Here is a 72,089-nt window from a genome sequence, read left to right as displayed (position 1 = left end):
CAGTCTCGGTCATGTCTGCGTGTCTCCCGAACCCGTAGGGTCTACACACTTAAGGTTCAGTGACGCTAGGGTTGTAGAGATATGAGTATGCAGCAAACCAAAAGTTGTTCGGAGTCCCGGATGAGATCCCGGACGTCACGAGGAGTTCCGGAATGGTCTGGAGGTAAAGAATTATATATGGGAAGTCGAGTTTCGGCCATCGGGAAAGTTTCGGGGTTCACCGATATTGTACAGGGACCACCGGAAGGGTCCCGGGGGTCCACCGGGTGGGGCCACCTATCCTGGAGGGCCCCATGGGCTGAAGTGGGAGGGGAACCAGCCCCTGGTGGGCTTGTGCGCCCCCCCTGGGCACCCCTCTGCGCCTAGGGTTGGGAACCCTAGGGGAGGGGGCGCCTCCACTTGCCTTGGGGGGCAAGTCTCCCCCCTTGGCCGCCGCCCCCCCTAGGAGATCCCATCTCCTAGGGCCGGCGCCCCCCCTGGGGTCCATATATAAAGAAGGGGGTGGGAGGGCAGCCGGACCCAACACCTAGCGCCTCCCTTCCCCCTTTGCTACACCTCCTCCTCCCACAAACGCTTGGCGAAGCCCTGCCGGAACCCTGCTGCATCCACCACCACGCCGTCGTGCTGCTGGATCTTCATCAACCTCTCCTTCCCTCTTGCTGGATCAAGAAGGAGGAGACGTCACGCTGACCGTACGTGTGTTGAACGCGGAGGTGCCGTCCGTTCGGCGCTAGGATCTCCGGTGATTTGGATCACGACGAGTACGACTCCCTCAACCCCGTTCTCTTGAACGCTTCCGCTCGCGATCTACAAGGGTATGTAGATGCACTCCCCTCTCTCGTTGATAGATGAAATCATAGATTGATCTTGGTGAACGTAGGGAAAATTTTATTTTATGCAACATTCCCCAACAGTGGCATCATGAGCTAGGTCTATGCGTAGTTCTCTATTGCACGAGTAGAACACAATTTGTTGTGGGCGTAGATGTTGTCAACTTTCTTGCCGCTACTAGTCTTATTTTGCTTCAGCGGTATTGTGGGATGAAGCGGCCCGGACCGACCTTACACGTACGCTTACGTGAGACAGGTTCCACCGACTGACATGCACTAGTTGCATAAGGTGGCTAGCGGGTGTCTGTCTCTCCCACTTTAGTTGGAGCGGATTCGATGAAAAGGGTCCTTATGAAGGGTAAATAGAAGTTGACAAATCATGTTGTGGTTATTCGTAGGTAAGAAAACGTTCTTGCTAGAACCCTATTGCAGCCACGTAAAAGATGCAACAACAATTAGAGGACGTCTAACTTGTTTTTGCAGCAATTGCTTTATGATGTGATATGGCCAAAAGTTGTGATGGATGATGAATGATATATTGTGATGTATGAGATCATTATCTTATAACAGGAATCACGACTTGCATGTCGATGAGTATGACAACCGGCAGGAGCCATAGGAGTTTTCTTAATTATTGTATGACCTGCGTGTCAATGATTTAACGCCATGTAATTACTTTACTTTATTGCTAAACCGTTAGCCATAGTAGTAGAAGTAATAGTTGGCGAGCAACTTCATGGAGACACGATGATGGATATCATGATGATGGAGATCATGGTGTCATGCCGGTGACGAAGATGATCATGGAGCCCCAAAGATGGAGATCAAAGGAGCTATATGATATTGTTCATATCATGTCACTACTATTTAATTGCATGTGATGTTTATTATGTTTATGCATCTTGTTTACTTAGAACGACGGTAGTAAATAAGATGATCCCTCATAATAATTTCAAGAAAGTGTTCCCCCTAACTGTGCACCGTTGCTAAAGTTCGTCGTTTCGAAGCACCACGTGATAATCGGGTGTGATAGATTCCTACGTTCACCTACAACGGGTGTAAGACAGTTTTACACATGCAAAACACTTAGGTTAACTTGACGAGCCTAGCATGTACAGACATGGCCTCGGAACACAGAGACTGAAAGGTCGAACATGAGTCGTATGGAAGATACAATCAACATGAAGATGTTTACCGATGATGACTAGTCCGTCTCACGTGATGATCGGACACGACCTAGTCGACTCGGATCATGTAACACTTAGATGACTAGAGGGATGTCTAATCTGAGTGGGAGTTCATTAAATAATTTGATTAGATGAACTTAATTATCATGAACTTAGTCTAAAATCTTTGCAAAATATGTCTTATAGATCAAATGGCCAACGCTCATGTCAACATGAACTTCAACGCGTTCCTAGAGAAAACCAAGCTGAAAGATGATGGCAACAACTATACGGACTGGGTCCGGAACCTGAGGATCATCCTCATAGCTGCCAAGAAAGCATATGTCCTAGAAGGACCGCTAGGTGAAGCACCCATCCCAGAGAACCAAGACGTTATGAACGCTTGGCAGTCACGTGCTGATGATTACTCCCTCGTTCAGTGCGGCATGCTTTACAGTTTAGAACCGGGGCTCCAAAAGCGTTTTGAGCAACACGGAGCATATGAGATGTTCGAGGAGCTGGAAATGGTTTTCCAAGCTCACGCCCGGGTCGAGAGATATGAAGTCTCCGACAAGTTCTATAGTTGTAAGATGAAGGAAAATAGTTCTGTCAGTGAGCACATACTCAAAATGTCTGGGTTGCACAACCGCCTGTCCCAGCTGGACATTAACCTCCCGGACGAGGCGGTCATTGACAGAATCCTTCAATCGCTCCCACCAAGCTACAAGAGCTTTGTAATGAACTACAATATGTAGGGGATGGTGAAAACTATTCCTGAATTATTTTCAATGCTGAAGTCAGCAGAGGTAGAAATCAAAAAGGAACATCAAGTGTTGATGGTCAATAAAACCACCAAGTTCAAGAAAGGCAAGGGTAAGAAGAACTTCAAGAAGGACGGCAAGGATGTTGCCGCGCCCGGTATGCCAGTTGCCGGGAAGAAGTCAAAGAATGGACCCAAGCCTGAGACTGAGTGCTTTTATTACAAAGGGAAGGGTCACTGGAAGCGGAACTGCCCCAAATACTTAGCGGACAAGAAGGCCGGCAACACTAAAGGTATATGTGATATACATGTAATTGATGTGTACCTTACCAGTACTCGTAGTAACTCCTGGGTATTTGATACCGGTGTTGTTGCTCATATTCGTAACTCACAGCAGAAGCTGCGGAATAAGCGGAGACTGGCGAAGGACGAGGTGACAATGCGCATCGGGAATGGTTCCAAGGTCGATGTGATCGCCCTCGGCACGCTACCTCTACATTTACCTACGGGATTAGTTTTAAACCTTAATAATTGTTATTTAGTGCCAAGTTTGAGCATGAACATTATATCTGGATCTCGTTTAATACGAGATGGCTACTCATTTAAATCCGAGAATAATGGTTGTTCTATTTATATGAGAGATATGTTTTATGGTCATGCCCCGATGGTCAATGGTTTATTCTTAATGAATCTCGAACGTAATGTTACACATATTCATAGTGTGAATACCAAAAGATGTAAAGTTGATAACGATAGTCCCACATACTTGTGGCACTGCCGCCTTGGTCACATTAGTGTCAAGCGCATGAAGAAGCTCCATGCTGATGGACTTTTAGAGTCTCTCGATTATGAATCATTTGACACATGCGAACCATGCCTCATGGGCAAAATGACCAAGACTACATTCTCCAGAACAATGGAGCGAGCAACCAACTTATTGGAAATCATACATACCGATGTGTGTGGTCCAATAAGCGTTGAGGCTCATGGAGGATATCATTATGTTCTCACTCTCACTGATGACTTGAGTAGATATGGGTATGTCTACTTGATGAAACACAAGTCTGAGACCTTTGAAAAGTTCAAGGAATTTCAAAATGAGGTAGAGAATAAACGTGACCGAAAGATAAAGTTCTTATGATCAGATCATGGAGGAGAATATTTAAGTCACGAATTTGGTACGCACTTAAGGAAATGTGGAATCATTTCACAACTCACGCCGCCTGGAACACCTCAGCGTAACAGTGTGTCCGAACGTCGTAATCGCACTCTATTGGATATGGTGCGATCTATGATGTCTCTTACCGATTTACCGCTATCATTTTGGGGATACGCTCTAGAGACAGCTACATTCACTTTAAATAGGGCTCCGTCTAAATCCGTTGAGACGACACCGTATGAATTATGGTTTGGGAAGAAACCTAAGCTGTCGTTTCTAAAAGTTTGGGGATGCGATGCTTATGTCAAGAAACTTCAACCTGAAAAGCTCGAACCCAAGTCGGAAAAATGCGTCTTCATAGGATACCCTAAGGAAACCATTGGGTATACCTTCTACCTTAGATCTGAAGGCAAGATCTTTGTTGCCAAGAACGGATCCTTTCTGGAAAAAGAGTTTCTCTCGAAAGGAGTAAGTGGGAGGAAAGTAGAACTCGATGAAGTACTACCTCTTGAACCGGAAAGTAGTGCAGCTCAGGAAAATGTTCATGTGGTGCCTACACCATCTGGAGAGGAAATTAATGATGATGATCAAGGTACTTCGGATCAAGTTGCTATTGAACTTCGTAGGTTCACAAGGACACGTTCCACACTAGAGTGGTATGGCAACCCTGTCCTGGAAATCATGTTGTTAGACAACGGTGAACCTTCGAACTATGAAGAAGCGATGGCGGGCCCAGATTCCAACAAATGGCTTGAAGCCATGCAATCCGAGATAGAATCCATGTATGAAAACAAAGTATGGACTTTGACAGACTTGCCCGATGATCGGCGAGCGATAGAAAACAAATGGATCTTTAAGAAGAAGACGGACGCGGATGGTAATGTTACCATCTATAAAGCTCGACTTGTCGCTAAGGGTTATCGGCAAGTTCAAGGGGTTGACTATGATGAGACTTTCTCTCCCGTAGCGAAGCTGAAGTCCGTCTGAATCATGTTAGCAATTGCCGCATACTATGATTATGAGATATGGCAGATGGACGTCAAAACGGCATTCCTTAACGGCTATCTTAAGGAAGAATTGTATATGATGCAGCCGGAGGGTTTTGTCGATCCTAAGAATGCTAACAAGGTATGCAAGCTCCAGCGATCCATTTATGGGCTGGTGCAAGCATCTCGGAGTTGGAACATTCGCTTTGATGAGATGATCAAAGCATTTGGCTTTATAAAGACTTATGGAGAAGCCTGCGTTTACAAAAAAGTGAGTGGGAGCTCTATAGCATTTCTCATATTATCTGTAGATGACATACTTTTGATAGAAAATGATATAGAACTTTTGGACAGCATTAAGGCCTACTTGAATAAGTGTTTTTCAATGAAGGACCTTGGAGAAGATGCTTACATATTAGGCATCAAGATCTATAGGGATAGATCGAGATGCCTCATAGGTCTTTCACAAAGCACATACCTTGATAAGATATTGAAGAAGTTGAAAATGGATCAGTCCAAGAAAGGGTTCTTGCCTGTATTGCAAGGTGTGAGATTGAGCTCGGCTCAATGCCCGACCACGACAGAAGATAAAGAAGAGATGAGTGTCATCCCCTATGCTTCAGCCATAGGATCTATTATGTATGCCATGCTGTGTACCAGACCTGATGTAAACCTTGTCGTAAGTTTGGTAGGAAGGTACCAAAGTAATCCCGGCAAGGAACACTGGACAGCGGTCAAGAATATCCTGAAGTACCTGAAAAGGACAAAGGACGTGTTTCTCGTTTATGGAGGTGACGAAGAGCTCGTCGTAAAGGGTTACGTCGATGCTAGCTTCGACACAGATCTGGATGACTCTAAGTCACAAACCGGATACATGTATATGTTGAATCGTGGAGCAGTAAGCTGGTGCAGTTGCAAGCAGAGCGTCGTGGCGGGATCTACATGTGAAGCGGAGTACATGGCAGCCTCGGAGGCAGCGCATGAAGCAATATGGATGAAGGAGTTCATCACCGACATAGAAGTCATACACAATGCGTCGGGGCCAATCACTCTCTTCTGTGACAACACTGGAGCTATTGCCCTTGCCAAGGAGCTCAGGTTTCACAAGAAGACCAGGCACATCAAGCGTCGTTTTAACTCCATCCGTGAAAATGTTCAATATGGAGACATAGATATTTGCAAAGTACATACGGATCTGAATGTCGCAGATCCGTTAACTAAACCTCTTCCGCGAGCAAAAAATGATCAACAGCAGAACTCTATGGGTGTTCGATTCATCACAATGTAACTAGATAATTGACTCTAGTGCAAGTGGGAGACTGTTGGAAATATGCCCTAGAGGCAATAATAAAAGGATTATTATTATATTTCATTGTTCATGATAATTGTCTTTTATTCATGCTATAATTGTATTATCAGGAAATCATAATACACGTGTGAATACATAGACCACAATATGTCCCTAGTGAGGCTCTAGCTGACTAGCTCGTTGATAAACAGATAGTCATGGTTTCCTGACTATGGACATTAGATGTCATTGATAACGGGATCACATCATTAGGAGAATGATGTGATGGACAAGACCCAATCCTAAGCATAGCACAAGATCGTGTAGTTCGTTTTGCTAGAGCTTTTCCAATGTCAAGTATCTGTTCCTTAGACCATGAGATCGTGTAACTCCTGGACACCGTAGGAGTGCTTTGGGTGTATCAAACGTCACAATGTAACTGGGTGACTATAAAGGTGCACTACAGGTATCTTCGAAAGTGTCTGTTGGGTTGACACGGATCAAGACTGGGATTTGTCACTCCGTATGACGGAGAGGTATCTCTGGGCCCACTCGGTAGTGCATCATCATAATGAGATCAAAGTGACCAGGTGTCTGGTCATGGGATCATGCATTACGGTACGAGTAAAGTGACTTCCCGGTAACGATATTGAACGAGGTATTGGGATACCGACGATCGAATCTCGGGCAAGTAACGTACCGATTGACAAAGGGAATTGTATACGGGGTTGCTTGAATTCTCGACATCGTGGTTCATCCGATGAGATCATCGAGGAGCATGTGGGAGCCAACATGGGTATCCAGATCCCGCTGTTCGTTATTGACCAGAGAGCAGTCTCAGTCATGTCTGTGTGTCTCCCGAACCCGTAGGGTCTAGACATTTAAGGTTCGGTGACGCTAGGGTTGTAGAGATATGAGTATGCAGCAAACCGAAAGTTGTTCGGAGTCCCGGATGAGATCCCGGACGTCACGAGGAGTTCCGGAATGGTTCTGAGGTAAAGAATTATATATGGGAAGTCGAGTTTCAGCCATCGGAAAAGTTTCAGGGTTCACCGGTATTGTACCGGGACCACCGGAAGGGTCCCGGGGGTCCACCGGGTGGGGCCACCTATCCCAGAGGGCCCCATGGGCTGAAATGGGAGGGGAACCAGCCCCTGGTGGGCTGGTGTGCCCCCCCTGGGCCCCCCTCTGCGCCTAGGGTTGGGAACCCTAGGGGAGGGGGCGCCTCCACTTGCCTTGGGGGGCAAGTCTCCCCCCTTGGCTGCCGCCCCCCCTAGGAGATCCCATCTCCTAGGCCCCCTGCCCTGGGGTCCCTATATAAAGAGGAGGGGTGGGAGGGCAGCCGGACCCAACACCTGGCGCCTCCCTTCCCCCTTTGCTACACCTCCTCCTCCCGCAAACGCTTAGCGAAGCCCTGCCGGAACCCTGCTGCATCCACCACCATGCCGTCGTGCTGCTGGATCTTCATCAACCTCTCCTTCCCCCTTGCTGGATCAAGAAGGAGGAGACGTCACGCTGACCGTACGTGTGTTGAACGCGGAGGTGCCGTCCGTTCGGCGCTAAGATCTCCGGTGATTTGGATCACGACGAGTACGACTCCCTCAACCCCGTTCTCTTGAACGCTTCCGCTCGCGATCTACAAGGGTATGTAGATGCACTCCCCTCTCTCGTTGCTAGATGAACTCATAGATTGATCTTGGTGAACATGGGAAAAATTTTATTTTATGCAATGTTCCCCAACATTTTGGTTGTGTAGCTCCGCCACTGTGAGGGAGTACTATATTTTCGGAGATCCAGGCTTGGACGCACGCTTCTTAGCCAGCAATACCCTTCACTGTACAAAATTGTGCATCACACACATGTTGGGTGGGGTGGCACATGTGTTAGCCCATTGGACATCTAACGGCTACACTCATCCTAGCATAGAACAACAACAAAAATTTGAAAACGAAGGAAAAAGATTTTCTTCACCGATTAATTAAGAAGAAAAGAATTGCCCACATAATTAACGGAAAACCAGGTGAAAACTGATACATATAGACCACATGCGGACTACTCTCTAAGAAAGAAACTCCATGACCCCATAGTCAACGAGAAAAACATAGATAACACACAACAACCACGATCCCACACACTTATACGTCATAAAGAAACCCTAATCGAAACAAAGGTTGAAGACAACGGACACCACCAAACAGGGGCGGAGCAAGGATTTTGGTATTTGGGGTGGGGGGGGGGCAAGTCAAGTTCATAAAAAAATCATAGACCGATCACGATCACGTTAATTTTTAGGACAAGTACAAGATAGGAATTATTCATCGAACCATGGCATCACAAATCACACAACCAAAACAATTAAACAACATAAATCTGATGTATAAGTTTAACAATGATACAAGATAAGAAGTGAGACTAGTAGATGGTGTGATGTACCAAAGTGTTAAACCTTGGGTCCTTGGCTAGTTCTTGTTGGTTGGATCCGGAGGATCCACAAAATTTGACAAGTGAAAGAAGCCTGCGTCGCGTCATCGCCGTATGAATAGGATTGGGAGCTGCGAGGCATGGATAGGAGAGGTGGCTGGGCGAACAAGGGCACAGAACTGCGGCGATCACTTCTGGGTTCTAATCCACGTACATGCTATTCACACGGGAAGGCAACGCCCATGCCGAGGGAGCTCCTATTCGCCACATTCTGTGGCAAACAGACCTCCCTTCACATAGTGTGTGCCCGACTGGGCTGGCCCATTTTGAGTTGAACAAACCAAGTTGTCGGGCTAAAAAAGCGCAAAAACATTGCGCCGCGCGAGCTGGGATTCGAACTACAAACTTACTGTTTATTCATGAGTCCGGCTAACCAGTACACCTATTGAATGTTGTTCACATAATGAGCAGAGCGAACTGTGAATTACTACATTTAGCGGCGTAACAGGAACATTACTTCAAAAACATTCAAACAACGTTTCAAATTTTGAACAGTTTAATTAAGTCATGAATATTTTTTTAAAAACACAAATGAATTTTAAATTTCTCATCATCTTATGAAACTAGGAAGAAATTTTCAACTTCCCGAATATTTTTGGTAAATGTGAACATTTTTTGAATTTGTAAACAAAACTCAAAAAATGGAACATCATTTGGAATTATAAACAATTTAATTAAAACTTGAACTTTTTTCAGAACATTTTTCAAAATTCCAGAACATGCTTTGGAAATGTGAAGTTTTTTTTGAATTGGTGAACAAAATTTGAAAACGGGGACAATGTTTTACATTCAGAAAAAAACTGAGAACTATTGGAAAATCCTGATTTTTTTTTAATGCAAACATTTTCTATATGGGCGAACAAAAAAATTAAATGGTATCTTTTTTCTAAACCTTCGAACATTTTTTCAAAAACTCTAACATTTTTTGAATTGATTAACAAAATTTACAAAACGGAAACAACTTTTGAATACGTGAACAAAAATCTGAAAACAAGAACATTTTTTGAAATTTGTGAAAAATTTATGAACACAGGAAAAATATTTAAATCCTGGTCATTATTTGAAAAGTTCTGAAGGTTTTGAACAAAAAAAATCCGTACAATTTTTTAAAAATGAGAACATTTTTTGAAATGCCCGAACAATTTTTTGTAAATGCAAAGATTATTTGAATTTATCAACAATTTTTTATAATATGACCATTTTTTAAGTTTTCGAAAAAAATTCAAAACAGGAAATTTTTTAAAAACAAAAATATACTTGAAAGTAAAAAAGAAACATCAAAGGAAAAGAAAATAGTAGAAAAGAAAAAAGGAAAATCGGTAAAAAAATGGTTCAAGGAACCTTCTAGAAGGTTCCCAAAACCAGAAAACCTGCATGGGAAACTCTAGAAGGTTCCTAAAACCAAAAAAACGCTCAAACACGTTAATGGGCCAGCCTAGGTCGCCGCTCGATCGCCAGCTTTGTGTGTTGCGTCGACAGTTCGACGCAACCACTGCAAATAGGGAATTCCCAAGCAAGGAGACTAGCCAATCGCCAACATGGCCGCTAATGGGCTTCACTTGGGGCTTTTTTTCCCTTTCTCTAAATATTAGCATTGGGATAGGGGGGCGAGTATGTATATATGCGGGGAATGCCTGTGTTTGTATCACTAATTATATAGCCATCGTTGATCGTTAGGGGGGAGGCCCCTGCTCCCCCCCCCCTCCCTCTTCGCCACTGCCACCAAATCCACGGAGTCGAGCCAATCAGAGAAGTGGCATCCATTAAGCAGCCATGAATACCTTACCAATGGCAGCACTCTTGTTGTCTATGCTACTGAGAGCCTTCTTCACTTTCTTGAGTTTGCCTGTAGAAGCCTCCTCCACTAGGAGGCAAGAAATTGGCTTGCCAAACCCAGGGCTAGCTGCATCCAAGCATGTGAGCAAGCCAGAAACCTTTCTTTGCGAAGACCGCCTCATCAATACATGTCAACATACCTTGATTATCAAAGATAGGTGACCGAATGGACTTTAGCGTATCAGAATTAGGTGCCAAAGCACCTACCTCATGAACCTCAACACCCACAGATGCCACCTGGCCAACAGTCTGAGGCTAAGGAGAAGAATCACTGCACCAAGAAGCACAAAACAAGTTCCCCACATCTCTCAATCCCCCGGGGTATGCTATAAACCCAGATCAGCAACATGGCAGCTTTCTCTCTTTTCGTTCCTCTCTTCAATTTTGCAACAACTATAGGTGGGGGAGAGCTGATGCTACCAAGACTCAAGTGCTACCATGAAACGGGCTTCAGGCCCGTTGGATTCTCAGATCGGACGACATCTGGGATCTGTTGGATCTGCTAGATTTATGCACAAATTTTGAACTACTAGAAGTCTTTTTTGCAAATGTTGCAGAGTTTTTAGGAGCCGTCTAATCTGAGAATTCGACGGCCCAGGAGCCCATACCATGGTAGCACCTAAGCCTCGGTAGCACTAGATTTTTTCCCTATAGATGGTACTCTCATGTTTGCTCTATGCTACCAGATCTACCTTTTATAACAGGTTTGGGCATGTCCACACGTAGGCTCTTTACACTTTCCGTTATCCTTTTGGCACTATAATAATGTTCTAATAAATAAATGCTACATATGATTTGTTGCATCTGTGAGGGAGCATGTGGTTCTTATCAATGTCGGACGACCGATAAAAATTAAGATAGGGGCAAACTTAAATAAATTATCAAAATGAATGTATGATACAATATCGAAGTAATCTATACACACTATATTTCTATATGATGCTAAGCCGAATCACCAATTTTGCTAGGAATATACACATATTTAGATTGAATATTTAATATTAATTGCTCAGCTTTTTAACTAAATCTTGCTTAATTTTAATGATCACGAATTTTACCCACGGAATGGTGATTTACCCTTCCTCTGGTGGCAGCTGCTGCACTCAGAGCACCCACGCAATGCACGCGCGTGTGCGCCCATTTGGTATGGATCACGCACATTGTGTCGTCGCGTTTTAGCTTCTGACCCAGCGTCCGCGTGTCGGCCACGCTGTTGCATGGCTCAGCCATCGTACGCGACTTTTTTCCTTGCTGTAGCAATTCATCATTCGTGTCTATGTCATTGATATTGTTATGGTCGCTCGACTGGTTTCAATAACAACTTTTTTAAGGCAAGGTTTCGCAAACAAGTAAGCACAACGGCCCTCACACGCTACACAAGTGGGCTGTTCCAGAAAGGAACATAGAACTGCACTCTCCCTGTCGCTCGGTTTTCAGGGTTGACTGATTGACCATTGACCAGTTGACCACTAACTTGTTGAAAGTTGTTAAATAATTAGAAGATTGGAAAAAAAGACCCAACAATTTGATGAATACTTTGAGGTGGTGTGACATTAAAGGCTAAATATACAGCAATGTCACACAACACGAGTCAATGTACACAGAAAAATATGTTGGATAGTTTCTTATTCATAGAAAAAGCTATGGGAAATGATTCCATTCAACCGACCAATCTTGGGCGAGCGTCCGCCGCTTCCAGGTCTGTTAGATGGCTCAGTCAGCAGCCAACTTATCCATGTTCACCTTCTGTAATAGGTTCATTGTTTTAAAAAAAAGGTTCTGCAACTAGCCCTTTGTTGCAAACCGACTAGAGGTTAGATCCTGTAGCACCCATGGTAAAAAAGATCAGCAACACAACCCATGTTGCAATCTTTTTCTGAAACACATCCCATGTTGCAATATATCCGCAACACAAACTATGTTGCAAAAAAAAACGTAACATAACCTCTGTTGCAAATGTTTTCACAACAAGACCTTTATTGCAAAGTAAAAAAAAAGACGTCTGACTAATCAATTGTGTTATATCTAATGGCCCGCTAGGTGGTGGCTGATCTTTTAAAAAGATCCGCCGGCCGATGTGTAGCAGCCCCCAAAAGCTATAGGTGTGTCCCCGCCAAATGGGCAATGTCCATGTCAAGTCTCAGCACATGATCTGGCCGGAAACAATGACCTCACGCACATCCATGTGCCAAACAAGAGGCTATACTCAGCCTAGCATAGAACAATAATGGGTGAGGAGAAGAAGAACGACACCAAGAAGCGTGTCTCTCAATCCCACGGAAGGTTATTGGGCTCCCATCAAAGTCCTGGTCAGAAACATGGTGATCAACCTGCTTTGTCTTTATTCCCTCCTCTCGTTAACTGTAGGACCCTCATGTTTTCCCTATGCTACTGCATCTATATTTTATAAAACGGTTTGGCTAGGTCCGCATGTATGCTCTTTAGACTTTCTTTTACCCTTTCGGTGCTATAATAATGTTCTAATAAATAAATCTTGCATATGATATTTTGCAGATGTGAGGGAGCATCTGGTTCTTATCAGTGGTGGAGGACAGAGAAAAATTAAGGTGGGGGCAAGTTAAATAAATTATTAAAATGAAAGTATTTTACAATACAATATCAAAGTAATCTATACACGCTATATTTCTATATGATGCTAAACCGAATAACAAATCTCAATAGGAATATAAACATATTTAGATTAAACATTTAATACTAATTGCTCAGCTTTTTAATTAAATGTTGCTAACTTTACTGACCAATAATTTTACCCACGCAATGGTGATTTATCCTTCCTCTGACCACCGGCAACCCAGAAACGTCGACGCGCTCCTGTGCTCCCAGCGCCCGTGCATGCATGCGCGTGTGCGTCATGCGGTCTTCATCCTGCATGCTGTCTCATCGCATTTTAGCCAATGGTGATTTACCCTTCCTCTGACCCACCGTCTGCCTACCGGCCGTGCTGCTGCATGGCTAATCCATGGGTCATGCCTTTTTTTAGTATAGAATCCATTTTGGTGCCTATGTCAATGATATCGTGGTCGCTCGACTGGTTTCGCTGACAGCTGACCAACGCCTAGCGAGAAGGATTTGGTCCAGTCCAACGAGGGGCCCAAATAACATGACCCACATGCACTACAACACCGGTGGCTAGGTCTGTCCTATCACGTTTTATTTTTCGCATATGCTGAACTTCTTATGGAATTTCCTACAAGGCGCTGATGGCGCCGCTTAAAGGTCATCAGGTACATAGCGCACGGACGAGACTTGCCTGCTCCCTCCGTATTCTTCCATCCATGCTCCCGCATACGTGCCTTGATTTGATTGGAACAAAATAAGGCTCGGGCCCACCCCGTTAAAATCAGGGGGGGGGGAGATGACTAGATTAGAAAGGAAAAAGATAAAAAACAACCATAGCATGAAGTGGGAGCACGGATGGGAGCAGGCAAGCCGAATCCATGGCGCACCCCCTTTACTCTAGGTCTTTTAGCGGCGTGACCCATTTCTTTGTTTTTTTTCAGCGTTGTCCACTTGGATTTCTACATTTTCTTCTTTTTCTATTTTTTGCTTAAATGTGTGAAATTTTCAAAATTGATGATTATTTTTCCACATTGAAAACTCTTTTCCCAAATTTGATGATTTTTTTCAAAACCGATGAAATTTTTACTAATTGAATGATTTGTTTTTTCAAAATTCATGAATTTTTTCAAATTCATCACTTTTCTTCAACTCTATTAATTTTATTATTTTTTCCAACATTCTAAAATTAGAGGAACTTTTTTTTAAAATCCGTGAACTTTTTTCAAAACCAGTGAACATTTGAATTCAACAACTCTCTCAATTTTTTCGAACTTTTCCTTCAATGCATTTATTTTTTTCAAAAATTGATGATTTTTTTTCAAAATCGATAAATATTACTAAAAATATATGAGCTCTTTCAAATTTGATGTTTTTTTTCAAAATCGATGAACTTTTTACAAATTCAATGCATTTTTTTCAAATGTGATTTTTTTTTCAATTTTGTGTTTCTTTGAAATTCAATGAGCTTTTTCAAAGTGGAAGATTTTTTTCAAAATCGTGATTTTATTTTCAAAATCGGTGGATATTTTAAAATTCAGGAATTGTATGAAAAATTCCTTATTTTTAATACTCAAAGTTTGACTGGTCAACTGGTCAACCACGTCGGTCAATGTGCGATCGAGCAATCAGAAGAGAAACCGATCAAAAGCGACTGAGCAGCTCACTTTCTACAAGTGCTAGCCCATGAGCCGGCGCGCATGAGCGCTGGTTCCTCCAAGTGGTGCTTAGAGCATGTCCAACAAATGATGTAACATCATCAAAAAGTGCTAGATGTAAAATTTACATCACCAAAAAAAAATAACCAACTCCAACAGATGGTGTAAATTACATCAGCCGCCCCTCGCCGCTTCAATTGTGGAGACTTGAATAAGACTTGGGTGGGCGACGCGGTATATACGGATTGAGTAATGGTGAGCGCAGCGCAACACCCGCCACTACAAGATTAAGTACTTGTGGCAGACAAATATTTGGGCCCGCCATTGTAATGTTTTTCGATTTTTCGTTAGTAGGTTTATATTAACCCTTGTAGGGTTATATTTTAACCTCAAACTTTTCCCATGATTAATACACATCACACTAAGTCAGATTCTTAAATTTGGCCGTTTTTAAAATTGGTTTGCTATTTCCGAACCAATTACTGAATTTCCGGCCACTAAAAAGTGAAAACACAACTTCATTTTAAAAATCTTTTGGACTTCAAACCTTTTATGATTAATACACAACATACAAAGACCCATGACCAAATGTGGTCACTTTTGGATTTGGTATGCTATTTTCCATGCATTAGCTAGTGTTTGGACACTTAAAAGGGAAAACACTCTTGGGGTAGGAAATAGCTCCGAAAGGGATGAAACTTGGCATGGTCTATTCATTGCACCCTTGTAGGGTGTGGTCAAAAGTTGAGAGCGTTACAGTAAAACTTTGATGCACCTCATGTACAAACTGAACACTCAAATTATTATATACATGGGGAATACAACAAAAAAGCATAAATTATACTGTATTTAATAATATTTCCTGTTCTAGTTCGTCAATTTGCTTGAATATTTAGGTTTGGTTTATGCATGCATACTGTCTATCTGGTATTATATAATTATTAAAACAAGAGATAAACAAGTCAATGGCAAAAGATAAAAGAGACAAAAAATCCACCAGGCTCGCTCACATAGGCTAAAATATCATTGATTGTATATGTTAACCACTTCGGTCAATGAAAACTTATCGGAGGGGGCTCGGCGGCGGCGGTGTGAGGCTTTAGAGTGCGGACCGGGGAGCGGAAACAGAAATAACCGTGCGTACACATAAATGCAGACCGCCCGGACAAGCGGAAGGTCATTTTTGAATACACAACGCTGGCGAGCTAGTTTTTGTAGCTAGTTAGTGATGAAGAAAAGGTCCATTTTGGGCATACATAAGGCATCATTAGTGATGAGTCGAGTTTAGATGTTTTAGTGATAAACCTCTAGCCCGCCCTTCGGGTTCATATCACTGACGCCTCGGCAAGGGGTGTAGCAGCGGGTGGCTCGGGCTCGTTCTCTTCCGCTGGTGGTGGCGACACTCATATCTGGATTTGGAGGTTTATACTTGTCGCGGATTTCCTGGGTGCCTCATTGTGGCACGGGTGAGCTCCCGAGAGAAAGCTCTGTGTTTTGTCGCCAACGTAGCCGACAACTGCAGATGGCACTCTCTACTTGAGAATGTCGTTATGGTTCTTCTCCACGTGCAAGGGTTCCGGGTGAAAACCCTTGCTCGTTTTGGACTCGGCAGCGTCGACGCTCGGCACCATTTTTCCCTCCTGAGGGCATTTCCTTGGAGCTTAGGTGTCCTAGAGCATGTCTTGGTGGTGTCTTTAGGCCTTCATGTGCTCTCCCTTTGCAACGTCGCCGTTTAGTTTTTCTCCTTTGGCATTTTTTAGTGTGGTTTATGTTGTCCGGTTACCCCGGGGTCTGCTTTGTAAGAGGGCTTTCTTCTTGCCTTGTATCGATTGTGTATTTTGATTCATCCTTTACCTATATAAATGAACGAGAACCTGTTTGGTCAGTAACGGTGAGAGGGGTGACAATGGTGACTATGGCTATGCACCTAACATGATCTTAACGGTTACATTACGAATGTTTAGCTCATGCTGTAGCATTTATAGGATGGACTAATTTGTACGGGTCTAAAAAGGACCCTATGACGGTTTGATCATTCATGGGCTGCCCATGTCTCGCATTCAATGAGTCCAGAAAATCCTATCAGCCGCTCGCTGCGGCAAACTGTTGACCAAATGCACAGTCGAGCCATGCAGGCCCTCTGGGATGGACCGGCCTATTTTAGATTAGAATCTGTTTTAACCAGTTTTGGGACCCTTTAACGTTTTCCTTTAACGTTTTTTTCTGATTTTTTATTTTTTATTTTTTTCCTTTTCAATTTTTGTTTCCATTTTTTTGTATCCTTTTTCCACTTTCTATTACTGTCTATTTTTCGTTTTTCGTTTTTTTCGAGTTTAGTTTTCAGATAAAAAATGTTCAAACTTTCAAATTTTGCAAAGAATTTTTTCGCTTTTTTGAAATATTGTTCATGAAATTCTAAAATTACTCATGTTTCTCAAAAATAGTTCATAATGTTTTTCTGTAAATTTTCATAACTTTTTTTTCAAGATTTCCAAACATGTTTCTGCCGTAAAAATTGTTTACAAATTTGAGAAAATGTTCACATCCTCAAACAATTTTGCGAGCTTCAAGAAGTGTTGCTGTTTTACAAAAAATGTTCAGAAATTTCAAAAAATGTTTCAAATTTCATTAAACCTTCATATTTTTCAAATTGTTTTCATAATATCTTATATGGTTGCATTATTCAAATATTTCTCAGTAATTACAAAAAAATCATAAGTTTTTTCTTTAAAATGTTCACAATGTTTATTCCAGATTTTCAAAAAATATATGCAAAGTTTAAAAAATGATCCATTTTCCAGAAATTGTTCAGAAATTTGAAAACATATCCGTGTTTTCAACATTATTTATGATATGGAAAATTGGTTTGCCAATTTAAAAAAATGTATTGGATTTTTCGGGAATTTAAAAAAAATTCCTCTTTTGAAATAAAACCGTGGTTAAATTTTTGGAGTTTCACTTTTTTAATTAGGTAAAAATATTCAAAAGTGATCCTGTTTCTTAAAACATTCACGTTTTTTCAAAAGAAATATTTTGCGTTGGAAATTTATAAAATATTCCTGTATGTGCTGGAATGTGTTCTTAAAGTTTCAGCGCTGCTTTGTAGCATTAAAGCTCGCTAGTTGAACTGGTAGTCTCAAGAACCTCTGTACTATTTGATCCCGTGTTTGATTCCTTGTGAGGACTCCTTTTGCAGTGCTACAGGCTTGCCCTACAGAAGACCAGCGCTACCTTCATGGGCTGGATCACTCGGGGATTAGCCTGTGCGTGTGGGCGACAATCTGCCCCACATTGCTCCCCTCTCCTTCCCTCCTCGCCGACGCTAGGGGCTCTCCAGGCCTCTCGACTGGGGGGCAAGGTTGTTTTAGGGACCATACCGCCCGCGGAAACAAAACCCTCGGGCAAGGGAAGATGGAGAAAGCTACCTCTGGATCAGGCAGCGGCATGACGGATCTGGAAGCAATGATGGACGAGCTGGGTCTGAAGGAGGATGAACTCCAGGATGTGGTGATCGAGGATGATGAGCTGCCAGTCGAGGCGACCCGTTAGATGGCCATCGCTAGGGTTCATACTGAGAAGACCTACAGCCAATATTGGTTTTACAGAAACATGCGAGTGGCCTGGGACTTCGCAAAAGAGGTGAAGATTAGGCCGCTTGAAGACAACCTGTACACTATGCAATTTGAGTGTTTAGGTGACTAGGAGCGCGTAATGGAGGATGGTCCATGGAGTTTCAAGGGTAAAGCAGTGGTTCTGGAGGCGTACGACGAGTTCACAAAACCATCGACTATTGAGCTAAACAAGATTGACATGTGGATTCAGATTCACGATTTCCCGGATGGTTTCTTCTCAAAAATCAAGGCCCTGGCGTCAAAAGTGGGAGAGTTCATCTATGTTGAGCCACGGTCCCAAGATTTCGAGGGCAACTTTGCACGGGTGCGTGTGAAGGTTGATGTTACAAAGCCTCTCAAGAATGCTATTTCATTGGTGGTGAAGAAGAAAGATGCTATGCATAGGGAGATATACAGGGTGAAGTATGAACGTCTCCCTGACTGGTGCGCCGTCTGCGGATACATGGGTCACCTGTTCAAGGAGTGTGGGGATGGAGTTCACGATCCAAAGGCATTGGTTTTTAAAGATCTGAAAGAATCATGGTTCAAAGGCCCGGGGAGTGGCCTGGAGAAGGAAGAGGCAATGGTGACAGCAATGAAAATAGGACTGGCCGAGGAGGTGGACGGGTTTCTGGCCGTGCGGGGAGAGGAAGGGGTCGTGCAACCGACCATAATATGTCAGCCACCAGAGAGAAGGATGGTATGCAGGAGAGGGACACAGATATGGAGGAGGGAGATAGAAACAGAAAGAGGGGGGCTGTAGTGGCGGATCCATCTGTTCTGCTGCTACCAGCACCCTTGGACAACTCAAACAACCTTGCTGCATCTCCATCCACCGAAACCCCACCGAGTCCGTCATCCAAGCAAGAGGCAAAGAGGAACAAGATCAACACCATATCCAGTGAGAAGAATAGCGGAAAGAACACAGCCATGAGCAAGAACAATGATGCGCGTTTGGCGGGCCTCCCAGTGGGGTCGCGCCTAGCGCAATGAGTCTACTGTGTTGGAACTGCTGTGGGGCTGGCAAACCCGCGGCAGTTCAAGAGCTTCGTGAACTAACGAAGCAATATGCCCCCTCTGTATTATGCATTCTTGAGACTCGGATAGAGGGATCCAGAGTTGAGAACATGGCTGGTTCTTTAGGTTTCAATAAAAGTTATGCTGTTAGTAGTTCGGGAAGGAGTGGTGGTCTAGGAATTTTCTGGAATGATGAAATAAAGCTTGAAGTTGTTGGCTATTATATTCTCAGTGTCACATTGATGCAATTATTGATGAACTTGTAGATGTTAAAACGAGGGTGACTTTTGTTTATGGTGAAGCACAGGTCAGTGAAAGATACAAAACCTGGGATATGCTTAGGGGAATTGTTGGCACAAGCGATATACCCTGGCTAATCCTAGGCGACTTCAATGAGGTGTTGCACGCTCATGAACATGATGGAGTAGGGAGTAGAAGCCAAGCACAGATGGATGCTTCCAGGGATGCCCTGGATACATGTGGCCTCGCTGACATTGGATATATTGGCACGGACTGGACGTTTGAGAAAAAGGTAACAGGCGGAACGTACACACGGGTCCGTTTGGACAAAGGGGTTGCCAACCCAGCTTGGATGATAGCTTTCCCATCAGCAACATTGGAGCATGGAACAGCGGCCTCGAGCGACCACGACGTGCTCATTGTGAGCTACGTGCATGGAGCATGCAACCGGGTCCCGCGCTCGTTTAAATATGAGGTGGCGTGGGAACGGGACCCGACACTGTCCCCTATGATCCAACACGCATGGCAGAGCAGCGCGGGAGATTCGGTGCTGGAGATAAGCGACAAGATGCATGCATTAGCACAGGATCTAAGCCAGTGGGACCGTAGCCACTTCAGGAATGTGCGACGTGAGATTCAGCGCCTAAAGGCAGAGCTACAGGAGTTACGCGTGATCCCAAACAGATTTGGGCCAAATCATTTGGAGATTAAAATAATTAACAGATTGACCGAGCTTTATCACAGAGAAGAGATACTTTGGAGGCAATGTGCCCGGTTGGAGTGGTTGATGCACGGCGATAAAAATACATATTTCTTTCATCTCAGGGACAGTAGAAGAAGGAGAAAAAACCAAATAAAGTCCCTCCAGCGTCCGGATGGTCAGAGTACGGAAAATGTTACAGAGATGGAGAACTTGACCACAACCTTCTATAAAAATCTCTATACATCAGAGGGGGTGCACGATATGTAGCAGGTATTGAGTACGGTCCCAACAAAAGTAACTCAAGCTATGAACGAACATGTTAAATGCACCATACACAAGCAAGGAGGTGAAAACGGCTCTGTTTCAGATGTACCCAATGAAAGCACCTGGTCCTGACGGATACCCAGCGCATTTTTTCCAACACTATTGGGACATTTGTGGGGATGAGGTTAGAAAGGCGGTCCTGAGGATAGTGGAGGGTACGGAGTCGGCTGAGTGTATAAATGACACAATTTTGGTACTCATACAAAAGGTAAAAAATCCAACCCTACTATCTCAGTTTCGCCCAATCAGCTTATGTAATGTCTTGTACAAGATTGCTTCCAAGGTTATATCTAATAGGCTCAAGGTAGTTCTACCTTAAATAATATCAGAGGAGCAATCAGCTTTTGTTCCCGGCAGCTGATTACAGACAGCATCATCACAGCATATGAATGTTTACACTTTAGGAAGAGGAACAAGGCCAAGAAACATCAGTCGTGTGCACTCAAACTTGATATGATGAAAGCTTATGATAGGGTGGAGTGGCCTTATCTGAGGGCCATAATGTTAAAGCTGGGTTTTACAAACAGGTGTGATGATATTGTGATGAGCTTGGTCACCACAGTCAAGTTCTCTGTTTTGTTCAATGGGAAGAAGTTACAACAATTTATTCCATCAAGAGGTATCAGACAAGGGGACCCGATCTCTCCATATTTGTTCTTGCTGGCAGCAGAGGGCCTTTCGTGCCTGTTAAAATCTAAAAGTGAGTTATCCAACCTGGGTGGACTACAGGTAGCTCCTACAGCGCCACCGGTAAGCCATCTTCTTTTCACCGATGACAGCCTACTATTCTTCAAAGCTAACAATGTGGGGGCAACTGAGGTGCACCATGTTCTGGACACTTATTGCCAAGCGACTGGGCAACGCATCAACTACTCCAAATCATCAATCTATTTCAGTAAGGGGGTCCCTGATTCGGTCAGACAAGAGATCAAAGATACACTCCACGTTCCCAATGAAACACTAAATGAGAAGTACTTGGGAATGCCGTCAGACATAGGAAGCTCAAAGAATGGTGCCTTCAAATATCTCAAGGACCGGCTCTGGAGCAAGGTTCAAGGTTGGATTGAGCGAACTATGTCCTCGGCTGGCAAGGAAGTTCTTGTCAAATCTTTTGCGCGGGCTGTTCCAGTGTTTTCCATGTCATGTTTCATGCTACCTAGAGGCCTATGTGAACATTTGAACATGCTCATTCGAAAATTTGGTGGGGTGCAAAGGATGGAAAACGTAAGCCACATTGGGTCTCCTAGAAAACGATGACACAACCCAAGGGAATGGGAGGTCTCGGTTTCAAAGATTTCGAACTTTTCAACCTGTCCATGCTCACCAGGCAGGCGTGGCGCTTGCTGCAAGATCCAGAGTCGCTGAGTGCTCGAGTGCTGAAAAGCGTATACTACCCGTCTTCTGATATACTCCAGGCTGAATTGGGAAGCCATCCGAGCCAGGTATGGCGGGCCATCATAGAGGGAAGGGATGTCCTTAAGCAAGGATTGATAAAAGAGAATTGGCAATGGAGCAGACACAAACACATGGACCGATAATTGGTTACCCAGAAAGGAGATGATGCGTCCCTACGGGAGTATCTCACCAAATCCACCAACACATGTGTCAGAGCTCATAACTACTGTGACCGCATCGTGGAATAGACAGCTTGTCCAACAAACTTTCATGCCCATGGATGCTACAGTTACTCTCGGTATGCCAATATGCACTCGAAACATCGTAGATTTTTGGGCTTGGTTTCATGAGAAAAATGCTACTTTCACTGTCAAATCAGCATATAAGATGCTAGTAACTACCAGAAACAGGAGAGAAGCGTGGTTGGAAGAGGTCCCGGGTCCTTCCATCTCTAGGGCCGAAGAAGGTGTGTGGAAAACACTGTGGAAAACGGAAGTGCCGGGCAAGGTACGGATGTTTCTTTGGAGATTATCCAAGCACTCACTTCCGACCAATGACGTCCGTGCTCATCGCCATATGACTGACTCGCCGCAGTGCGGGTTATGTGGAGTTCGGGACTCCTAGCGTCATTCGCTGCTCTAGTGCACCTCCTCGAGGAGCGTGTGGGCTCTTATTGATGAGGAAATCACGCATAAAATAACAGCTACATTGGAGCCAAAAGCAAAGCAATGGTTGTTTACGTTGATGGAGTTGTTATCACGTGATGAATTTGCGCTCGTATAGGTGGCATTATGGTCCATATGGCACGCGAGGCGCAAGGCAATACACGAAGCCATTTTCCAGTCCCCCCAGGCGACCCATGATTTCATCACAAGGTACATGGCTGAGCTCGGCATAGTCAAGGAAAAGACGCGGTAAACTGTTGTAAGGAGTGCTACCACAACACAGGGACACACTCGACCTCGTAAGCCACTGCCGGGGCACTTCAAAATTCATGTGGACGGCGGAGTTCTAGGAACCAGGGGAGGTTCGGCGGCAGCGATATGTAGAGATGAACATGGGGACTATATGGGTAGCTCATCACTTGTCGTTCAAGGACTTACAGATCCACCAACTCTAGAAGCAATGGCGTGTCGAGAGGCTTTGGCTCTAGCAGAAGACCTGGGAATCCAAAGCTTTGTGGTGGCCTCCGACTGTCAACAAGTGGTCTCAGACATCAACTTCGGAGCAAGGGGAACTTATGGAGCAATTATTAGAGAGATAAACCTTAGATCATCGCCTTTTCTTTGTAATTTTGTCTTTGAGAGTGGTGCTGTCAATGTAGAAGCACACCGTCTAGCCAATTTTTCTTTTTCGAGAGGACCGGGGCGCCACGTATGGCTTGGTGCATCCCATGACCTCAGATGTATCCCACATCATGTGGAATTTCAAGAATAAACTTGGCTTTCACCCCTAAAAAAAAGCTCCCAGCGAGTGCAGGGGTGACTGAGATGGTCCAGTCCTCACATGCGGCAGGCACCGGCTCTTTTTCATGTTTTCGTTTTCTGCTTTATTTTGTACTTTCGTTTATATTTTAAAATATTCTACATATATATATTACAAAAAAACTTTACAAAAAAATGAATAAATATTGAACAAGTATTTGAAAAATGTTGGGCAAGTATTGGAAATATGTTGAACAAGTATTTGGGAGAAATGTGTATAGAAAAATGTTGACCATATATTACAAAAAGTTTTAATTTGTATTGGAAACATGTTAGACATGTATTAGAAAAATGTTGTTGACATATACAAAAAATGTAGAATAATAACCAAAAGAACAAACAAAACTGAAAAAAGAAACAAAGTAAAAATGAAAAAAAGAAACAAATATGCAAGAAATGGAAATTGGAAAAGAAAAACCTGAAGAAAGCAGGCTCGCCTCAAGTAGGACGTGCTCCTAATACTTAAGGTGAACAAGTCTTTTTTTTTTGAGATGTAAGCTGAACAAGACTTGGTATAGTGGCTAGCTGCGCCAGGGATCTCCGTGGAGACGATGATTGGTCCCTAGTTCTCCTATTTTCGTTGCTCCTTTTACTTACAATTCTCACGCGAATGGGCCGCCCAATATGATGCGGGGTAGAAAAACCTTCAGCGAGACAACTGCTACCGTCTCGCTTAATGCGAGACACAGCGCTCGCAGTTCAACAAGGGGGCAAGCCGGGGGCAAACCTCTCTGACTGGTCCAAACACCCAGTTAACTGTGTTTTTTATTCGCCATGCTAAACTGTAAAATACAACATCGGAATCATTATCTGGCGAATGTCAGTCAGTGATGTTTTGCCATCGAACCCCCCTAAACAGCTGAACCGCACTATCTACATCCGCTTGCTAGTATTTTGTGCACACACACAAAAAAAAAAACACTCAAAAGAAGGAACTGCCATGACAGTTTTTAAAGAGTCAATTACACCGGTGATGCTAGAACTTGGCGTAAACGGTCATTTTAGTGCTAAAACTTACGGCATACATTAAAGTAGTGCAAAAACTTGGATTGAACGTGTAAATACGGTGCTAATCGCGTTTGTATATACCGATGATGCTGATGGGGCATGACAACATATGATGTCAGTGACTGCATGGTGAAGAACTGAAGATGGGCCTGTGGCGTTTTCTTCTTTCAAGAAACGCCTGTATTTTTTTTCTTCTCTTTTTTTTCAAGAAACAACTGTATTTTTATATTATTATTTTTTCTCATAAAAGGCCCATGTCAGGTATAGACCTCGGTCAACCACGCACGCATGGCTAGCACCCAGCCCAGAGTTAAGTTGATTACACACAAGCATATGTGAGGTTTATATCTTCACACTAAATAACATAAATTAAGAATTTCAATCCAGTTACGGGTTTCTAACCAGCGACCCGTGTAAAAGAAGGAAGGCGTGCCACTCCAAGTTATGGAATCTAGAGCCTATGTAGAATTGTTGTAGTTTTTTTTGTCTATAGCAGAACCTGCCCGTGGGCTACAATTTCTGTTAGTTTCTTTCATTTTTGATTTTCTTAAATATAAATTACAATATAAATAATATACAATAAAATATACTAAAATTGTTCACGTATTAATTTAGAAAATCCATCAAATTAAATTATGAATTATTTGTATAATTTTAATAAGTTTGTGCATTTAAATTAATAGAATATATATTTAGAAAAATCGATCATATAAGTTCAAAAATAAAATGGTTTTAATCAATATTAATGTTTTATATAAAAGTGTTCATGCTTTAACTTTTTATGGTGTTTTAAAACTGTTCATGCATTTTAATAAAGTTTATGTATTTTATAAAAAAATTATTTAAAACAAATATAACTATACGTATGGAAAAAATATGAGCCTAGTGTGCCAGCAGACTATGGACTCTCAAATAAATACATATTCACAACTATAATTGTAATTATAATTTACATATTCTTTACAAATTTGGAAAAAAGAAAAGAAAAAATAATACGTTTAAAATCCGTCGCTCGAACTGTAGTCTGGTTTTGTCCAGCGGGCGATCTGTCGTAGACATAGATGCTAAAAATCCGTTCTAGCTAAGCCGAGCCAGCGGCTGTATTGGTAGTTCTTCCTGCTGGTATGGTATCTATCAGGTCGCTGGGTTGAAACCCCTCTGCCCTGTCTTTTTTTCTTCGAATAAAATTCTGGAGTTCATATCATTTAGCTAAGAGATATAAATGGTCACTATCCTAATAGGACATGAATTGTTATGTCGGTTTGTTGGCTAGCTACGCACGTGGGTTATCCTGGTGTCTCCAGTTAGAATGCTGGGCGACCTGTTTTTAAAATTCTGATAATTTTTGTGATGTTGGCTCACAGATGAAACCCACCCGATGCCCCACATACAATTAGTTTACACCTACAGGGGCCTTTCCGTAAAAAATGAAAAATTAAAATTAAAGGGTTTTTTTGCAAAAGGAGCGTGCCACACGCCACAACTCCACCATGGGGTCACTGACAGTGGGCCTGATGCCATGCTAGCATGACCCGGCAGCGTCACCGGTGTATAGAAACATGATTAGCACCGTATTTGCACGTCGAGCCAAGTTTTTGCACCAGTTCAATGTATGTCGCAAGTTCTAGTACTAAAGTGACCGTTTATGCCAACTTCTAGCACTAACCGTGTAATTGACTCTTTTGTAAAAGGCCACCCCCCCCCCAGCTCACCCAATACATAAAAAAAATGAGATCCTTGTTCGTAACTATCTTCACCAGCTAGTGGGGCAAAAAGGGTCCATTGATCTTTTTTTTGACGTGCCAAACTTTGAAACTATCATCCTCTAGATAAAAAATGCCATGAACAAAAAATGCCCACAAAAATTTGATTTATAAATATCATGCTCTGAGACAAAGGAAACATGTCGTGCTACTTTATAAAACTGCCATCCTCTAGATAAAAATGTTTTATCAGGATAAGCCTAAAAAAACTGCCATGCCATTGAAAATAAAAAATGCCATCCTCAGATTATTAAAAATGCCATCCTCTTTATAGTAAAAATGGCACTCCCAATAATGAAAATGCCAATTATTAATAAAATGCCATCCTATTGTTAATAAAAATCATGTGCTTACTAATAAAACTGGCATGCCATTAAAAGTAAAAAAAGTCCATCCTCTCAATTATAAAAATGGCATTCTATGAATACCAAAAAATTGGCATCCTAATAAAAATAAAATTTTCATGCTATAAATAATAAAATTAGCATGCGAGAGTGAAAAAAATCAGGATTTTGGATAACTTAAAATGATTAACTTAAAAAAGCAGTTTCAAAAAATATCACAAACCCCACCTCAGTCTTAAATAATAAAAATGTCATATTTTTCCCAACATAGTGTCGGCTCCATAATATGATGTAGTGTGCTATTTTTCTCGTTTAGCACTGAAATAGCGCACTGTAGCGTGATTAAGGCCATAGCAAGCAAATTAGTTAAAACGTAATGTGGCCCTTTCAGATATTATATAGGGACCCTATAACTCGGAAATAGCGCGCTATTTTTTCCGATGCAGAAAATAGGCTTGGTGATAAAGGAGTAAACAATAACCTCATCTCTCTGAAACTGATTCGGAGTAATCTACGTGCGTACGTAATCGGATCCGTCAGAACGACGAGACCGACCCGCCAGGCCACAACGCGCCTATATAAAGTTACAAACAGTCAATCAAAACACAGGACCGGGATAAGCGATAGCATACCACCAAGGACCGACCGCATCGGCAGGGGACGCGCGCGTGACAGCTAAAAAATTTCGTGGGATCCCCAGCCGCGCGCGCGCGCGCAGGCGCACCTCAATGGCGACCGCGTCGTCGCTGCCGTGCCTCGTCCTCCACCACGGCGACGGCAAACATACCACCACGTTATACAGCGTCGCAGACGGCGCGCGCCGCCCCGGCGAGGAGATGGAGGAGGCGCTGCGTGGCAAGCGGAGCTGGGTGACCGCGCGCGGCTGGCTGCTCGTCTGGGACCCGGCGACGCTCGCCACCTTCCTTTGGGACCCGCGGCCGCCAACAAGATCGCTCTGCCGCAGTGGGCCTCGCCGCCGGCCGCGGGCACGGAGTGTGCGCTGTCCGGCGACCCCACGGGCCCCGGCGACTGCTTCACGGTGGTCGTCCTCGAGCCGTTCGTGTCCGGGCTCACGGCGTGCGGCGGCAAGTTCTACTGGCCGTCTTCGGCGGACAAGTACGGCGTGCTCGAGTTCTCACCGGAGCCGTCCCTAACCACCATGACCATGGCAAAACCGGTAGAGGTCACCGTCCCTCCAGGGGCTGCCTACGCCCAGGCGTTCAAGTACTCGCTGGACCTCGACTGGGAGGTGCACGTGGCTTGGATCTTCTTCACCGGCCACGAGGCGGAGGCCGTCGTCAACATCGCCATCTACAGGGTGGATCTCGCCGGCAAGAGGTTCGTCAGGGTGGACAGCATCGGCGACCGGGCCATCCTCACCGGCGGCTCGAGCTGGCCTTTCGCGGGCTGGTGCCCGGCCACCGAGTTTGGGTTGCTGCCCAACAGCGTGTACTGGATGCACCCCTACCAAAGCCGCATGTACGTGTACGACGTTGGCTCCAACACGGAGGAAGTGCCCGAGCTGGGTGAGGGTGTCCCGGAGCCGTCTCGCCCGCCGTTCTGGATAGTACCCGCGCACTACTGATTTGGAGAAGATGATGATGAAGTACTGTTGGTTATCATTTAATTCTCATTTCTCCGCGAGTACAACTAAGACAACTCGAGATAATTTCAAATAGTTTTTTTGTCTCTTATTGCTGCATTATATATTTATGGAAGCTTAGATGTGATTTTCTTAAAAAAAACATCTAGATGCGAATTAGACAAACTGTTTCAAATATGGAGTTCAAGTTTCAAAAGCAATTTTTTTACGGGATTGATAAAACTCAGTCGACTAAAACTTAACAAAGTCTCACTCGATGCTATATTCGTAGGATCTTACATTGAGATTCGTGCAATTTTCTTTTTTAGTTTTTCTGTTTTCTTTTTATATGTTATCTCACTTAACTTAGACTTGGTGAAGTCTCAGTCGACATTTTTGTATGTATGTAGTCGATCATAAATTATATTTTCATTGGTATGAAACAAAGATTACACTTTCCTGACTTTGAATATAAATTGTATCGTCTATGGTCTACGGGTTCCCACAACAATTCTATCAGTATCCCCAACTAAATAACAGAAACCTCATTTGCACTACTGGAAATATCGTTGTACACCGTCAACCCACAGACTGTCAGCAACAAGACATACGTCGAGAGTCATACTCTGCAAAGTTAAACACACGGCAACGTCATATTGTTGCGAGTCAACTCAACAAATAGGACCGCGAAGAAATCATACTCGGCAAAAACAACGTACGCCGAGAGCCATACACGGCAAACAGATGCCACGTGGCATGTCCGTTTGCGCTTGACGGCTCCTTGACTTGGAGATGTCTTTGTCGAGAGCTCGGGCGCATGGCATATATTCTCAAAAAAATAACCTCCTTCGTGTAATTTACAGTGATTGACGCACGGCCCCATTTGTGAGTGACACATTCGTTCATGTCTAGTCAGCAGCCACAACATCCCACTCTGGCCCACTTGTCATGCAAGGTTTCTACAATTTACAGCGACCAACTAGTGGGCCCCACAAGTCAGCTCGGGTCTCTAATAACAGGGGGCGTCCCCCCCCCCCCCCCGCTCTCTCTTTCTGGAGCACACTTGCCAGCCCAGCTAGCTCAGTAGCTCATCCTTTGCACGCTCACACCAGTGAATCAGGTTCGAATCCCACCTAAGGTGGAGTGGAGAAAGACTCCTTATTACGAAATATTTGGACCTCACATTTGCACATTATTTGGTAAATATTTCTTTAAATAACTCAAATCCAGAAACATTTTTTTGAGTGTTTCTCCTCTCAAAAAAGAATAACAGTACAAGTCAGGTGCTACCTCTCGGAAAAGAATAGCAGTAAAAGTATTATCCCATAACCAACTCTAATAGCAATGATGCAAAGTAAAATAAAAGTGTCAATGCAGCATGAATGCACCTAGGCTCAAAGCTAAGAAAGACACTTATGGACTTACGCATTACCTCCCAGACAATGCTTTCTTTATATCTTCGGTGCTCCATTAGGTCATTCACCCGAAACCCAAGGGGTATCGACCCCGAGTGTGAGACTAGCATTCGACCGGGGTTTGGAGCACCTCGTAGAAAAGTCCCGTAAAAGTCGTACTCGCCTGCGGTGCATCGACATATATGAAAATTCACACTCGCACCTTGGTGAGCAGCGATGCACTCAATTCTACGGAGATGCCTGCAAGGTTAGTACCTGCAATTTGACAAGATCTTTATAACCGAGAGGATACAGAGCAGCAAGGAAGTCATAACCTTCTTCTACATCTTCAATGTACCTATCAGTATCCAAATTTGCAAACTCTATATCAAGACTATTTCGTAAGACTTTGCAATCTACTCTCCAAAGGAGGTCTATGGAGAGCCTGCACAAAATCAGCCCTAATTCGGCAAGACCAATTTCAGAATATGCAATTTGGGGTTTGTCCAATATCGAGGAATCCACATCTATAGAGGGATAATCAGGCACCATGGTGGTTGCATCACATTTTGATATCTCTCTTAATGCAAGAAACTCACCCTCCTTTTTGCTATCTCTTCCCTAAGACGAATGCCAATCGGTGTTTCATCAAAGGGAGTCATCAGAGGCACATTGAGAAAAATGCCAATATCCAGTTCATCCCTAACAAATATTTTCGAGACATCAAGTCTCACAATATCCTTCGGTGGAGAACATTCAAGTATTGTCTTAACAGGTTCCATGAAAGCTCTAATAGAATGTAGATATGATAAATGATCATCGAACTGGGCAATAATTGTGTCTAGGAATTTACCATGATCCGGAGGAATGTCAAATAGTGGCCATTCCGTCCTTCATCTCCATGTTCCTTCTTTGTCTTATCTCCTAGGCATACTTCTTGGAATGTGGCTCCTCGAATATTTTTCTTCCATCACTTGATTACTTCCTCAGATTCCTTTATGAGGTTATATTCCTACAACATAGAGGTTTGGGAAGCGGCAGCCCGCTTCTCATAGTCTTTAATAACAGGGGCATTGTGAAGATTGTTGGAAATGCACCAATTATGAATATTCTCTAACATGCCCATATGTTTCAAGAACTCTTTATGTTGTGAGAGAGCTCCTACACCCTGTTCATAAGTTCAGAGGTTCTAAAATAGAGCATTAGTTCCTTAATAGTTTTAACATAATCAAATATGTAGCAATCACGGTTGTATGATGCTACAACAAAGTTAGGGTGAAATTTGCAGCTGAAGCTCATATGGCAATTGCATTTGCAATGATTAAAAAATGATCGATATGCAAATATACCTTCAACGCAATAATCCGTTGCCTCCAATTTATCACCCACTTCAATACGTTTAGATGAATATCTATATTCAACATAGATTTTTCCTCTCTCTTCAATTTGTTTTCTTGCGGCCATGGTGTTTCCTGTAGAAGACATCTCGAAAAAAATATTGTTTGGGTAGGTTAAGTGGCAACAAATATAAATAAACTAAAATGCAAGGATGTATGCAATGACCAGGCACTATGCTTCCCGACAATGGCACCAGAAAATGCTTGATGTCCTGCAAGTGCACATGGTTGTTGTAGCACTTTTGTGATAAGTGTCGTATCCCAAAAGGAGTGAACATGATGGTACCACGAACCCCGCAACTACATCATCACTTTACGTAGTTCCGTAAGAACCTGATACTTCTCCAACGTATCTTGTTTCCAAACATTTTTGCTCTTGTTTTGTACTCTAATTTGCATGATTTCGAGGGAACTAACCCCGACTAACACTGTTTTCAACAGAACTACATTAGTGTTGTTTTTTTTTGTGCAGAAATAAAAGTTGTAGGAATTGGAGAATCTTGGTGAAGATTTTTTATTTAATTGGTCAGGGTCGGGGTTGGGAGGGTAGGACAATTCGGGAAGGGGTTTCGTCTTGTTCTCCTCTTCACCTGGTCGTCATATTCTCTCTCGTAAAGCCGCGGTGCTGGCTATTGCTCTCCGTGGTAAAGGAGATGGTGGACGGGATGACTTACTCTCCTACTCGCTAATCTCTTCTTCTCCTTCTAGGGTTTTTCTCTCCAATCATCGTGGCGAAGGATTCTTCTCGGCGAGAGGTATGGTATTTATCTATTCATTCTCCACTTTTCTACTTCATTTCTTCTTGATTAAAGTTGTGTATGCGTGGTTTAATCGGTCTGTTCTTCTGTATTTTTGGTCTAGGGTTTAGGAGTTTGCGAGATCTAGTGCTAGGGGTGTGGATCCATAGCATTGGTGATGCAATCTGTTAGTATGTACAAATGAACCCCCATCTATGTATGTTGTTTTGCTAAGGTTTCATCATCCCCGCCATGTGTTGGTCATGATTCTTCTTTATGTGTTTTCATTGACAGGTTTTGAGTGAGTAGGCAGGAAGTTTCAAAGGTCTAAACGACTGTCGTGGAGGTAATAGTCTATCAAAATGGTGGCTTTCTGGTTTGTTATCTTTCTGATTGTATATTTGTTCTTATTGTACATGTGAATGATTATGGTTGGGTGGATTTGTTGGGTGGTGGAGTATTTTTGTTGCATTTTACATGTGAGAATGCTTGTTGTATTTACATGTGTCATTTTAGCTATGCTTATTTTGTTTGTAAGTTTGTTGAAAAGCATGCTCTGGTGGATAGGTTTGTTCCTATTTCTGTGTTTTAGTGGTTTAGTGTAGCTACTTGCTCTTTGATTTTTAGAGGTGAATTTGGTGCTGGCTGATACGTCTCCAACGTATCTATAATTTTTTATTGTTCCATGCTATTATAGTATCAATCTTGGATATATTCAATTACAAGCGATTATATATCATTTTTTGGGACTAGCCTATTAACTTAGTATCAGTCTTGCTGTTTTTTTGCATGTTTTTGGTTTTTAGAATATCAGTACCAAACGAAGTTTAAAGGCCACGAAACTTTTTTGATATTCTTTTTGGACAAAGAGACCACGGAAGCTTCGAGAGAGGGCCAGAAGATGAAGGAGTAGCCCACAACGCACCAGGGCACGCCTTGGTGGCTTGTGGGGCCAACATTCACCCTTTTGACCTAATTCCACCTGTATAAATTATCTAAAATTGGGAAACCAACAGAGAACCACCCGAAATATTTTTTCTACCGCCGCAAGTTCCTACTCTCGACAGATCCCATCTGGGGCCTTTTCTGGCACTCTACCGAAGGGGGAATCAACCACGGAGGGGTACTATATCAAGCTTGCTACCCCTCCGATGATGTGTGAGTAGTTTACCATAGACCTACGGGTCCATATCTAGTAGCTAGAGGGCTTCTTCTCTCTCTTTGATCTTCAATACAATATTCTCCTTGATGTTCTTGGATATCCGTTTGATGTAATACTTTTTGCGGTGTGTTTGTTGGGATCCGATGAATTGTGAGGTTATGATTAGATTATTGATGAATATTGTTTGAGTCTTCTCTGAAACTCTTTATGCATGATTATTATAGCTTTGTATTTGTCTCTGATCTATTGATTTGGTTTGGCCAACTAGATTATTTTTCTGCAATGGGAGAGGTGCTTTGTGATGGGTGCGATCTTGCAGTGCTCAATCCCAGTGACAGAAAGGGACATGGCACGTATTTGTACCATTGCCACTAAGGATAAAAAGATGCGCTTTATTCATATTAATTGAGTTTAATTTGTCTACATCATGTCATCTTGGTTAAGACGTTACTCCGTTCTTTATGAACTTAATATTCTAGATGCATGCTGTGTAGCAATCGATGGGTGGATTAATAGTAGTAGATGCAGGCAAGAGTGGGTCTACTTGTCTCGGACGTGATACCTATATACATGATCATTGCCTTAGATATCGTCATGATATTCGCTTTTCTATCAATTGCCCAACAGTAATTTGTTTACCCATCATATGCTATCTTCAAGAGAGAAGTCTCTAGTGAAAACTATGCCCCCCAGGTATTTATAAATCATATATTAAAATCCAAAAATATATTGCTGCACTTTTATTTTATTTATTTTATTTTTTGTTTTTATCTATCTATCTATCTATCACTACGAGATTTGATTCTTGCAATTAACCGCCGACGGTTTGACAACCCTTGTTTGCGCCGGGTGCAAGTGTTTATTGTTTTGTGTGTAGGTGATGCTAACAAGTTGTTGCGTAGTTCTCCTACAGGATTGATAACCTTGTTTCTAACCGAGGGAAATACCTATCTCTACTATCACTAGTAGAAAAACACCTAATAGTCCCGGTTCGTAAGGGCCTTTAGTCCCGGTTCATGAACCGGGACTAATGGGTCGTTACTAATACCTCCACCCATTAGTCCCGGTTCAAACACGAACCGTGACTAATGTGCCTCCACGTGGCCCTGTGCGCCGAGCCCAGTCAGGGGGCCTTTGGTCCCGGTTGGTGCCCCGGTTGGTGGCACCAACTGGGACCAAAAGTCCATGTTTTTTTTGGAAAGTGGCCGCTTTAGGGATTTTGGGGGTTATTTTTAGGTTGTTATATTAGCTAGCTAATAGAGAGAAGTGTCCTCTCTTATATCTTCGTCCTTGCTTTACCAACGCTGCTATTATATATGTTCATTTTACCCGCTGATATAATAACTCATGCATGCTCGCATACATCAGCATATATAATAACAAGTACTCGTCCTACTAATCATGCATCATCATACAACTTCTACTCGTTATTAATAATAAGTCATACGATCATCATCCTCATAGTCATCGAACCCAACCCTACATAATTGTACTTAGCACATGATCATCAGTATCAGGCAGGACCTAATTAAACACCCTTAAGGTAAAATAGCATAAAACAATATAGACCCTGACTCTCCATTATGAAGAATGGTGATCATCCTGTCTCCAATTTTTGCCCTTCGCTGAATGTTGCTTCCAAGAAGCTCCTTATGACTATCCATACATTTTTTCCATTCTTTGATTGTCATGTCTCCACTTCTTTTAGAAACCCGGTATGGACAGTTTAGAATCGTAGGAAGACCTGGTTGTATGTTCAAAACATGAAGGCTACCGTGTGTATACATCAGATGAGGCACACAATCATTCGGGATTATCTGTTGAAAAACATAGTAATAACTTCGTAGTTAGCAATGATATATGATGTACTAGTTTTAGAAGTGTGCAAAAAGATGCACGGATATCGTAATAGTAAAAAATCTTACCAGGGTATCTCCATGGTAGTTACCATAGTTCAACATGTGCACTAGTGGCACATATTGACCATAATGTTGAGGAGTTCGATTGTAGACATTGTAATTCTCAAGATCAATACAAAATGCGACTAGATGATTTTTCTCCCGATAAGTTAGTTCGGAGCCTTCGGTGTAGTAGGTTCTGTCTACCATCTATGTGATTTTTCTGCTATACTTATTGTTGCTATTTTTAATTATTTTCCAGTTTTTTTGTTTTGTTTTCTGCATTATATATTTTCTTTTGTTTTTTGCTTTATTTTTTAAAGAGGGACATTGGTCCCGGTTGTTGCCTCCAACCGGTACCAATGGACCCATCTAATTACTTATTTATTTTCTGCAGCTGTTTTTTAGTTGATTCTTTCTGCAACTATTTTTTTAGTCCCACCTCGCCAAGCGAGAGGCACTCGCAGCTGTTTATAAGCCCTGAGTGCAGAGACGATGAAGAAGAGGCTCAATGCTCACCTGCACGTTGGTTCGCTTCAAGCCTTGAGGAATATGGTAGACTGCACGGAGCTATGTGCAGTGCAGTTTACACTATTCCGAAAGGTTTGAAGCGAATTAACTAGCATTGCGCCTCTTTTTTATTTTTAATGACTTATTACAACTCAGAAATAAATAAAAAAATAAATATAGCAGAAAAGAAAAAAACTATATAAAAAACTACTCAGAAAGAAATAGAAGAAAAAATACTTGTGATTAACTTTACTAAAATCTTTTTTATTTTTAATGACTTATTACAACTCAGAAATAAATAGAAAACAATAAATATAGCAGAAAAAAACTATATAAAAACTACTCAGAAATGAGCATAGATGCGCTTATAGAGAAAATTTAACCTAAATTCATAATAAATTTCTACTAACTTCAGAGAAATTCAATATGAATTTAGGTCAAATTTCCTGTATAAGGGCATCTATTTTCATTTTGAGAGGAGCTCAACAAGGAAGAGAGGGAGGGGCTTATAAACCGGTGTGAGCCCCCTTGGTTGGCGAAGTGGGACTAAACTCTGGCCGCAACGAGGACCAACACTTTAGTCCCGGTTGGTGGTATGAACCGGGACTAATGGGCGTCCTTTGGTCCCGGTTCATGCCCCCAACCGGGACCAATGATGGTGGGCCAGGAGCCAGGCCCATTGGTCCCGGTTCGTCCCACCAACCGGGACCAAAAGGTCCAGACGAACCGGGACCAATGACCCACGTGGCCCGGCCGGCCCCGGGGGCTCACGAACCGGGTCAAATGCTCCCATTGGTCCCGGTTCTGGATTGAACCGGGTCTAATGGGCTGACCTGGCCTGGACCATTGCCCCCCTTTTCTACTAGTGTATACTGCATCATTCCTTTCTCTTTGGGGACAAAACGAACACAGCTTACAAGTGGAATCACTGGCTTAGTTGTTTTTTTAGGGAACTATTTTTGTTCCATGTACGGTTGAGTGAACATTGTTGAGTATAGTGCAAGCATTACGAGTCAAGTTACTATTCCAGATTAGTTGATAGACTAGTCTATGAGTCACATTCTGGATGTTGACTAGAAAATTTGTGTAGAGTAGTTCATTGATTCGAGGAGTCGAGGGACTATTTTGAAACTAGTCTGGACTAGTTGTGCAATTTGAGTTGTTCGACTCAAATTTTTAATATTTTTTAGGTATTGGTATGGGATAAGTGAGCCAGCTGCCCAGCTTGCAGCGGGAGGGTATTTTTGTTTTTATCCACTTCTCATGCATTCAATTTGTGATTTTATACTATTTGTGCTACTACTATAAAAAAAATTGCGGGGATGTGGTACTACTATATGTTATATACTATATACTGCGAGGTTTTAGTACTTGATTACTGCAAGGTGTGTGCCACAGTACCATGTCGACCAGTCCAGTAGTAGTATAGGCTAATGATGATTTTGTCTATGAGTGTCAACCTTGGAATGACTCATCAACTTGTACACCTTGGTATATAGTTATGTCTTTTCAGTGTACTGTTGATTGAACATTGTATTGCATGTAGTTTTTTCTGTATATGACAGTACATATGAATGACCCCACCTTGATTTAGAGTTAAAACTGTTGTATTCTCTTTTTAGTTGCTTGTTCTTTGCACAATTATGATGCTGTATTTTTTGTCCTACGTGTTAGTTTGATTCTTGTCTTATTAGTAGCTAGTTGTACTTGATTGTTCTTTTTATTGTTGTAATTCTGAGTAAGTTCATCAACTGATCATGATTTTTTTTCATGTTGTAGTGCTATATTGGCGCCATATATGGTTGGAAGACTGAAAGGTCATGAAGTCTTGGTGCCCCTTAAGACCAGGTTCTCTACTCTTAGGCTTAGGAAGGACATACAAAATTTGACTCCCATTCAGATAGGTCATGTTCACAAATATGATCTTCAGAACCTTTTTTCTCATCTCTAAGTACCTCCTTTTTCCGGCTAACCTGTTGCAGTGGGTCCTTGATCATATGGGTACGGGTGTTGGCATTTTCCGGTGGAAGAAGAAAGTTATTCACCTTAGGAAGAAAGTTATTCACCTTAGGAAGAAGAAAGTTATACATCTGTTTAAAAAACGGAACTAAACATGTAGTAGATCTCAATAGTTCCACCAGAAAACAGAAGTTGTGCCCCTGAGCGCGCCCTTCCTCCACTTCCCTGTGCCAGTGGCTACCACACCCTCCCTCCATCGCTCACCACTCAAGTGGCGGCGTTCACATCCTCCGCGCTCCGCATGGCCTCCCGCGTCTCCCTCTTGGCGTCCTCCTCTGAGCCGCCTTCTCCTCCGCAGCGCGCGCTGCGCTCTCTCGTCCTCGTCCCGGACGTGGTTGGTATGACGCATGGCCCAATCGTCCATGGGAGAGCACCAGGGCCCAGCCACCCGCCGCCGTGAAGTGGGGAACCATGGCAGATGTACCAGGGTCGCCGTGCTCAGGATCCAGTGAGTCATCCATCTCCACCGCGTGGTCAGGGCCGGCACTTCATGCCTCTTGACCGGCAGCACCTCCCCGCCAGCCGCCAACCTCTGGATTCGTGGATTCTATAGGCGCTCTACGGCTACTGCTACAACCGTGGCGCTACCGACCAAATCTCTATCAAGTGCAAGAACGACACCCTCTGCTTGTGTTGCGGCGGTGCTGGGCACATCGCTCGCAGCTGCACTCGCCCCCGGAGCCCCTCTTCGCTGGATCAACAACCAAGGTCGGTGTCAGTGCTCCGCCAGTGCCCAGTTATCCCCTCCTCGCTGGCCGCACGGCCTGTGCAGCAGGTGCACGTGTCCTCGCCCCCTATGGTGCTTTCCTCGCCTCCGCCAGGCCTACCCCCACCCAGGGCCATGAGGGTGACCAGACCATGGAGCCAGGTCGTGTGTCAACTCTGTGGAGAGCGTGGCTAGCCTGGGGTTCTAGGTTCCTTGCGCGCCGGCGGCATCGGAATCTTTGGAGCGCAACACAGACGTGGATGTGCATGTGGTGGAGGCCTGCTACCTGGAGGAATCTGATGACATGTGGAGGATGGATTCCAAGCTCTCACGGGCGCTGGTGGTCACCATCACCGGCAAAGGACAGCCGGTGGACATGTCAACCGCGGCGGCGGCTCTCCACCGTGAGTTCGTTATAGGACCGGGGGACATGTCCATTCGGCTATTCTAACCAGAGGTTTTACTGGTCTGTGTCAGAGACATAGAACCCACGATAGGATGGTGCGATAAGGGGGGCTCTCTTCTTCCTCCCCAGGCTTATCCCTGTCCTTGCGGCCGGCAGGCGCAGGTGACTGGCATCTCCCTTCCCCTACCTCATCCCCCTTGCGGTGGTGGGAGTGCCGGCTCATGCATGGGCGCGCCAGACGGTGGACTGTGCCCCGCATGGCCTCTGCCTTGTGGTCAGCATGGCGGAGAGCATGGCCCATTGGCATGCCATGTCTAGCTTTAAAGTTTGGCTGCTGACAGACAGACCGGACGGCATCCCGGAGCGTCGGCGGTTATACATCGAAGAACCTCGTCGGTGGCGTGGCGGGGTGTGGGCAAGAGCCGCTCCCACATCCTCCCTATGGTACAACATCCACATCTACAAGCTCGCAGGCTTGATCATAGATGAGGAGGAGGACCCAGAGCTACCCGCGCCTGCCCTCCTGTTGACACACTCAGATGATGAGGAAGAGGATGGCCCTGATGGCCGGGCATGAGGTGGGTCCTGCCTCACTGGCCCGGAGCGCGCACTCCTAGGCGGTGATGTCCTCGCCGACTAGGTAAGGCCAGGCAGCACCACTAGCGGCGCCAAATTTTCAAAATTTAGGGTGGGACATCGGCGCGCCTTCTAGGAATGTGGTTGGTGTCATCATCGGGCGCCTCACCTTGACCAGCGCCGGTCTGTGTGGGCCGGGTGCGCTTGTGCGCGAGAGACACGTGGAAAGCATCATGCCAGATTAGTTGGGCTCTGTGGACAGCCCTGCCAGCAGCTACGGGAACAAACCACTGGGTCCACTATCGTCTTGCGGCTCGGGGCCCAGTGCAGACTGGTCGATGGCAGTTGCAAAAGTGGGGTCTGCAGCCTCAGTGGCGATCTAGAGGTGGTGTGTGGGGAACGTAGCGGAAAGGTGGGCCAATGGAATTTCCTCTCCTGGCCAAGGGAATCAAGCCTTCTATATGGAGTCATTTCGGATCCCGTCGACTGGGGATCTACAAGATGTCGGGTCCACCACGCGGTCCAAGGAGGATCTCCCGCCCATGCAGGATGGGACAGGAGCCACACAACCTGCCAGCGACTCGCAAGTGGATCCAATGCATGCCCTGGCAGCTACAGACAACTTGCACACATCATCCACTCGGATTCCTGTTGATCTTCCACACACGCCACCCTAGGTTGGCTGATAACTGATGGCAAACCAGCGGCCTCAGTGGCAGGACCAGGACACGTTCCTGGTAAGTCTATCAAATGGTGTCTCCGTAGCAGTGGCTGAGCGGCTAGGTGGGCCCACTGGGTAGGTGGGAACGATGACCCCACGAACCCAATCGGAGGCTACCGCACGCCTGGATGCACTCGACACCCACGTGAAGCGCGCACTATCACCTCTCTTGCTGGTTCCCCTCACCCTTGAGAAGCTTAAAGCTAAGCGGTCCAGACAGTGCCGGTAGCTCACTATCACCACACCATGTTGGAGTGTACGAATAGCTAGGGGGCTGGCCGTGGCTCGTTGGCGACCGAACAACAGCAGATCATCATTTAGAAGCTCTTTCTAGCGCATGAAGGGGATGTAATCTACGATGCAACTCTGAATGCATACATTCGCCTGTTTGACAACCCTCTCACGGACTCGCAGATCACGGCGGTACTGGCCCTGTTTGGGTGGGAATCCCCGGCAACTCCAATGCACTACACACAGGTGAAGATGGCTAGGAGGATCTAATCCCTCTCCGCATATGGTACAGCTTGTGGGCCGTACCTATGGCTGCAACCTCTAAGAATGCTCGCGTGGAATGTCAGTGGTTTGAATAAACCCGTGGTTCACAAAGCAATATTCCAAACTATGGTCAAGGTGGATCCCTAGCATTGTGTATTTCCAGGGAAAAAGAGTAGATGTCATAACAAGTGACATTGTCAAGCAATGCTTGGGTAATATATGTTCAAACTTTTACTATTTTCCGGCCTCGGGGACCCATAGAGGAATCCTGGTAGCTTGGGACCCATAGTTGGTTAGTCTGTCGAATCCTCACCACACTGATAACACTTTATCAGTGCTTGTCTAGCTAATGGGGGTCGAGCCATGGTGGCTCACGAGGGTCTATGGCCCGAACATGGAGCCGAAGAAGATTGAGTTTCTCCAGGAGTTGGTCGATATAGCGAGCTGCATGCGGGACCTTGGATGATCGTAGACGACTTCAACCTCCTTGTGAACCTGGAGGATAAAAGCAACAACCTAGTCAATTGGCGACTCCAATGCATTACACACAGGTGGAGATGGCTAGGAGGAAATAATCCCTGCATGCATATGGTATAGCTTGTGGCTCGTTCCTATGGCTGCACAACCTCTAAGAATGCTCGTGTGGAATCTGAGTGGTCTGAATAATCCCGCGGGTCGCAAAGCAATATTCCAAACTATGGTTAAGGAGGACCCTAGCATTGTGTATTTCCAGGAAACTAAAATAGATGTTATAACTAGTGACATTCTCCAACAATGCTTGGGTAATAAATGTTCAAACTTTTACTATCTGCCGGCCTTTGGGACCCGCGGAGGAATCATGATAGCTTGAGACCCGCGGTTGGTTAGTTTGTCGAATCCTCACTGCACCGATAACACTTCATCAGTGCTTCTCCAGACAATGGGGGTCAAGCCATGGTGGCTCACGGGGGTCTATGGCCTGACCATGGAGCCAGAGAAGAATGAGTTTCTCCAAGAGCTGGTGGATATATGCGAGCTGCATGCGGGACCATGGATGATCGTCGGCGACTTCAACCTCCTTTTGAACCCGGAGGATAAAAACAACAACCTAGTAAGTCAACAAATGATATCTAGATTCAGAACCAAGCTAAATAACTTGGAACTCAAGGAGGTCTACCTTAATAAGTGATGCTACACATGGTCTAATGGAAGGGCATGGGATACTTTGGAGAAGATCGACCACGCCTTCACAACAAACTAGTGGGACAATGTATATCCGTCCTGTCTCCTCACTGTCCTAAGCTCATCTATCTCTGATCATTGCCCTTTGTTCATGGACCTCCACGCGGACTTCTGTTTCAGGAAGAAGTTAAAATTTGAGGTGTTTTAGCCCAAGGTGTCTAGCTTCCTGGAGATGGTTCAGCAGGCATGGAACTCTTGTCAGTCCTCGATGAATCCATACAAGATATTGAATGACAAGCTATGGGCAACCTCTAAGGGGCTGCAACGGTGGAGTGCCAAGTGGATCAGTAACATGCGCCTGCAGATTGACATCACCCTTGAAGTTAATTCATGTATGGACGGAGCTATGGATACCTGTTATCTAAGCATGGCAGAAATTCAATTGCGTAGAATGCTAAAGAGGAAGCTGCTCAGCCTCTCATCCCTCAAGAGAACCATCGCAAGGTAGAAATTGAGGCTTCCGCACCTCATCGATGGGGATGACAATACCCAGTTATTCCATCGGCACGCCCCGCATAGGCAGCACAAGAACATGATCATGACCCTGAGGCAAATCGGTGCAATCATCTAGGGGACAGGAGAGCGTGAACTCGGTTGTAGACCAATTCTATAGCTCACTACTCGGCTCTGTGGTACCACAAGAGCAAGGCCTAAACCTTGAGGCACTTGACTTGTGAAGGTTGGATCTTCACAACCTGCAGGAGCCGTTTTTGAAAGAGGAGGTCCTTAGAACTATCAAAATTATGCCACTCGACAAGGCCCCGGGCCCGGATGGAATCACGGGCCGTTTCTTTATGATTTGTTGGGGGATTATCAAAGAGGATCTCATGAAGGCATTCCACCTGTTTTACCATGGAGACATGAGGGTCTACCCTCAATCAACAAAGATTTGGTCATACTTCTGCCTAAGAAGGGGGTGTGGAGGAGAGTTGTGATTACCGGCTGGTGAGCTTGGTGCATGGAGCCATCAAGTTATTCGATAAAGTCCAAGGTTGCCGGCTGGCGGATGAGCTGCCTCGCCTCATTGGGGCACATCAGAGTGCCTTCGTAAAGGGTCGACCGTCGCATGATTATTTCATGCTCGTGCAGAGCACGACGAGGTGTCTCCATGCTCTGAGGAATCCTGCAATCATGCTTAAGTTGGACATATCCAAAGCATTTGACATATATAGTGCAATGGCCATTCCTATTGGAAGTGCTATATGAAATGGGTTTTGGTAGGACATGGCCATCTTGGATCATGGGGCTGCTAGGCACATCATCGCCGAGGATCTTGGTGAATGGGATACCGGGTGCCCCCATCTTCAACTGTAAAGGGCTTCGCCAAGGAGGCCCACTATCGCCGATGCTTTTCATCATCATCATGGGGCCCCTACAACGCTTTATTTCCATTGCAGTGGAGTTGGGCTGCCTTGTGCCCCTGTCGCGGGTAGGGCTGAAACACTAGGTCTCTATTTTCACAGACGATGTGATCGTCTTCCTGAAGCCGACTGAGCTTGAGATGTTGGCTTGCGCTGTAACTCTGGACATGTTTCGGGCTGCATCCGGGCTGCGAGGGAACATCCAAAAAATGTCTCCCATGCCAATCCGTTGTTCAGACGAAGAGAAGGACATGATTGCAGCTACGTTGGGCTGCGAGCTGGGAAGCTTCCCTTGCAGATATCTTGGGCTACCGCTTTGCCTAAAGAAACCATCGGCAACCCAATTACAGTTTTTGATGGAACTCTTGGCCCAGTGTCTACCAACCTAGAAAGTTGCATCGTTACCGCAGAGTGACCGTCTCATCCTGGTGGTTTTGGTCCTATGTCAGTTCCAATCCACGTGATGCTAGTGCTCGACATTCCTATGAAAAATCATCAAGGCCATGAACACGGTCATCTGAGGCTTCCTGTGGTGTGGGAAAGCGCAAGCGGACAGGGACATTTTTCCGTTGCATGGGATATGGTATGCATGCTCAAATGGGCCGGCGGATTGGGAATACCGAACCTGGCTTGGCTAAATATCGCCATGCAAGCCCGCTGGCCTTGGCTACAACGGGTGGGTAGTGAAAGGCCGTGGAAGGAATTGAACATAAGAGTGCAGAAAGAATCAATGGCTTTGTTTCGGGCAGCCACGAGGGCCATGGCAAGAGATGGAGCACTAATATCTTTCTGGGAGGACCGATGGTTGGATGGCATGAGAATAGCGGATATTGCGCCCCTAATCTATGCAAGCGTTCCTTGACGCTTAAGGGAGGCCCGAACGCTTAAGGATGCTTTGTCCACCGGATCGTGGGCCATGTATGTGAGGCCGAGCCTAAACTTCCTAGCTCTACAGCAAAACTTGTCCCCATGGCAGCGGGTGAATGGCTTCTAGCTCCATGATGGAACTCATGATGTGTTATCCTGGTCCTGGGAATGGGATGTCAGATTCTCCGTCCGTTCGGCGTACGCCGCCAAGTTTACTGGGAGAGGGGTAGCTCCAACAGCGGAATTCACATGGAAATCTAAAGCCCCGTTGCAATGCCGGTTCTTTCTGTGTTTTGCGATGAAAAACCGATGATGGACCGCGGATCGCCTGGCATGGCAAGGCCTGCCACATAACAACTACTGCCCGTTTTGTGACTAGGAAGTGGAGACACTGGATCACATCTTGATCACGTGCGTTTTTGCAAGGACGATCTGGCGAACAATATGCACGACGATTGGTAGGCCAACATGGACACTGACTATGCAGGACAGTGTGGCTGGCTAGTGCACGGACAAGCCAAAGAAAATGAGAGTACTTGTCTCGCTTGCTCTGTTGGAATTGTGGAAACACAGGAACTCCATAGTCTTCGACGGAGCCTCGCCCTCGCTCGAGGTGGTCAGCAGGAGAACTGTAGAGCAAGGAAATGGAATCGGGCAGGGCGCCTCAAGAGCAATTGGGAGAGGATCTCGGTGAGTAGTCCATTTTGGATGTAGAGTGGCTGTATTAGCCTAGGCCGTGGTGTTGGTTCTTGTACATCATTTTCTTGTATCACCAACTGTGGAATTGGGCTCTCTTTTTTTTTTTGCGGGGAAATTGGGCTCTCAACCCACCCCTATCTATATAATATGATACACAGACTCGTGAGTATTCGAGAAAAAAAGGAAACATAAGTTGTCGTACCATGGTCCATGGTACCATAACCATGAAATTTTTCATAATATGATGAGAAAAAAATCAAACGTTACCATCCTTCCAAAACACACAGCATGCATGTACGTACATTCCGTGCAATTTCTAATTTGCATCTCTCTGTACACTAGTAGTAACCTCTACTAACTGTTTGTCCCCTTCCCGTTCTTCAGACAGCACGTAGTACCAACTTCATTGGTGCTTCATCCACCTAGTATTTGCAAACCACCAAGAAACAGAGTATGGCGTCGACACCAGCCTTGAAATTATAATGTCTCGTATACAGAGGGCAGTTATCTTCTTTGGAAATTAAGCATCTTGATCGAAAGCGCGTAAACTGAAAAGAACAAGACGCAGAAGGCAATGAGCACTGCAATAGTGACACCCATCATCCCCTGTTCACATCCCAGGTTTTGCTGGATGAACTCTTGGACTGTCCCGTCAAAACCAGGACCAACGATCCTCGTGTCGACATCTCCCAATTGTGATGTAATGATGCCTTTCAGGGTCCAGGCCACTGGGCAGATGTAGTAGAACCAGATCCACCAACCTGGGATTCTCTGGAGGGGGAGAAAATAATCATCAGAAGAGAAATATCACATAGCTCAAAAGCTAATGTATCTTCTGCATCAGTCTTTTGCTAACCCAAACAATTTGTCTAACATGAAGATTTTCTCGCCATTTCATCATTTTGTGGAAAATGAGGAGCATTTTTCAACTAGCTAGAGATGGTTACAAACTGTCTCAAAGAACAACTGAAGAAAAATGTTGATGCTTTTAGGAACTTACAGATTGGGGAATTAAGAACCCTGAGAAAAGATTCCACGAGGAGTAAAATGCTGAGGCTACCACTGCTGCCACTGATTGTGTTGGCGTCAAACCTACCGCCACCATCCCATAGAATGTGAAGTAGGTAAAAGTAAGGAACATGTAAAGGAGGTAAAGGAGCAATTTCCCTGCAGTTACAAGACAGGTTTCTTTTATCAGGATACAAATGGGGAAAGCTACACTAGAACATAAATAACCCAACAAGCATGCATGTTGCCCTGCACTTCAATGGAGAATGGTTTTCCCAGAGTGACGAAGAACTTGCCTAGGTTCCTCTCGTAGTTGATCATGAAGTAAGTGATGAGACCAAATATTAGTGTCTGAGTCGCAATATAAGGTATCTCTATAAGGCCCTGAAGATTTCATGCAATTGTTAGACACAGGATTTTCCAGCAACAAAAATGGATGCTAGCAAAAGGTTAGCAAACCTGAGCTGCTGCATATGGGAATGATGAGTACATCTTAGCAGCCCGTTCTCTGTAGTAGACTGCTCTCTCAACGGAAATTATTGGCTGTACTGACGAGGCATTATTTATTCCAAGAAATAGGCATGCCGAATATAAAGCTCCCATGACAAGATACAAATCCCCTGTTGTTTCTCTGCAAAATTATTTTATGTTAGTGATACTAACTAAATACACACTTTCAAACTTGTATCAGATATTCGAAATGCATGACCAGATTAGGTTTTGGACACATAGTGTTCCAACAAGAACTTCTGATGTTACTCTTTTCATAAAATATAAAATAAATTATATTACAAAAAATGTTTGTCATGGAAAATCTAATGATAACATGTTCACCTGAACAATATATATAGGGGGTGATTGAAAGAGCTCCACCCCACCTTAACTCCACTTCTCTACATCGCATGTTACTAATTTTATAATATACTATTGTTTCAAAGGGAAAATGTTTACCTATTTTTCTATCACATGAAGAATTAAATTTTTTCAAATTATTGCTATTACTAATTTTATTATATGCAGTTTAAAAGGGAAAACGCAGAATTGTTGGAGACGCAAACTAATGACATGTAATATATAAGTATTCATGTGGATCACATTTATCTTAAGGAAACACGGATAATAAAACATAGTAGAAAACTATTTGCTGAATATTTACCTCTTCATACCAACGTTCCAAAATATTGAACCAAATATAAGAGAAGCAATTGTTGTGTAAAACAATCTCACGACATTGTACTCAGGGCTTCTCCAGTAAATAAGGCCTTGCTTAAGTAGGCATACTCCAAATTGAGTAAGACAGCCGTGTGAAAACTCAGTCGTGAACTTTAAAGGTTTTGTGCCTGAATCCGGAACACTTAGTTCTTCTATTAAATCTTCCACATTCCTACAGCATAACAGATAGATCTATGAATCCATTATGTGGAACACAAGAATTGCAGTTGGTGGAACTTATTAAATATGGCAGGAGTCACCTGAACTGATCTGAGTTCTTGTACAGTGTTGCAAAATCCAAACCAAGCCTTTCTTCACACGCTTGTGTGCTCACTTCAAGCATCCATGTTGCTGGGTTATAGCCTTCGCGTATGGGAGGGACTCCAGGAATTCCCTGTGTTGCCCAGATAAATATATGAAATATTACAAGTGGAAGACAGAAATTACCTACAAACTAAGACATCAAGCTTGCATACCAAACATAGATAGAAAATAGATTTTTTTAGTAAGACAAGATACCAGTTCTTAAGAAGAAAAGAAGTTTCTCCTATGTACATGGACACTAATCAGGCACGTGGTCAATTTTTTTCATAAACAAATATTGCATGCTTCTAGCCTTCTACTTAAATTATTACTGATCAAGAAAACAATTGTTGAAAAAAGCGGTGAACAAGATAGTCATGTGCAAATTATCTGGGGATGAAATTCACTCCAAGAGGCTAATCCATATCCCAAAGTTTCCACTATATCCCAAATTTCACTCCAATAGTGGTTGCAATGGTGGGATATTAAGGTCATTTGTGGAGAAGAGCTTGGTGGTCTAGGCCTTTGTGGCCAAGCTAGCCAAAGCCTTGTCTGTGTGGCTTTCGGACTTTGTATCTAAATCTTCACCAACAGTAGGATTGCGGCCAACAATCGGAACCTTAAAAAAACATACTCGTGTTTGCTATTCCTTTCTCTCACTGTCTACTTTCTTGCAAGTTTTTGCTTCTGCACTCTGAATTTCACTTGCTTGTTTAGGTTGTTCTAGGTGACTAGAAATAGAAAGGTTAAAACTTTCCAATTAAATTATGTAATTTAAAAGTATGTACCCCCCCCCCCCCTACCAAGACTTAATCTTTGATCCCGCGGTTAATAAAGAAACAATACCATTGTCGTGGTTACCTGAAAATAATGTATCATATCAACTGAGTTAACACCAAGTGAACCTCCATATATTACTCGACCTCCTCGTTTCAAAAGAAGTAGCTGCAAGAAAAGGTTGAGAACCATCAGCACACAGAAACAATAAGCAATGGTTGGTAAAAAATGAAAAGTGTGCCAACCTCATCAAATGATTCAAAAATATCGATGCTTGGCTGGTGTATCGTGCAGACAACAGTTCGTCCGGTATCAACAGCATTTCGAACAGTGCGCATCACAATGGCAGCTGCTCGTGCATCCAAACCAGATGTAGGTTCATCCATAAAAATAATGGAAGGATTTGCAACTAGTTCAACAGCTATCGTAAGACGCTTCCTTTGCTCCGTTGAAAGTCCACTAGAACCTGGTTTCCCTACTAATGCATGTCGCAATTCATCAAGCTCTACCAATGACGTGACTTCTTCAACAAATGCCTGCAGGGTAATTATAAGTATGTATCAACAAAAAGAACTAACATTCTAGAGCATATTAAGATTGTCTCAAAACAAAAAACATACCTTTTTTGTTTCTCTACTTATGTCAGTTGGAAGCCGTAAGGCTGATGAAAACCACAAGGACTCTTCAACTGTTACTTGTGGTGAATGTATGTCATTTTGTTCAACATATCCCGCTATCCTAGCAAAGGTTTGTTGTTCTTTTGGATGGCCAGAAATCTTGATATCACCTTCTATACATCCACTAGTTTTCCTGCCTGCTAAAACATCCATAAGTGTTGTCTTTCCAGCACCACTTGAGCCAACAAGTGCAGTCAGGACACGTGGCCTAAATACCCCGCTTACTTCAAACAACAACTGCAGTCTTTTTTCATTTATTCCTCTTGCTTGCATTTCCTATGTATGAAATGCTAGTTTAGCTGAGGCACAACAGTAAATGTATTCACAATATAGAGATTTTGCATGTAACCTTCGGCATGTCAACAAAATAGTTAACATTGTGGAACGTCATGGTTAGGGGTTGAAATGGTAATGTCCCCTTCCTTCTGGTGCCTTCAGTGGTCACTTCAAGCACATTGGTCCTGTCAGATTTTTCTGCAAATTCGTTCCATAGATAGATTTTAGTTGTTACTATATAAGTTTTGAAGTTGAAACAACAATAATAACAATAATAGTAATAATAATAATAATAATAATAATAATAATGTACTAGTGTAAATCTTCTCAAGTCGCACAAGCCTAGAATATTGATAGTTAACCAAATCTGATATGATATCATTTGTGAGTGACTATATTGTCCAGTGAGATAAAATGAAAATAGAACATATACTCTGAAGAAAGAACATAAAGAAAAAAGAATCTAAATTGACTCCAGAACTATCACTAGGAATAACAGTCGTACCTTGAACAAGAAAAATCAAGTCACGCTAATAAATCATGAAATTACCTGTAGTTGTGTTTCTATCTGAGGCCGCACCATCATTTTTCGAATCTTTGGATTCCTCCGAATTAGCCAGGATTAGTGCCTGTGCCTTTTGAAGGGCTATAAGTTTTATTCTTAAGTTAGAAAAATAAAATAGCTGCCGCAAAATGTGATTTTATGAATTACTTCATTTCAGTACTTACGGTTAAGGTATGCCAATGCAAGAGTAAACAAAACATTGAACAAGAGGGCGTAAGCCAATAAAACACCAACCCCAATCCAGTACCAGTAATTCTGTGTCCCCAGATCATGTGCAAGAAGTACATTGGTTCCAACTGTATTGTTCATATAACCTGAAACCTGGTACAAAAATATGAGTAAGGGAAAGTTAATATATCAACCAATAAGGAAAGCTAAAACCGGGGTGGAGGGGGAGGATTTACGACAAAAGATGCATGCTAGTAAACAGACCTTTGACCATCTAGAATCTGAGAATTCATTAACTGAAATTGCACGTTGCCCATACATTAATGGAGAAACCCAGTACGCCCACTCCCACCACGGTTTTATGGCCTCTAAAGGAGGTCAATTTTACAACATATAATCAGTTCAATTAATAAGGGAGAACATAGGATGCACTAATAACCTATCAAAGATAGAAAGAAGTGCCATCATGGCAAGAATATGGGGACACTAACCTTTAGGAATAATAAATCCCCCCAAAAGAAAAATAGCCATCATGGCAGCTGATCCAAAAGTGTTAGCGATGGTCATGTCTCGTGCAATAGCTCCCATCATCCGAAAAAGGCCCAAAGCCATTTGGTGTATAGAGAACAATAGCAACATAAAGCGAAAAAATCTGCAGATGATTTGATAATTATGATGCTCAAATAGAAATGCAGTAATAGATAACATTATAGATTAGAAGGGTAGAAGTTTAGGTACCTATCAACAGTTGGTGCAAAGCCTACTGTGTAATAGACAACACAAGACCACACTGTGGCTTCAATAATAGAATACGGAATTCTTAGTATCCAATTGGGAAGTGAGAAAGCCCATGCAGGATGAAAACAATTATCTCTTTGCTTATAGAACACCGGAAGTCGAAAAATAGTTATAGACAGTTCTGAAAAACCATTGAACATTATATGTACAAGCCCAAAAAAAAGACATGAGAGATAGAGCTCTCCATTTTGCTCATCAATTGGATGTAATCTTGTCCGTAAAAATAGTGTGCTTGTAATGAGCCCAACAAAAGCAACCTGCATGAAATTGTGCCATCGTTACACATATAGTCATATATTTGATAAATAAACTATGGATGAAACAAACTGAAAAGCCTTGCATTTTACATATACTAGTTATAATGCACAGAAATATAGCGTAGAAGAAAATATATGGATCAACAGAAAGTTGCAGGCATTTAAGCCCATATCAGAGACTTTTTGCACAAACATTATCAAGGATGACGTAGTGCAACCTTTGAAGTGTTGTAAAGTAAAATTGTTCATGTTTGCGTACTTCTGGACCTCAGTGACCATTTATAGCACCAATTCTAATTAAAACACATTCATTTTCCTAAAAATTGGAACAAACAAGCAAGAGAATCTCAAGTGACACCGCATGTTCAGATGTTAAAATCATTGCGCATCTACACGATAATTCTATGCATGTACCCTCTGTTCAAGAAAAATAGTTACATGACCAAAGGTAGCCATTGTTTTTAGGAAAACTCTTTTTACAGCTGTCAATCTTCACAACAGTTGAGAAAAAAAATTCATCTATAGTGTCTTATACTCCATCTTGATCCATCTTAAACATTGCATAAATTTTATCCATCTTGTAGGTGATGCACTCATTGCTACAAAGCTCATGTAATGTAGTGATGATTTGGAAGTTACAGAAATCCACTACCAGTTAATTTATGGGAAATAATGCAAGGAATATGTAACGTAACTACATGAACGTACTTGGCATGTCCTAAAAGTGTAGAGGAAACGGTGACGGCTTATTAGAATAAGCTCCCTGGCAAAACAAGCTCTAATGAGGCTATATTTTGATATGGCAAACTTGGACCGGGCAAGAGCCTCAGGAGAATTTGTATGACCGTCTGAATTATGTGAATGGGACTCAAGATTTCTACCATACTGGGAATCTGTAAATGCAGCAGCCATTGCTGACACAGGAATAAACGAATATGGTTTTGACAGGTCAGACCAGTACTGAGCTTGATCTTTCTTTGAAGTTACCTGAAACCGAAATTACATCCAAGTTAATCTGATCATCCTTTAAAAATCATACGGAATTATCAGCTTTAAATCAATACTTACCTCCTGGAGAAAATCAGCAATACCCTTGCGTGGTGGCAATGAAAATCCTAATGATTTAAAGTAGTCCACAACATGGTCAATCTGGCCTTGGTAGACGATCTTCCCTTCTGACAATAGAATTAGATCATCAAATAGTTCAAACGTCTCTGGTGCAGGCTGAAGAAGTGACATGAGCACGGTTGCCTCCATCTCATGGACGAAGTTCCTCACGCACTTCACTATCTGAAAAGTCGTTGAGCTGTCTAGACCTGTTGATATTTCATCCATGAGAAGTGTTTTTCTTGGTCCAACAATCATTTCACCTGCAAGAACAGACCAGTGTCACAACAACTGTCTTGTACCACACAAGACCCACATCCAGGAAATGCATGGTGTGCCAACCAGTTTATTCAGTAAGACAATAATAAGTACCAAGAGCACAAGCTCATGGAAAAACGAAAATGATGGAAGGCATCAGAGAAATTTAAGCTGTAACAATCCTATGAAACCTGTTGTCACTCTCTTCCTCTGACCACCAGAGACACCTCTTTCCATGTCGCTGCCCACAAGGGTATCCGCACATATATCCAGCCCAAGCACTCTCAGTACATAGTCGGTAACAAGATTGTGCTTATCCCCTCCGACTGATGCTGCCTGACCACACAAAACAGATCACTTTGCGGAACAAGATGTGCCATATCAGAAGTATAGCCAAGTAGTTAAGTAAGAACCTTCATGAAAGCGTCTATCTCGGGACTAGGACGCATGCCTCTTTTTTGTTCAAGATTGACCAATTCTTTCAAGCATTCTACACAAGTAATAAATTGTAATAAACACGGGTACTAAAGAAGGAAAGGAAATACAGTATAATGCAACTAATACAGTGTAAGTCACCAACCTGGAAACAAACAAACGGATTACACCTTTCATATCTAAACATAGTATATTGAAGTTCAAGTAATATAAAATGATTACTGGTGAGGCTTTAACCTTCCATTATATTTTGGCATAATTTACTTAGTAGCAAGTATTAGACTATAAAAGGGGTTGTAAATTTGAACCATGTACTGCATTATATATTCTGTCTACAAAAATAAGCTATGGTATATGGAATGTAAAAAAGCGAAGCCGAACCTCCCCAGTTTTCGCTTGCGCCTTGGCATTTTGCAGAAAAATCTAAAGTTTCCCTTACTGTCAGCTCCCCAAGATGGTTATCTGTTTGACTAATATATGCAGAAGTTCTTTGTACACAAAATTCATCCAAAGCAATTCCATTGTAGGTAATCCCTCCACTTTTCTGTTCAAGGAACAGGAGAAAAATGAGCAAAAATAAAGGAATACAAACCTGTTTTCTCAACCAGAAAAAACAAATTATGGTGGTTGCATGAAGAAAAAAATTCAAGCGCATGAGCACACGGGAAAGATGCTAGTTGACCTCACCTTTAGCTTAGGATCCAGTTTGCCAGCTAGGGCCAGCAAGAGCGTTGACTTCCCGGATGCAGGTGGTCCCAACAATAATGTCATCCTTACATGAAACAAAATGGAGCAGTGTCAAAAAAATACACAGCCATCATAAATTCATAATACAAGCAGGATGTTTCACGAGTGATGATGTATACATTACAAGGGGAGAACTGTGAACATACTAACATGCAATTATGGAAAGACACTTGTTTTTTTTTTTGGGTGTAAACTGATGTATGTGCATTAAACTTCATTTTAGAGTTTTGATATACCATGTTTCCACCTAATATAAAGAATTATGCAGTAAGAAGACTTGCCCCTCACCTCCCAGGTCGCACAATGCCACTGACATCATCCAGAATAGTGAGCTTATGCTTATTAGGTTGTAGGAGACGACAAGCAATAAGAATTCTCTGATTACAAATACATGACACAAAAGAAAACATATCAGATTAAATCTTTTAACAGGAAGAATAACAAATGAATGAATCTTCAACCAAAAAAATAAGGTAATTAAGCATCCAGGTAATTGGGGACGTCATAGCCACTCTATTCGAAAGAAATATAGATGGCAACGTTTCCTCCCAAATAGTGCAGAATACTACAAAGTAAGGTAAGGAATAATAATGGGATCATAATTTGCCAGCTCATGATTATATCTTCTCCTTTGGCTACCTGATTTTCATAGAGTTAAGTGCATTTTAGTCCCTCAACCTATGGAGAAGTATGCATTTTGTCCCTGAACTATTTGTTTGATGCAACTTTAATAGATTCAGTCCTGAGAGCAGTATTCCACGGTCAAACCCGGTTTTGACTTGACGTGGCATGGTTTTGGCTACTCATTACTCTAGTTGGCATAGGCTACCATGTCATCGAGAGAATCTCCCCCTCCTACCCCTTCTCTATCTCTCTCTACCTCATGCCAGCAAGCCAGAAATGCTCTTCCAGCCACTGGAGCAGCTCCTCCCACTTTAGATGTGCATCAGGGCATAGAGATCGAGGCAGCGATGCTACTCTAGGTGAGCCTGTAATGGTAGAATCTCCTCTTGCTATATATGCACAAATGGGCACATGGATTGAGGTGGGAGTGCTGATCTTCGTGAGGGAATCCTAAGGTTTACTGGACTACATCAAACGCCACCCCTTCCCGATGAGAGCAAGCCATGTTAGGCGGAGTCCGAGGTAGAGGGGGATGGGTCGGCCGTACGTATCCAAGGAATGCAAATCCAAGATAGAGGCGCCAGCTCAACCCATGGATTAGCTGATGAGTGAGCATGCATGCGGTCGTTGACGGGCTCGTCGACATTGGCAAGCACTGCAGAGAGTGCCTTAGGTTGGTGGGTGTACTCCATGATCGACATGTTTCCTTGCACGATGCTCTGAAACTCGGCGGAAAGGTGAATGGCATGCCCTGTCTAGTTGTCAATGAAGAACAGATTAAGAATGCTCACCATGCTCGCTAGAGACATGTCGATGTCATGTAACTCATTCGAGATCTTGGAGTAAATCCACAACACGATGGTAATGTCATCGTTAGACACACAATATTCTCTTGGACAGTCCCGATCGTCGTCGACATGATACTGGACATTGTACTTGTAGAGAATGTAATAGAAGAGATGTCGCCACTTGGAGAAGTTATCGCCTCCGAGCTCCAGGTTGAACTTAATGAAGTGGTTGAACTCGATATGTCTCCTTGATCACTGAGGGCCGAGCTCCAGCTGGAGCTGGAGCCACACCAACTGATGGTCTCCCTCCCTCCATCAACCATTTCATCAAGTTCAAGCTAGATCTCGACGCCGACAACTACTCCAAATGTCGTCATATTTTCTGTTTCATTCTCCGCAAGTAAAAAGTTGAGGATCATGTCAACGAGGATTGGAAGCCTCTCACTGAGAATGTCATGTGGTGTAACGATGACATTAACATCACGTTGTGGATTTTCTCCACGATCTCCAGTTAGTTATATGGCATCGTCATGTGTCTAGAGAGAACGACACACCTACTCTTCTTCATCTGTTTTTCATGGACAACCAGCGCATGCATGCCATTCACCCTTCCGTTGAGTTCTACGGCAGACATGTCAATCGCAGAGTACAAACGTCATCTAAAGGGGCTGGCCGATGCAAACGTCGACGAGCCTATGAACGACCGCACGCTTAGACTTCTGATCATCCACGGGCTCAATTGGTGCTTCCACATGATGACGATGGTCCTGCCCATGTAGGTCCCATTCCTCATACACTCAACGATATCCTACATATTCTGATGCGTGTAATACTCCTCCCTAACAAACCCTCCTCTCCAATCAAAAATGACACCCCTCACTTTAGGCTTCATGGGCAACACCCCATGTATGATCACCTCAAGGTTTTTTGATGCCTTTGTTTTCCCAATTTGCACACCACCACACCACAAAAACTTGCCCCATGTTCCACCCGTTGTTTGTTCTCTGTTATCCGCTCAACCACAAAGGCAATTGTTCTTTATATCTAACAACATGCAAAATAAATGTCTGATGACACGTTCTTTTTCGGCGAGTCTGTTTTCCGATATGTTAGTGCAGATTCCCATTGCACTTCAGATCTAGTGGCAGCAAAGGATCCCGCGCCCCTGATCCTCCCCGGGCGCGACAGATCACCTATCTCATACTGGCCCTTTGGAAATCATCCTTAGATCCTGCGCCCTTTGGATCGTGCACGGCTGATGCAACTACCTCAAAATGAAACTATGGCGTACATGGCCTATTCTCATTTGCATGTTGGTGAGGATTCTCATCGACATGCTCGCCATTGCACGAAGTAGCGCACAAGAGACGAGCTCGCTGTTGTCGACAAGAAGGCCATAGAGAAATATGTCATCACCATCACGACTCCCAGGCAGCAGGCGCTGACGATAGTTTAGTGTCACCTCATTAGAGTTGGCCGTGTTGCCGACGCAGGCTGGAGCAGATTTTCTCTCCAAACGAATCGTTGTTTTGTGTAAAGTCTCCTTTGGCTACTGGATAATCAAATACTCCCTCTGTCCCATAATGTAAAACGTTTTTTGACACTACAATAGAGTCAAAAAACGTCTTACATTATGGGACGGAGGGAGTAATTATGAATTCTGAAATAGAACCCAATAAAGCAAATTAAACAATTAAATTCATTCGTTGTTATCCCAGATTCTCATCTAAGAAGGCCGGCAGTCCAAGGTCGTAACTAGCAAAACTTTTTTGAAAATACAAGGACACTGATGGAGGGTAAATATGCTCGTGCGTATGTCTCGTCGGGCGAAAACAAAGGCAGACACTTTTAGACTTGCACTTGCAAACTTGCAACTCATAGTGCTAGCCACACGTGAGACGATTTAAGTAGCCCAAAGCATGTAAGGTGAGACAATTTAAGTAGCCACTTTTAGACTTGCAGTTGCAAACTTGCAACGGCTCACAGCGCTGCTAACCACGCGTGAGACAATTTAAGTAGCCCACAGCATGTAAGGTGCGCAGGAAAGCTCGCATGATAAGGATATTTCTGTTCACGGGAACTGCTGTCTATCGCATGGATCTCCTTTTCGCCCGGCCTACGTTCACGCAAGTTATGAGGGTTTCGACTTTCGTCGTCCGAGGATCGATCAGATCAAAAGTATCATGAATCGCGGGCACTCAAATATATTGTCCCCTGTAATTTACTTTGTTTTTTCTACTAGACAGTAGACACGCAAGTGCCAAGTCTCTTAGGATGTTACCATCTCGCAACCATTCGTTAAACTGAACAAACCGATCTGCAAATATGTATAAGCTTACCTCGGTGACGTCGCGGACGTAGTTGGGGAGAGTCGGCAGCGCCCTCCTGCCGACGTTGACCTCCGTCGAGACCCTCAGGTCGCGGAACCTCACCTCCACCCGCGGCACCTCCAGCCCCACCCTGCAGACAACGGTAATCAACAACCCAGCACAAGGATTTCCATGGAGGAGTTGGAACGACCATGAAGTCGGATGCATTACGCGTCGAAGCGGGCCTTGATTCCGCGGAGCAGGTTGGCGTTGTCGAGCTCGGCGGTGGCCAGCGCACGGCGGAGCACGCGCTCGAGCCCGGGGCGGTCGAGCCTCCGCACGTCCACCACCTCGCCCCCGCCCCCTTCTCCGTCGCCGTCGGGGTCGGGGAGGACGATGGCGTGGTTGCGCCGCTTGGCGGAGGGGAGCCGCTCGATGGCGGCCCACAGCAGGTCCTCCTCGTCCCGCGCCGCCGTGCCCGCCCTCTCTTCCGCGTCGTCCACGTCCAGAGCCAGGTGGCCGACGCCGCTCGCCATCGCCGCCGCGCCGCAGGGATGCGCTTGGGGCGGGCAGGTGGTTTTGGGGTTTTGGAGCGGAGGAGTCCTAGGAAGCGACGCCTCGCGAGGGAGTTTATACGGGGCGGGTCACGCGGGCGTGATGAGCCCCCGATATCGCGAGGGAGTTGGATCTCATAGTTGAAGGCAGCTGCATGTGGGGAGATGAATCTCGCGGCCTTCCCCCGACAGAAGAGGGCGGGCGAGAGTTCGGGTTTTCTTTCTCATCATCATGCATCCATGCATGCATGCTTGCGGCGTGAGGCCTCTTAAAACCCACGCACGCAACACCAACACTAGCTAGGTCCACGGCTCAACCGGCCTTCCATAGTCCGGGTCCATACCTACCTTGCCCCTGCCAGGTGGGCCCGCACCCCCGCGGTCCACTCTCGCACTCTTGCGCGGCTGCGCCCGCCCCACATGATAGAGGATGCGAGACTTGGAGACGAGGCAATTGGAGGCACCAAAGTTCCTTGTACATAGAGCTGAATGAAAAGGACGAGTTGTACCAGAATTCTGCCATGGCAACCACGAACGCCAATGCTTGGCTGTGTCGTGGATGGCGCACTGGAGATACATTTCTACATACTGTTGTGCGTGCCAACATTGGCCACTGGATGCCCTCACTATATCAACATGTCGCCCATGTCGGTGGCACATGTATTAGTCTCGATTGTGAACGATGGGATCAAATTCCGAAGTGTGACCACCAACATCTCTATCCTAATATGTACTTCAGTTGCTCATTGGCACAGGAAGTTGCGGGTACACTACTACCGGTTCTGCACATCGGCATTAAAGGGTGGGGACTAAAGCCCCCCTCCCCCCACCCCCACCCCACCCCAGTGCCGGTTCGTCACGAGCCGGGACCAGAGGGTCACCACGTAGCACGAGCCCGCGACGTGGGGCTGGGGCCTCACCAACGGGGACTAAAAGATTTATGGGTTTATGATTTATTTTTCCTTTTAATTTTGTGTTTTCTATTTAATTCTTTTTTATTTTAAACATATTTTACGCTACTACATAATGTACACGTTATGCATATATATAAATAGAATTTCTCGTAGAACCGATATATATATATATATATATATATATATATATGTGTGTGTGTGTGTGTGTGTGTGTGTGTGTGTGTGTGTGTGTGTGTGTGTGTGTGTGTGTGTGTGTGTGTGTGTGTGTGTGGAAAATCCATTCTACCATTAGGTGGTAGTTACCCCTGCCTTGATTGCCGTCGGGTTGCATCAGATCTGTAGATTTCTTAACGGGTCGTGGGCACGAAAGAATTGGATATTTTTCTACCCAGTCATGAGCGCTATCGCTAACCTTCCGGTTTTCCTGGCGCTAGACTGGACCCATATAAAATAGGATCGTACCGATCTCATCTAAAAGATCTTCTCTTTCTCTCTCCTTTTTTCTGATCTCAATTCACGGCTCTGCGCTGAAATCAAAAGCTATCCCAAGAAACTAGACCGGCTGTAGCGATTACAAATTGCAAAAGGAGGTATGCATCATGAACTAATTCCCGTGATTTCCATCCGTCTACAATGGATTTGATATTTTAATCCAGATTTCTAGGCACATGTACATCAATATAATCATTGATTCTTTTGCACAGCCATAGCCGTCCGCCGAGTCTCCTTTCCTGCACCCAGTTATTCCTCCCAATCATGCGATTGTTCATCGGCGTTTCAAGACCTAGACGAAGGCTAGCCTGTCGGGCACTGGCGGAGCTACGTTGTAGTAAAAAAGGCCATGGCCCGTCCAAATTTTGCTGCAACTGGCTGGGCTAAAGGTAGATGTGGGTCATAATTATCAAAAATATTAGGCTTCTCTTCAGACTGGCCCGCCCAAGCTTTTGAGTGTAGCTCCGCCACTGCTGTCCGGTGCGGCGGCAACGATCGACAACCACGTAACTGCTCCAGTGCTGCAGCGAAGACAACGATGAACTGTGGCTGATGCACGCGACCGATACGTGCTCTGGCGCAACGTGGCCAAATACAACATATGTATCGAAGTACATCACCGACAGATGACTGCCCCGGCGCGTCGGCGGCAACAACAACGTACATATGAGAACATCACTACTAGGAAAATGGCTATAGATGGGATTGACACTAATGGCGCACCAGAATGTGGTGCGCCATTAGTATATACTAATGGCGCACCACAATCTGATGCGCCATTAGAGTTTAAACAACTAATGGCGCACCATGCTACGGGTGCGCCATTAGTATCAATTTTTTTTTAACTAGTGCGCCTGTCCAAACATACTAATGGCGCATCCCGGCAAAGTGCACCATTAGTAGTTGTAACTACTAATGGCGCACTAGGCAGCAGGTGCGCCATTAGTATAGAAACTTTTTTTTTGAACTAGTGCGCCTATCCAAACATACTAATGGCGCATCCTGCCCAAGTGCGCCATTAGTAGTTGTAACTACTAATGGCGCACCTGGCAGTGGGTGCGCCATTAGTATAGGATTTTTTTTTGAACTAGTGCGCCTATCCAAACATACTAATGGCGTATCCTGCCCAAGTGCGCCATTAGTAGTTGTAAGTACTAATGGCGCACCATGCAAGAGGTGCGACATTAGTAAGTGGGCAGCAACAAGATATTTGGGACAGCCTCTCCTACCCACACACTCACTTTCTCCCCACTTCATTCTCTCCACCTCCTCCTTGTCTCGGGTGCCTCCTCTTTTTCATCTCATTTCCACCATAGATTCATTCAAATTAAGTGGTTAAATTACCTTGTTTTAATAGGTAAGTAAGGGGGGAAGCTATATTTAGGTTGTTCTCCTTATAACAATGTGCACATGCACTTTTTACGGCCTAGCTAGATCTATGTATGTTCGTGGTGTTGCATATGTTTGTGGTGTTGCATATGTGTTTGTGTTTGGAGGTGTACCGGTATTTGATATGCGATAGTTGCCAATATTTTGCCGGAATGTTGATTCATTTCCGTTTCGGCGAGAATTTTGGCATTAAGCATTCTTTTTGGTCCTATTTTTAGGGAAGGTCATGCCAAATTTTTGTTTGGTTCTAAAATATCGTTTTGCTCTACCCCGCAGGCGACCATGGTCCGCACGATGACCGAAGGCATCATGAATAGGTTTTTGAGGTCCGCGAAGGCCGATATGCTTCAAAAGAACGAGACGGAGATAAGATGTCCGTGTCGAAGATGCAAGCTGAAGAGCCTTATTGCGGACCCGGATTCCGGGCAGGTGCGGGACCACCTGCTGTTGCGTGGTTTCATGGATGGCTATCGGTGGCAAGGTGATGAAGATGACTACGAAGTCGTCCATGCGGGCCGGGCAAAAAATGAGGAAGGGCAGCAAGACAACCACCGCGGCTCGGGCGGGCGAGAAGACGAAGAATCCCCAGGAGATGATCACGACTGTGATGCTGTACACAGTCATCATGTAGAAGATGCAGGACATGATGATGAGGAAGATGCCGGAGCAGGCGACGGGCATGATCATGAAGATGATGATGCCGGCGGAGCAGACGACACTGGACCATCGATGGGCTGGGTGCAGGGCCCTCATATTCAAGAGCCGCTTCTCAAGCAGACGGATAACGCAAGAGCTGCCGCCCGAGAGAAAGCCAAGATGGATCAACTTGAGTTAGACGCGGTTACTCCATTGTATGAAGGATGCAGGCCCGAGGATACCCGCCTGAAAGTAATGCTCATGGCCCTGGAGATGAAGGTAAAACACAAAATGACCGACGCATGCTTCGACGAGAACATGTCATTCTGGCACGAACGTCTTCCCAAGGGGAACAAGTGCCCGACCAGTTTGGAGGAGGCGAAGAAAATCGTGTGTCCTCTGGATTTATCGCACGTGAAATACCATGTGTGCATGAACAATTGCATCATTTATCGGGACGAGCACGCGGAGTCTACAATATGTCCGGTGTGCGGTGTCACTCGATACAAGAAGAGGAAGAAAGCTCCTCGAAAAGTGGTGTGGTACTTTCCGATCACTCCTCGTCTGCAGCGGTATTTCGCGGATCCTAAGGTAGCAAAGCTCCTACGTTGGCACGCGGATAGGGAGGAGAAGAAGCGAGAAGATGACGCAAATGATCCAAAGATAGATAAAAAAGACAAGATGCTGAGTCACCCTAAGGATGCGAGCCAGTAGCAAGCATTGAACTTCGAATACCCAGAATTTGGGAACGATCCAAGGAACATCGTGCTGGGCGCGAGCACCGATGGAGTCAATCCGTTTGGCAGCCAGAGAAGCACACATAGCACCTAGCCTGTGTTTGTGTGGATGTACAACCTTCCCCCCTGGTTGTGCATGAAGAGGAAGTACATTCACATGAGTATGCTAATTGAAGGGCCGAAACAACCAGGGAACGACATCAATCTGTATCTGGGGCTGCTGAAAGAGGAGCTTGACACGCTGTGGAAAACGCCAGCCAATACGTGGTACGCCGCAGAGAAAGAGTATTTCCCTATGAGAGCCGCACTGCTCACGACGGTGCACGACTATCTCGGTTACGGATATCTTGCGGGGCAGGTAGTCCACGGATTTTCTGGATGCGTAAGGTGCATGGATGACACAACGTATCGCCAGCTAGATAGAGATCCCGGGTCTTCGAAAACCGTGTTCATGGGACATCGAAGGTGGCTTCGCGACGATGACCCGTGGAGGAAACGCAAGGATCTGTTCGATGGTGAAACAGAACCCCGAAAACGCCCGTGTACGAGGAGCGGCGAGGAAATAGACAAGCTGTTGAAAAATTGGAAAGACTGCCCACTGCCGGGAAAGAAGCAAAAGGCGCCAGAGCCAGGAAAGAAGCGAAAGGCGCCAGAGCCGCTGCTGAAGGTATGGAAAACGAGGTCTGTTTTCTGGGACTTGCCGTACTGGAAGATCCACCGTGTGCCTCACAGCCTTGATGTCATGCATATCACGAAGAACGTGTGCGAGAGTCTGCTTGGTACCCTGCTCAACATGCCAGAGAGGACCAAAGATGGGCCGAAAGCAAGGGCAGACTTGAAATCAATGGGCATCAGGCAGGAGCTTCACGCTATATATGATGATGATGATGATGATGATGATGATGATGATGATGAGGCGAAGCAGGACACAGAAAGTCGTCGCAAAGGCAAAAAGGCCAAGATGACCTATGAGGCATACGATATCAACGGCTACACATTCTACACCGAGGCCAAGGACATGAAGAGCGATGGTTATCAGAACTCCGGGGTAACGATGGAATCCTACACCGGTAACGACAAGGACAGATACTACGGAAGGATCGAGGAGATCTGGGAGCTGAGCTACGCTGGAGAGAAGGTCCCGATGTTCCGTGTCAAATGGGCCAAGAACGTCATAAAAGAAGACCGGTATTTCACCATCATGGTTATACCCGAAGCCAAATCCAAGACCGCGGGCGCAAACGTCACCGCGAAAAATGAGCCATGGGTACTGGCTTCCCAAGTGGACCAATGCTTCTTCATTACCGACCCGCCAAAGCCCAGTCGTGTTGTCGTGAGGAGAGGCAAAAGGAAGATCATCGGAATGGATGGAGTAGCCAATGAGCAAGACTTCGACAAGTACGGCGACCCGAGGATCGAACATGACGACGATGATGAAGTAGCAGCATACACCACAAGAAGAAGCAGGACCACCCTACCTAAAGGACGTCCGTTCCACAGAAGAACTCCATTTGCGAAAAAGAAGGGCAAGAAGATTGTGAACAGATAGCTAGCTAAGATCGATTGTATTTAAATCGTAGCCTTCATTTCTCGATTGTATTTCATGGGTACTTTTTGAACTATCATGAATATTTTTAAATTTCATGGACACTCGATCTCGATCCCCCTCCATCTCGATCGCTATCCCACCTTGCCAGATCCGGGCCCCCTCGCCGCCGAGCACCCCCCAGTCCACCGGCCGCCGCCGCCGACCCCCCGCACCCTCGATTCCCCTACCCAACCGCCGCCGCCGACCCCCCGCACCCCGCGCACCGTCTTATAAAAAAATTTAGTATCAAACAGCTTTTTAAATGCTACTGTCTTATAAAAAAATATTACTGTTATTATTTAAACAAGTTTGAACATATTTAAACACAAATAAGTATCAAACAGCTTTTTAAATGCTAAAAAAAATTTGTGGAGCCCACCTCGATCCCCCTCCATCTCGACCGCTATCCCACCTCGCCAGATCCGGTCCCCCTCGGCGCCGAGCACCCCCCAAGTCCACCGGCCGCCGCCGCCGACCCACCGCACCCTCGATTCCCCTACCCAACCGCCGCCGCCGACCCCCCGCACCCCGCGCACCGTCTTATAAAAAAAATAAGTATCAAACAGCTTTTTAAATGCTACTGTCTTATAAAAAATATTACTGTTATTATTTAAACAAGTTTGAACATATTTAAACATAAATAAGTATCAAACAGCTTTTTAAATGATAAAAAAAAATTTGTGGAGCCTGGGATTCGAACCCAGGACCTCCTGGTGTGAGAACTAGCTACTGACCAGTCAAGCTAGTAGAGGGGACTTGGTGTGGATCAGGTCAGGTGGGAGATAACCTGTTGGCTCGAGCAGAAATAAAAAAAAGTACTAATGGCGCACCAGGGTGAGGTGCGCCATTAGTGTGGATATACTTATGGCGCACCGGGGGGTGGTGCGCCATTAGTATTGTGCCCCCATCCATATTTTTCCTCCCCGGCCCTCGATCCCCTTCTCGCCCTCGCCCTCGATCCCCTTCCCCTCTCCTCTCCTCTCCCGACGCCGCTGCCCCGCCGCCTCGACGCCGCCCCGACGCCGCGACGCCGCCCCGACGCCGTGAGACGCCGCGACGCTGCCCTCTCCTCTCCCGACGCCGCCGCCCCGCCGCTTTCCCCACGGAGAAGGAGGAGGAAGAGGGGGCGCTTGCCGTTGACCTCGCCCGGCCGACTCGCCATCGCCCCGCCGCCCTCGTCGCCGGTGGCCCGGACGCCGCCCCGTCCACACCATCGTCGCCGGAGCACCCACACCACCACCCAGACCTCGTCGCCCCCGTGAGCTCCCCCTCCTCCTCTCCCCCTATCCCCCTCGCATCCCCCGTGAGCCCCCATCTCTATTTCTTCTTGTCACCAGCACCACCACCACCAGTTGCCATTTTGCCCCACCTCGGATCTATGTTGTTGGTTTTTCATGTTTGTTGGCAGTCAGACAATTGGTCAAATATAGCAACCTAGTTGAAATTCCCAAACCATCTCTATAGACAGCTGAAATTATCATGAACATATATTGCTCTGAACCTTGGCTTGTCACCACAGGTTGGTGCATTTTGTGTTGTTCTATTTTCGAAAAGATGGAACCTAGAGGGGCAAGAGTTCGTCCAATGTAACTGCTAATGATCATGTTCTGTGATAAGTTTCATTGTCATGAGTATGTAGGGATCTCTTTTCTTCAAACAAAAAAGGGAAGAATAGTGTACAAGAATGAGAAATAATGAGAACAAGAGGAAGAGCCCCCATTAGATAGATGGAAACTTAATGAATATAGCTGCTGTATTTGGAGATAAACGCAACTCTAATTCAGTATCTAATTATCTACAAAGTAAAACTCATAATTACCATATATGCACAATTGGTTCCAGCGATGTATGCCAGTTGCCATTTTGGATTCTGCATCAATCATTTTTATTCATATGATTCATTTGTATTAGGTTTGGCAGATATTGTTAACTTGACTTCATGGCTGCGCTCTATCCTGTGTTGCGCCTGTGCTCGTTGCTACTGATGCACTTCATGGCTGCTACTGTGTACAGTAGGAAGTGGAGTTAAGAACAATATTGGTCAGCTGTCCTAGTAAGTAAGATAAATTTTGCAGACTGGATCTGCCAAACACTCCATCCTTAATTCAGATCGGCAACAACCCCAGCCAAAGAAAACCTTATTGTGTTTTCTTAGGATTTCAGACGAATCTTGATGCATAATAGCTACCTAACGGATCAAATAGTAAAACACACCGAACCTGGTTAGGAAGCTCTCTGCAGGCAAACTATTAGTGCATGAACTTAGAACTACACATATGCTAGTGGAATTAAGAACACTGTCGATTAGCTGTCTAGTACAATCTTTTGCTTATTTGCCTCAGATGAAAAAGAACGCATTTACTGATGCAGATCGGCAAACCAACATTTGTGAGAGAATAAGCAATTTTCTCTTTTATTTTTACCTTGATAAGAGTTGTAGCTTCAGTGCATGTGCAAGCATGTGCTGGTTTCGTCTGTGGCTCTTGGTTGGCTCAGTCATTAGTTGCTCTTTTGTTTATGGCTGTTGGTATGTACACTAGGTAATGGAATTAAGAACATTGTTGATCCAGTAAGTAGGACAAAGTTTGCAGACTGGATCTGCCAAACACTGCATCTTTAATTCAGGTCGACAACAACCCCAGTCAAAGAAAAACCGTCCCTGACAACCTTGTGTTTTCTTAGGACTAAAAACGAATCTTGATGCACAATAGCTACGCTAACTACGGATCGCCTATAAGAATAACTGCAAACTGGATAGACATGTTATAATAATTCAGCTGAGCATATAGGAGCATGTAAGTTAACTTTGTTTCAGCTTCACACAAGTTACAATTCGCTAAAAAAAGCCAGCTAGAATAGCCAAATAACAATTTGGTCCCAAACACAGCAAGGTCCTATTTTACTTTCAACATGACCTGACAACATGACCTGACAATAGTTCAGTTTACAGCTGAGGACATTGATTTATTATGAAGTTGCTTGGGTTTATTATGAAGTACTTTGATCATGTCTCTTTATTTGTACTGCTGCTAATATACTTTATATGATGATGAAGTGCTACTGAGTTGTGTGCAAATTTCGTTAAATCAGTGATGTGTATGTGTGCTGTCAGTTATGTGTATGTGCTTATTTTAATCCAGTGAAATATGGCACTGAACTGTAGCTAGCTAAACGGTAGTTTTGCTTAAATTGGTGAAATTTGGCACTGAAATGTAGCTAGCAATGCAAATATCTCAATGAATTCAGCTCTGTTTTCTGTGTGAAACTGTTGTTGTTAAATGAAGCCACATTCCAGTCCACATGCCAATGTATTTTCCATGTTGTGATGGAGGCCTTTTTTGCCTTGTCCACCCGAGAGGCCCTTGAGTTTGCTGGAATGTCGATTAACTTCCGTTCCAGCAAATTCGGGTACTCCATATGTCCTATTTTCAGCAAAGGTCATGCTGAAATTTTCCGTGAATTTTAGCATGACTTTGCTAAAAATAGGACATATGGGGTACTTGTGACTAATGCATGGGCCGGGGTATCTTAGTAGTTAATTAAGTAGGATCAAGTGCCCGGGCGTACTTGTGACTAATGCATGGCTTTTAGGGTGCCTCGGTGTCGATAAAAACCGAAATGATGAAAAGTTAGGCTTTTAGGGTGCCTTGGCGTCGAAAAACCCTCAATGATAAAAGCTTAGATTTTAGGATGCCTCGGTGTCGACAAACCCTAAATGATGAGACCATGATCTTGTTCCTTGACAATAACCAACTTTTTGACCAAACTTTGTTTCTATTTAGAGAGAAACATGGCCCACAACGATGAGGCCGGGGGTTCGGGCGGCAAGGCATTCTGGGAGCTGTCCCAGGAGATGGAGGAACAACCTCACTTGTATGAGGCCGCCGCCTTCCCCACCGATCCTGAGACCACGGATGGTGCCGCCGAGGATGACCACACTGATGCCACCACTGATGGTGCCGCCGAGGATGCCACCACTGATGATGGCGGCGCACACACAGATAGCAGCCAGCCGAAGAGGCAACGGAAGGACCGGCGCCCGATCGTGCTCCGCACCCTCAAGGAGGAAGTTACTGAAGTGGACTCCAACGGGAATCCAACGGCGCCCGAACGAATAGTCAAGGGGTACTCGCTTCAGCTCGGGTGCATTGTCCGGAGCACCGTCTCGATCAACACCGAGAACCTGAGGCATCCTGACCGGGGGAATTTGCGCCACCTCCTCTTCACGAAGCTGCACGAACGATACAAGTTCCCCGCTGAATTCGAAAACACAAGCCTCAAAGGGAATAAAGTGAACAATGCTGCCCTCACGAAGATGAGCAAGGCCCTGTCTACTTGGAAAAGCAATGTGAAGAGAATGATCGAGAAAGGTGAGAGTTATGAGAAGATCAAGGAGAAAAATCCTTCGATCACCGAAGATGACTACAACGACTTCAAGATCAATTGCTCGAGCACCGCAAGCTCCCAATCAAGTGAGTGGGGGAAACAAATGCGGGAGCTGAACATAGGGGAACACACACTCGGTCCCGGCGGTTACAGAGTGGCGGAGCCTATATGGGACAAGGAGGAGGCGGACCGTGCCGAGCAAGGCCTACCGCCCCTCTTCGATAAATACGGTGACAAGCAGACCAGGAACTTTGTCAGGGCCCGGTACAAGAAGGACCCGAAAACAAAGGAGCTTACCACGGATCCGAAGACCAGGCAGCTTGAGCTTGTTCTGGTAAGGAATACACTGAAGGAAATATGCCCTAGAGGCAATAATAAAGTTATTATTTATTTCCTTATATCATGATAAATGTTTATTATTCATGCTAGAATTGTATTAACCGGAAACATAATACATGTGTGAATACATAGACAAACAGAGTGTCACTAGTATGCCTCTACTTGACTAGCTCGTTAATCAAAGATGGTTATGTTTCCTGACCATGAACAATGAATTGTTATTTGATTAACGAGGTCACATCATTAGTAGAATGATCTGATTGACATGACCCATTCCATTAGCTTAGCACCCGATCGTTTAGTATGTTGCTATTGCTTTCTTCATGACTTATACATGTTCCTATGACTATGAGATTATGCAACTCCCGTTTACCGGAGGAACACTTTGGGTACTACCAAACGTCACAACGTAACTGGGTGATTATAAAGGAGTACTACAGGTGTCTCCAATGGTCGATGTTGGGTTGGCGTATTTCGAGATTAGGATTTGTCACTCCGATTGTCGGAGAGGTATCTCTGGGCCCTCTCGGTAATACACATCACATAAGCCTTGCAAGCATTACAACTAATATGTTAGTTGTGAGATGATGTATTACGGAACGAGTAAAGAGACTTGCCGGTAACGAGATTGAACTAGGTATTGGATACCGACGATCGAATCTCGGGCAAGTAACATACCGATGACAAAGGGAACAACGTATGTTGTTATGCGGTCTGACCGATAAAGATCTTCGTAGAATATGTAGGAGCCAATATGGGCATCCAGGTCCCGCTATTGGTTATTGACCAGAGACGTGTCTCGGTCATGTCTACATTGTTCTCGAACCCGTAGGGTCCGCACGCTTAAGGTTACGATGACAGTTATATTATGAGTTTATGCATTTTGATGTACCGAAGGTTGTTCGGAGTCCCGGATGTGATCACGGACATGACGAGGAGTCTCGAAATGGTCGAGACATAAAGATTGATATATTGGAAGTCTATGTTTGGACATCGGAAGTGTTCCGGGTGAAATCGGGATTTTACCGGGTTACCGGGAGGTTACCGGAACCCCCCGGGAACCATATGGGCCTTCATGGGCCTTAGTGGAAAGGTGAAAGGGCTGCCCACCAGGGCTGCGCGCCTCCCCCCTTCCCCTAGTCCTATTAGGACTAGGAGAGGTGGCCGGCCACCCCTCTCCCTCTTTCCCCCTTGGGAATCCTAGTTGGAATAGGATTGGGGGGGAGTCCTACTCCCGGTAGGAGTAGGACTCCTCCTGCGCCTCTCCTCTCTTGGCCGGCGCACCCTCCCCCCTTGGCTCCTTTATATACTGAGGTAGAGGCACCCCAAAGACACACAAGTTGACACAAGTTGATCCACGTGATCGATTCCTTAGCCGTGTGCGGTGCCCCCTGCCACCATATTCCTCGATAATACTGTAGCGGAGTTTAGGCGAAGCCCTGCTGCTGTAGTTCATCAAGATCGTCACCACGCCGTCGTGCTGACGGAACTCTTCCCCGACACTTTGCTGGATCGGAGTCCGGGGATCGTCATCGAGCTGAACGTGTGCTTGAACTCGGAGGTGCCGTAGTTTCGGTGCTTGATCGGTTGGATCGTGAAGACGTACGACTACTTCCTCTACGTCGTGTCATCGCTTCCGCAGTCGGTCTGCGTAGGGTACGTAGACAATACTCTTCCCCTCGTTGCTATGCATAACATGATCTTGCGTGTGCGTAGGAAATTTTTTGAAATTACTACGAAACCCAACAGTGGCATCCGAGCCAGGTTATTGATGTTGATGTTATATGCATGAGTAGAACACAAGTAAGTTGTGGACGATACAAGTCATACTGCCTACCAGCATGTCATACTTTGGTTCGGCGGTATTGTTGGACGAGACGACCCGGACCAACCTTACGCGTACGCATACGCGAGACCGGTTCCCTCGACGTGCTTTGCACAGAGATGGCTTGCGGGCGACTGTCTCTCCAACTTTAGTTGAACCAAGTATGGCTACGCCCGGTCCTTGTGAAGGTTAAAACGGAGTCTATTTGACAAACTATCGTTGTGGTTTTGATGCGTAGGTGAGATTGGTTCTTACTTAAGCCCGTAGCAGCCACGTAAAACATGCAACAACAAGGTAGAGGACGTCTAACTTGTTTTTGCAGGGCATGTTGTGATGTGATATGGTCAAGGCATGATGCTGAATTTTATTGTATGAGATGATCATGTTTTGTAAACAAGTTATCGGCAACTGGCAGGAGCCATATGGTTGTCGCTTTATTGTATGCAATGCAATCGCGATGTAATGCTTTACTTTATTACTAAACGGTAGTGATAGTCGTGGAAGCATAAGATTGGCGAGACGACAACGATGCTACGATGGAGATCAAGGTGTCGCGCCGGTGACGATGGTGATCATGACGGTGCTTCGGAGATGGAGATCACAAGCACAAGATGATGATGGCCATATCATATCACTTATATTGATTGCATGTGATGTTTATCTTTTTATGCATCTTATCTTGCTTTGATTGACGGTAGCATTATAAGATGATCTCTCACTAAATTATCAAGAAGTGTTCTCCCTGAGTATGCACCGTTGCCAAAGTTCGTCGTGCCCAGACACCACGTGATGATCGGGTGTGATAAGCTCTACGTCCATCTACAACGGGTGCAAGCCAGTTTTTGCACACGCAGAATACTCAGGTTAAACTTGACGAGCCTAGCATATGCAGATATGGCCTCGGAACACGGAGACCGAAAGGTCGAGCGTGAATCATATAGTAGATATGATCAACATAACGATGTTCACCATTGAAAACTACTCCATCTCACGTGATGATCGGTCATGGTTTAGTTGATTTGGATCACGTAATCACTTAGAAGATTAGAGGGATGTCTATCTAAGTGGGAGTTCTTAAGTAATATGATTAAATTGAACTTAAATTTATCATGAACTTAGTCCTGGTAGTATTTTGCAAATCATGTTGTAGATCAATAGCTCGCGTTGTTGCTTCCCTGTGTTTATTTTGATATGTTCCTAAAGAAAATTGTGTTGAAAAATGTTAGTAGCAATGTTGCGGATTTGATCCGTGATCTGAGGTTAAATCCTCATTGCTGCACAGAAGAATTATGTCCTTGATGCACCGCTAGGTGACAGACCTATTGCAGGAGCAGATGCAAACGTTATGAACGTTTGGCTAGCTCAATATGATGACTACTTGATAGTTTAAGTGCACCATGCTTAACGGCTTAGAATCGGGACTTCAAAGACGTTTTGAACGTCATGGACCATATGAGATGTTCCAGGAGTTGAAGTTAATATTTCAAGCAAATACCCGAGTTGAGATATATGAAGTCTCCAACAAGTTCTATAGCTAAAAGATGGTGGAGAATCGCTCAACTAGTGAGCATGTACTCAGATTGTCTGGGTACTTCAATCGCTTGAATCAAGTGGGAGTTAATCTTCCAGATAAGATAGTGATTGACAGAATTCTCTAGTCACCATCACTAAAGTTACTAGAACTTCGTGATGAACTATAGTATGCAAGGGATGACGAAAATGATTCCTGAGCTCTTCGTGATGTTGAAATCGATGAAGGTAGAAATCAAGAAAGAACATCAAGTGTTGATGGTTAACAAGACCACTAGTTTCAAGAAAAAGGGCAAAGGGAAGAAGGGGAACTTCAAGAAGAAACAGCAAGCAAGTTGCTGCTCAAGTGAAGAAGCCCAAGTCTGATCCTAAGCCTGAGACTAAGTGTTTCTACTGCAAAGGGACTGGTCACTGGAAGCGGATCTACCCCAAGTGATTGGCGGATAAGAAGGATGGCAAAGTGAACATAAGTATATTTGATATACATGTTATTGATGTGTACTTTACTAGTGTTTATAGCAACCCCTCAGTATTTGATACTAGTTCAGTTGCTAAGATTAGTAACTTGAAACGGGAGTTGCAGAATAAACAGAGACTAGTTAAGGGTGAAGTGACGATGTGTGTTGGAAGTAGTTCCAAGATTGATATGATCATCATCGCACACTCCCCTATACTTTCGGGATTAGTGTTGAACCTGAATAAGTGTTATTTGGTGTTTGCGTTGAGCATGAATATGATTTGATCATGTTTATTGTAATACGGTTATTCATTTAAGTAAGAGAATAAATTGTTGTTCTATTTACATGAATAAAACCTTATATGGTTACACACCCAATGAAAATAGTTCATTGGATCTCGATCGTAGTGATACACATAATCATAATATTGAAACCAAAAGATGCAAAGTTAATAATGATAGTGCAGCTTATTTGTAGCACTGCCGTTTAGGTCATATTGGTGTAAAGCGCATGAAGAAACTCCATGCTGATGGGATTTTGGAATCACTTGA

At 44.4% G+C, this 72,089-nt stretch overlaps 1 protein-coding gene across 2 annotated transcripts; it reads right to left on the bottom strand.

The window, feature by feature from the left end:
• Nucleotides 1–44,463: 44,463 nt before the first annotated feature.
• On the bottom strand, nucleotides 44,464–57,342 carry LOC123087859 (ABC transporter G family member 51). 2 transcript variants are annotated; one of them, XM_044509977.1, is made up of 24 exons: nucleotides 56,922–57,337; nucleotides 56,721–56,841; nucleotides 53,258–53,346; nucleotides 52,910–52,994; nucleotides 52,604–52,766; nucleotides 52,201–52,277; nucleotides 51,979–52,123; nucleotides 51,491–51,792; nucleotides 51,131–51,409; nucleotides 50,106–50,422; nucleotides 49,859–50,019; nucleotides 49,632–49,735; nucleotides 49,364–49,520; nucleotides 49,185–49,280; nucleotides 48,708–48,832; nucleotides 48,302–48,634; nucleotides 47,927–48,217; nucleotides 47,766–47,849; nucleotides 46,862–46,995; nucleotides 46,546–46,773; nucleotides 45,849–46,020; nucleotides 45,686–45,773; nucleotides 45,382–45,548; nucleotides 44,464–45,152 (listed from the first exon to the last, which is right to left on the bottom strand). In XM_044509977.1, exons 1-24 carry the CDS (start codon nucleotides 57,224–57,226, stop codon nucleotides 44,886–44,888), a joined length of 4,290 nt encoding a protein of 1,429 aa, XP_044365912.1. In that variant the 5' UTR covers nucleotides 57,227–57,337; the 3' UTR covers nucleotides 44,464–44,885. The 2 variants fall into 2 exon arrangements, with proteins under 2 accessions (XP_044365912.1, XP_044365913.1); XM_044509978.1 differs by lacking the exon at nucleotides 51,131–51,409 and having other exon boundaries at nucleotides 56,922–57,342.
• Between the last annotated feature and the right edge of the window lie 14,747 nt (nucleotides 57,343–72,089).

This window comes from Triticum aestivum, chromosome 4A (genome assembly GCF_018294505.1).
Source record: "Triticum aestivum cultivar Chinese Spring chromosome 4A, IWGSC CS RefSeq v2.1, whole genome shotgun sequence".
NCBI classification, from domain to species: Eukaryota; Viridiplantae; Streptophyta; class Magnoliopsida; order Poales; family Poaceae; genus Triticum; species Triticum aestivum.
Note: the sequence above shows the minus strand (reverse complement) of the source record. Positions and strands in the feature narration are given on the sequence as shown.

What these genes read in the sequence shown, in the direction of transcription:
- LOC123087859 (XM_044509977.1), bottom strand. Translation starts at nt 57,226, where the DNA reads ATGGCGAGCGGCGTCGGCCACCTGGCTCTGGACGTGGACGACGCGGAA. An exon ending in CAGATTCTAGATGGTCAAAG is followed by an intron (nt 49,521 to 49,631) that starts GTCTGTTTACTA and finishes TTTTTGTACCAG; the next exon opens with GTTTCAGGTTATATGAACAA. An exon ending in AAGAACTCAGATCAGTTCAG is followed by an intron (nt 46,774 to 46,861) that starts GTGACTCCTGCC and finishes GTTATGCTGTAG; the next exon opens with GAATGTGGAAGATTTAATAG.